The 61,210-nt window shown below is 23.9% G+C and overlaps 2 protein-coding genes across 2 annotated transcripts; one reads left to right on the top strand and one right to left on the bottom strand.

Moving 5' to 3' along the window:
- The first annotated feature begins 13,197 nt into the window (after window positions 1–13,197).
- Window positions 13,198–27,151, top strand: LOC145840440 (zinc metalloproteinase nas-15-like). Its single transcript, XM_082947703.1, has 14 exons — window positions 13,198–13,308; window positions 13,906–13,986; window positions 14,470–14,613; window positions 14,937–15,293; window positions 18,121–18,284; window positions 19,727–19,862; window positions 20,324–20,459; window positions 22,686–22,765; window positions 23,081–23,141; window positions 23,802–23,966; window positions 24,371–24,550; window positions 24,876–25,058; window positions 25,856–26,275; window positions 26,457–27,151. Exons 1-14 carry the CDS (start codon window positions 13,257–13,259, stop codon window positions 26,560–26,562), a joined length of 2,265 nt encoding a protein of 754 aa, XP_082803829.1. The 5' UTR covers window positions 13,198–13,256; the 3' UTR covers window positions 26,563–27,151.
- A 29,845-nt stretch (window positions 27,152–56,996) lies between these two features.
- LOC145840442 (exopolyphosphatase PRUNE1-like) lies at window positions 56,997–58,948 on the bottom strand. The gene has a single exon (XM_082947704.1). It carries the CDS (start codon window positions 58,931–58,933, stop codon window positions 57,794–57,796), a length of 1,140 nt encoding a protein of 379 aa, XP_082803830.1. The 5' UTR covers window positions 58,934–58,948; the 3' UTR covers window positions 56,997–57,793.
- Between the last annotated feature and the right edge of the window lie 2,262 nt (window positions 58,949–61,210).

The following is a 61,210-nucleotide window of genomic DNA, read 5'->3' as shown; positions in this document are numbered from 1 at the left end:
CAAAAGTTATTTCTAAGATTTTTTTCTCATACTAATTTAAAACCATAGTGTCTAATTTTTTTTGGTAATAAAGGTTCGTCTAAACAACAATATTTAACCAGAAAAGTTATACTTAAAATGCTTAGTTTATTACTTTAAACCGCGAACATATATTATCTTAAAGTTTTAATCGATCAATTTAAATTCTAATTACTGAGTACAAAGCCTAAATTTATTAATCCCTTAGCTTTCAGTGTTCTTCAAGCCACAAAACTTTTAAAAGTTGTTAATCTTCAGAAAAGAACAAGTTGTAGTTTGGAGGAATAAGTTGTAAAATACAAAAACATATTTAAGTATCAAAATTGTTAAAAAAGTTTGTACAAAATTAAAACAGCTATTAAACAAAATATATAAAAAGTGAGTAGTTTAAGTTTTTTTGATAGACACAACCAATTACTTAAGTGTTATCTAATCTGATAATAAGCATACACTTTAGAGGTTATATTCTATCGCTTAAATATGTTAACTTTATAAGTTGACGTTTAACAAGCTTTGTAAACAATTCCCTAAATATTTCGAAATCATAGAATAAACTGAAGAAAAATATTTAACGTACAACATCAAGCTATAAACATTAAATTAATGAGATTTTCTGTTCAGATTCTTCTCATCGACTATATTTTTTAAGACACAACTATATGTTTTTTACTTGAAAAGTTTAAGAACATTACAAACAACAAAATCCATAAATCTCAAACAGCAAATCAAATTTATACTACAAAAATAATGTGATAAAACATTTGAAACAACATTTACTATGAAGCGTATTATATCTTTTAACTTTTTTGCTTCTTATTTTTGATATGGTAAGTTTTGTTCTGTAATTTGTTGTTTTATATGTTTTGTTACATTTTTTTTTAGTACAAATTCGATTTGCTGTTTAAAATTTATAGAACTTGCTGTTTGTGATACTGTTAAACTTTATATTCAAGTAAAAAATATACAGTCGTGTTTAAAGAAAACTAAAATTCTAAAGTTTGTATAAAAATTAAAATTTTATTATACTACTTTAGTTTAAATAAAATGTTTACAAGTTCACAAATTAAAACATTTTAAATTCACCCAAACTATTTCCTTTAGAGGGTTTTAATAATTAATGCCTAAGTTAAACGAAAAAAAGACCATACTACTTTTTTTATTTCAAAATAAACATTAAGTTTATTTAAATTTTGAAAAACAAACAACTGAATAGAAATATAATTTTAAATTTTATATTCGTAGGTAAAGTATAATTACCAGCGTTTAGTATACACTAAATATGTAAAGTTCTAAGTTATTAGCTATTAAAAATTGTATTAATGTTAATATTAGTTAAAAACTATCAAGTACAAATTACCAAGACATTTTAGCTACAATCTTAAGTATAATAAGTTTAGCTCAGGCCATAAGACCTAAGTATTCCCATGTTTATCTGATAAACTATCTGAAAACCAAAATTCGAACAATAATACGCAGTTTAAGATAACAACATATAAGATAAAGTCTTGAAATGTTTAATTATGTTAGATTAAATTGACCGATTGTGTAAAAAGTTTAAAGAAGTTATTTGCAATAACCATACCAAAGCTAACTTCCTACAAAACGTTTACAAAACAATTAAAGTGATATACCATATCACCTGATTTTAAATAAGATACTGAAACACGTATTCTACATCTACCCGAGATAATCATGACAGTGTTTCGAACACTGTTTTGTAAATATAAAGGTTAAATATAAAAGAAACAGAAAAACACTTTAAACTATATAGCACCTAAAAATAAAACTTGTCGAATAAGTTATTACACTTTATACTAAAAATTTAAAAATGGATTTTATATGTGTAAGCGGAAGTGGAAAGCTTTTTAAAGTAGTAGTTTAAACAAATTAACTACTTTAAAACTTGTTTAAAAAAACTTGAAGATAAAAAACTTAATTTGATAACTTTTAAAAGTCTAAAAACCAATTTTAAAAAGTAATATTAAACTTTTAAGCTTTTAAAAACGTTGTTAAAATATTTATGGTTATAAATAATATTTTTTTTTTATTAATTTTTACTTTTTTATTTTATAACCGATTGAAAATACTTGATTTTTACAACAACTTCTTTATAATAACGCACTAAGCTGTTTTTATATATTTTAATATTAAGTTCAACTCAAACCATTAGATTCTTTCAGCTTCAGACTACATAAGCCTGCGGAAGCGTAATTTTATTAAAGTACTTATAACTCGGAATTTCGTTTCTGTGAACTTTTTTTTTTAATTAGACCTTTCCATTATAAAAAAAAAGAACTAAAAAATAACCTTCACCTGAAGTTTTATTGTAATAAAACTTATTAATTAATAATAATGTTAATCTCAATCACATTGTTTTGTGATTTAGTAAGTTGTTACAATTCGGTTATCTAAACTTGCTTCAAACATAAATTAAAAATACATTTTGTGCTTATACAATGCTTGTAGAAATATGTTTTTAGACAGAAAGGTTTCATAAAAAATTAAAAACGAAAAAATGTGAGTATTAATAACTTTAAAATTAAAAAGATATACAAAAAATGTCAAACAGTCTTTCATTACTGAAATAAAGAATACAGGCACTTAAAAGACAACACTTTAGTTTTAAAAAAATTAATTGGGTCTTAAAGTTTGTAGCAGTATGTTTAATTGATGAAAATTTGTTATTTAATTACTTCAAATGAATACAATTTGTTCTTTTAGTTTTTCAATCAGTAGACAAAGTTTTGCTCAATTCTTTTTTGAAGTAGAGATCATTCTTAATTGTTTTTAAAACATAATAACGTGTAGTGTTTTCAAAAAGGTAAAAACTGAAATATACTTGTAATAAATTGGTTTAAAATTAAAATACTCAAAACTGTATATCCAAAAAAATCAATAAGAAGCGTAAGCTACTTGTAACTTTATAACTCAACTTAGGGTTATAATACATATTGATGTAAGAACTTACAGTTTTTTAGCTAAAAAGCAAGTTGTATGATAAATATAAACTAATAGATCATTCGTAAATATATGGAATATCAGTTTTTACATGTATTTTGATAAGAAAAAAAACTTATTTATTTAACAGTAGCTACAATTTTTGTATAATAAAATTCATAATAACTTAAGAAATACAATTAAAAAACATCTAAATTTTTATTTAAAACAAAGGTTGTTAAAATAATTATAGAAATCTATAATAGTACAAAATGTTAACGATATTCATAATTAGAATAATTACAGTTGAATAACTCACTGATATAGATAAAAGATTGAAGATATGTAATTTTTATATCAAAGCATTTATAATATAAAAGTAAATTTAGTTCAACACAAAACTGTAACGCGAAGTCTATTAAATTAATCTTCTACAGATGTTAGACTAAAACTAAAATTTTATTTGAATAATATCAAACATTTAACATTTGTTAAATTCAAGGTATAAAAAATAGTTACAAGACTTGAAGGCGTAGAATAAGCCTCAAATGGTTCAAAAATAAAATTTGCGGCAAAATTTTGTGGTATTTAAACTCAATTAAAAGAATAATTATGATTTCTAAACTTTAGTAATAAAGATAGTTAATTGCAATTGAGTTTCGTGTTTTTTAAACTTTTTATTTCTTTTAAACATGTTATCTTTTAAAAGTCGAAGTGAAACGTAATAGTATATTTGCATGATAGAATCTCAAACTAGCTAATTATGATTAATTAAAAAATTATCTATTATGTAACCAGTTTAAACAAGTTTGCTTTATAATTACAATAATTACATATCAGATAACTATATCAGGTATGTTTGCGAAACAAACTAGTTTAGTTTATCTTGTCTTATTCAATATAAAGTTGTAAATAATTGATTTTATATTTGTTTTAGATCACAAATACTGAAAATGCAACAAAGATATTAAGCATTTTTTGAAAGTTACAAACTATAAAAGATAAAGGTATTTAAAAGGATATAAAAAATTAAAGCACAGGGACATCTGGAAATAATAATTACTTATATAAGTTACATAAAACCTAAAATTGGTTTTACATAATGTGCTTAAAAAAATGGAAAATATGCAAATTAAGGTTTAATTTTGTACAACAATTATTATCTAAAGTAAAACACTCATTAATCTATATCTTCAAAATGAAAACTTAAACTTTATTTACTATAAAAAGATGCAAAACTGTTTAAAACAATCAACTGAAAACTTCAAATAAGTTATATAAAGTATTTTAAGATACTTATCATGTTCTCAATTACATAAAGAACAATATACTTTAGATTCTTTTTGTACTATTAAAATAAAGTTTACTTGTTACTAGTAACTAAAAGTAAAAGTTAATAAACTAGCATATTCTTATGCGTAGAGTAATAAAAACTGTTGGAAATAATAAAAAAATTTGTTCCTATATTTTCTAATTTATTGACATAATACTTGATAAAGACTAAGATCAATATTATTCATTTGATTTTTGTGAATAAATAATACTAGTAGAACAAAATGATAAAGAACAAACAATCATCAAAAAATTTATAGGTACCTAAGTTTGAAATACTTGGTGAAATAAAATCATTAGTTAGTTACAATTTATTATTTACTCAACACTTACATACAATAAAAACTTTTTTTTCAAAACTTTTTTAAAGTTAATTTTATATATTTTTTTAAATTTTTATTGCCGAAAAACTTTTTTATCTACTTCTACTAATATTTAAATTTAGAATAAAATTAGAATTAACTTGTAAAAAATCAGTTTGAAATCAGATAAAATTCTTCGCATTTTAAGCACTAGCAATCACCAAAACTGGAATATTGATGTCAGCTACTTAAAACTTTTATAAAACGATTCAGTTTTATAAACCAAATAAATAATAATAAATACAAGTTTTAAATGTGTAAAAGTTATCGTCATAATTTGCCCATTTTGTCAGTCTCGGATGAAATTTTAAAGCTAGTAGTATATTTCACACATTAACCAAAACTATGTTTAGTTACGCATTTTGTATTGTTATAATATATGTAGACAGTATTAACTCTTTTGCAACTATAATGAAAGGCTTGAAATTCTAAGTTATTCAAATGTATAATAATTACACTGTTTATTTATTTTCATAATAGACTTGTTATTGTCATGATATTAATGTATGATTTTGCTGTAGGTTAAAAAAAATATAAATAAACTTAAATGGTGTAGTTGTTACTAATTGATTTTGTCGTTAATCACTCTGTTTTTTTATTATTTCATGACAACTTGGTTACTATATAAGTTTGTAATATCTTCTATATTTATAGCTTTGTACTCTTCTAATAACATTTGCTCAAAATATATTTAGTTTTACTGAACTTGTGTGTCTTGTATATCATATTGTATAAAAGTTAAAAATAACTCTATTTGAAATATTTATTTATTTAGTGAGAAAATTCACATAACTGTTCAAATTTAATTATATCGTTGTAGTTTGTTGTACAATAGAGTACCGAATAAGGTATGTAGAAATTTAAAATTTACTAGGTCAAAAAGCTTTTTAAAGGATGTTTTTGTTATATTTTTTAATACAAAGAAGTAAAATATAAAATAATAATTTTGTTTTCGTTAATGTAAAGAATGTAATAAATTTATTTTAAAAATATATTACTCAAAATTAAAGCAGAGTAGACCGTTTAATTATAAAAAAATCATTAGTTTCTATTATCTAAAATGATAAAAGTTTTGCTTAAATCTATGATACGCGTTATGTTATTAATTAAATACAAATTATAGGGAATTTCAGAATAAATCGCCCAGTTCTTTTTGAACTTCAGACATAATTGCAGTATTTCGTAGAAAAAAGAAAATAAAAGAATTTGAAATATCTATATAAACATAAGCATATAGATTATAGAATAATTTTTTATATTATTGACATAAAACCTAAAATTGGTTTTACTTGATGTACTTAAACTAATAAATTAACCAAAATATGCTTTTAAGAAAGAACTTTTAAAGAATGTTCACAATCATTAAAAAATAATATGTATAGTTTTATTTCTTAGTATAGGTTTTAATAGCTTTTTTTATTTTACACACAGAAAATGTCAGTTTTAAAAATGTAGCTTTTATTTTTAATATTTTATAAACTATGAACAAAAAAGTTTAATAAGAAAAACATTTAAGTTTATAAAAAATACTTAAGTCTTCTAACATCTTGCATAAAAACTAATTATTTTTAATGTTTCAATTCAAATAAAAAGGATGAGAAAAGTTTTTTGAAACATAATAAACAAACTTAGATGATTGTTATTATAGCACGAACTTTAAATGTTGTATAGATAAGCGCAAGATTTCTTATTTTAAAAACCTTGTTGAAATGTTCACTGCAATCCAAACAGATGATTAAATAATATATAGAGTATAACATCACAATAATTTGAGACTCATTAAGTTAGTTTAATTGAAAACTATGTGTGTACGTTTTCAAAAAGCAAGACTTATTTCAAAAAAATGATTAAACATTTTTTTTTATAAAGTGTTTGTAAAATTAAATTTTAAGCAGGAAAATATTATTTTATAAAACTTGTGAGAACTTTTTGAAAATTTAAAGAAGCTGCTCAAGTTTAAAGTATCTTGTTAAATCTACACTAACTATCGGCAACAATAAATAAGTTGTTTAAACAGTTAACCGTTTTTGGTTTCATTTACTTATAATTTTTTAAAAATTTATTTTTTGTTGATAAGGCTCATTAAAAAACAAGAAAATGGTCATTTTCCGTAACTCAATATTTTAAAAACCAAATTTTCTCAAAATTTACATTACAAAATAATCAATATTTGTGTTTATTTTAATACAAAAATTTGATTTGTGGTTTATTAATTTTAAAACAAAACTTTTATTAATCGTTCTGTTCATAAATTTGTAACTTTAATGAGCAAAAGGTCGATTCTTATGTATAAAATAAAAATATATTTTAAGTTATTTAACCTTTAGTAATGTATAGACAAAGCCAATGAAGAAGTTCTAAATTAACGAAAATAATATTTAAAATAGAAACAATGCTTTTTTTTTAATCTTTGTTTTGTTTAATACTTAAACTTTTTTAAACTTGTTTTATTTTTGCTTTAGCTTTATTACAAGGTTTTAAAAAACTACTTTTATAAACCTTGATTGATATTAAAGTTCATCAGAGGAAAGTTTACGTTTAATTACTTACCTTTAAATCAAATATTTAATTTTTTAAGTGTACATAGTAAGAAAAAACTACAAATGGTAGAAGTACTTATAAATATACAAGATTAAGAATTTATAATCTTACTATTTTATAGACTAAATTATTTCTTTGTAACCGTTTGTTTTCTATTTTACTTGTGTGTTGAAATTTACACAAAAAAAAAAGAATTATGCACCAAGGTTCGCTTTGTTATAAAATCTTTTAAAAATATTTAGTTGAAAATGATAAATGCGTAAAATTTAAAATATTGTTTTATTCAAAACAAGTGATAATACGTAATTTTGCACCCAAAAATACATAAAAAATTTAAATTTTTACGTAACTCACTCAATTATACGCCTGTTTTGTAGTATTGTCATTTGATAGTAACAAACTAATTAACACTTTAACTAACCACAAACTAAATTTACATTAATCAATATAAAAAGTTTCGTCTGCTTGTAAGTTTATAAATATTTTAGTTGTGCAGTAGAAAAAATAGTTTATCTAATTCTAAACGTGTATAACCAAATGCTTATAGCTTATTTTCATAATAATTATCTGTCTACTTTTTTGTACATTAGTTGTAAAGCAGAATGTGTTCGAAAATTTCACAAAAACTAACTGCTCGTGTGAGTCAAACTTTAAGATACTTTTCAAACAAGATTTATGTTTAAAAGCATGTAAAACTTGTTTTTAACTTATATAAAAAAAGACATTTGATTTTAAATTATAACTCAAACCATTTATTTTTCGTCTATTGTAAAATTATGACAAACATGTTGATTTCACAAAAACACTGTTCTGTGTTTATTTTAAAAAGAAAAAATGAATGTTTCCATTTTAAAAGTAGTTTAAAAATTATATATAAAAAGTTTACTTATAGCAAAATAGAAAAAATCTCGATAAATAAAGGTTTTTGCAAGTTCTAAATAATAGTAAAATTTTTACTTTGTTTTTACTCAGTTTAAAGTTAAATATTTGATAAAAAATACTTTATAGTCAAATTATATGTAACTACGAATTTGTTTAGTTAAAGAACTAATATTTAATGAAGTTTCTTTTATAATTTGATTAAATTTTCTTTTGTTTTAAATAAATTAAAAAATATTTGGTTATATAATATCGTACTTTTTACAGAAACTTAAAAATTATTTTCACACTTTAAAGTATTAATTACATACTGATACCTGTATGTCTTTGATTTTCGCGTGGGCCGAGTTTTCGGTCAATATTTTCTGTTTACCATACAGTAAATCACACTTTCTTGGTTTATAGCTGACCATAAAGCTTACTTATATTTCAATTATTTGGTCAGCAAAATACTTCTTACAATTGATGATTTAATTTAAAATTAAATTAATTTTCAAAAGCTTAATTATGTATTTGATGATATCAAAAAATTTTTACAAAGTATGTGCTAAAAAACTTAAAACTTTTTTTCTAAATATTTAAAGTTGAGGAAAAATCGAAAACTGTTATCTATTGTACAATTGTAATTTATGAATTTGTTCTTTCAAAAATTTATTTCACAAACTAATATTGTAACATATAACTGAAATTGATAAACATTAACGTATATCTGTATAATTGTTGAAAAACATGTTGCAAATTATAATCGGTCAAGTATAAGTTATTTTTTAATGCAATATGCACGTATGCACTCGAATTATCAACTTTTGACATTTTGCAGCCCCAAGGCTAAACGATTCATCACAACTAAACTTCACTTTAGTTTAGTGTGAAATGTTTTGCATATATTAGCACTGAGTGTTAATCAAGCTTGTTCTAGCATCTTGCAGTTTTGGAAAAAACTAAAGCGTAGTAAATTAATAGTAGGAAGTTTTTTTTTCAAATATAAACACTAGCTTTAATGTTTTTTTAGTTTGGTTTTTTTTTATATACTAGTTGTGCTAGAATTTATAAAGCGATCCAATATATCAAAAAACTCTTTGAATGCTATAAAACGTTTTTTTAAATGCTTTGAAATGATGCTTGTTATAATATCATTAAGGTAGTCCGTTAGTTTGAAATTTCCATTGTTTTGAGGAAATTAAATTCATCAAAAGTTTCATTTTTGAAAAAAGTACAAATAAGTTTTGTTTTCGCAGTTTTTTCTCATACACTTAATTAGTGGCTTGCCTTAATGTTTTTTTAAAAGTCAGAATATTTTGTAGAAATTGTTTTACAACTGCGAAACACTGAAAATCTAATTAGGATCGAATAAACGTGATTTAAATTAGCCGCAAGTTTTTATTTCAGAAAGAAAATTTTTAATTAGTTTAAAATTCCTAATTCTGCATTAATTTTATCTTTAAAGAAATATTTTTAAATAATTTGAAATTACACCTTTTTTTTTTGAATTTTATTAACATTACAAAAAAAAATTGAACTAATGAATTTTTTTTGAAATCATGATTTGTAGAACTAACCTTTTTTAAAATCAAATACAAAAACCATAAAAACTTTGTTACATAAAGTTTTATAAAATAAAAAGTTTAATAAGCACCTTTGTTAGTGTTATTCAGTTTGTACGCTTTTTGTAATTAAGTAAAAACACTATTATTTTAGGAAACAAGTACTGAAAACCTTAACAACCCAATAAAAATTAATAAAACTCGATTTCTTTTAATTTTTCTCAATAAATTGTCACGTAAATTACTTAAGAGAAAGCCCTGCAACATTTTACAATCAGTTTTATAATAATAACGTTTGTTAAAAAGTGTTCTTAATTAGACTTAGTATAGTTTGATTATGAAGGCAATTTTGTTAAATTAGTTGTTTTTAAGGTCACATTTGCCTAGAGTTTGTTACTTAATTTAAATTGTTTTCAAAATCTTTTAATTTCAGATACGAACTATTTTTATTTAAATACAATATAAAAACTCAAAGTCAAAGTACAAGTTTAGAGACATTTAAGAAAATAAAAACAATTCAAAATTATTATAATTAATCAGTTTAGTGTTAATCCAGTGTAAATTCAAGTTTATATATTTTCTTTTATTTTCAATTCGTGAGCTTTTTTGTTGGCTTATGTTGCTACCATAACAACATCACTTACAATGGTAGCACTACTAGTAACCAACTTTTAATTGATAGTTTTATATTTTCAGCAAATATATAACCTGTGACAGCCTAAAAACACAAAACTTTTTTTATCTAGCTGTTGTAATACTTAATATCTCACTGATGTTTATGTAACATATTAAATATATTTTAAAATCTTGTGAAACTTATTTATTTTAAAACATCAACTTTTTATTCAAAAAAGTTTTAAACATAAAAATATACCATTAAATTTGAATATTATCAACAACTTAATTATTACAGTAAGAAATTAGTTTCCTGAAAATATTTCACTATGTTTAAATCCTTAATTCTAGGTTTAAAGTTTTACATAATAATTTTTCTAGAGTATTACAAATGTTTTAAAATTTTTTGCATGTTTAGTTAAGTATGAAATCTTAATTCATAAACTGTTAATCTTATTACAATGTATTTTAATATATAGAAAGTCAAAAGTTATTTAAATTAACTTCTAAACTGAATGGTGTTTAAGTAAAAACAACTTTTCTTAACTCTAATTTCAACAAATAAACTTGTCTATTATTTTATTTTATATTTCGATAGAAATGTTTCTTAAAAAGGCAGATACAAATTACACACCGCAAAGAACGAAACCTGACAAATATCTTTCGTATAAAGTGTGAGCAACTATCATTTCTCTTAAACATTTTTTTGTGTTTAAACTTTTTCTTTCAAAAAGTAATTAGTCTTGAGTTTATTTCAGAGCAGACAAACCTTTTCATGAAGTGTTTTTTTTCAGTTTTTGTCGTAGATATTTTTTTCTTTAACTTATTTTGAGAGTTTAGTTTTTTTGCAACAGTTTTTTTATTTAAATCGTAACAAAAAATGTATTTATTCTAAATATCTAAAGTAAGTTTTATATTATGTACGAAGTATTATAAAGGTTATTTTTTAACTTTTAAGCTATACACGATTTACTTAATTCAACTTTTTTTTACGAAAATATTTCTAAAAAACAACTACTTTTGACGTAAAAAAGTGTTTTGTTAAAATATGCATACTTACTTTATAAATAATTATTCTAATTGAACAATTCTACTTCTATTTGTGAAGCTTTGTTTTAATAAAAATTGAAATTAAATAACTTAAGCTTAGTAGCACATTTATAAACCATTCAACAAAGAATTAATACAAATTGCACACTGAAATGACGTTTATTAATGTATGTTATTCAAATTACTGAAATTACACCTTAACCAGATTAATGGTATTTAAATAATTCTTTCTAAAGTTAATAGGTTTATAAAACGGACGTTGGTAAATGCCTAAAATATGTAAGAACGCAAGTTTAAATAATTATGAATAAAAAAGAAATATATGACATAAAATTTTGCTAAATTATTTTTTTTCATTTCATATACGAGCCAATTAGCTACCGTTAACTCGAGTGTACAATGTACTTTAACATTGTATTTATTAATAGCAGGTTATTTAACTTTACGTTTTTTAGTTAAAAACAATAGTATTAAATGGAACAGGACTTAATAGCACAAAGACTAAATTGCACGAGGTTACTAAATTGCACGAGAATAAAATTGCACGAAGACCATTTTGCACCAAGGGTAAGCTTTCCACGAGAGTAAAAAAACACAAAAATTAAAAAAAAAATTGATTTATTAAAAAAAAACAAAAAATAGTTATTTACCGAGGGTAAGGGTTAGGGATAACAGTGATAGTAAAATTAAGATAAAAAATAACTAATAAAAATTATTATTTAAAAGAAAAAATTTAAAAAAAAAAGAAAGTTACCGACCGAGGGTTAGGGTAACAGTGACAATAGAAAAATAATAAAATAAAAGTAATAATAAATAAATAAATTACTGACAGAAGGTAAGGGGTTACCGTGATAGTAAAAAAAAACAAAATTTTAAAAAATTAAAATAAAAAAATTAACCCGTTTAAAAATGTCTCCGTGCAAAATTGTTTGCTCGTGCAAAAGTGTTGTCTCCATGCAAAAGTATCTTCGTGTAATTTTGCAAATGTCTTAAGTAGTTTATCAATGCTGATTAAGAAGCTTACAACTTATAAAATTTTAATTCAAATATAATTTGTAGCATTCTACAAACTAGTAAACATTAATAATTTTACTTAAATGTCTTTTTTTTTCTGACAACTTCAATTGTTTACTTAATGTTTTCAAATCACACAACATTTTAATTTAATATGACCTTTTAAACTTGTTTTCGATAAAAAAAGAATTAACTTAACAATAAATTTCTTCAAAATGTTTCATACTTGTAAGTAATTTTGTAAATAAAAAATAAGTTGCAAAACTTTATTATAACATGTAAAATAGTGTTCACAAATTTTGCTAGATGTAGAAAATAGCTGATTTTTTCTAAAACAACTGTAATTTTTCTAATTTATCTTCTTACAAGTTAAAGATACAGTTTTTAAAACAACAAGTTAACAATCAAACACCATTTTCTTTTTAACTACACGATATCAACTTACTATTTAGACAACATGTTGCTTCATAAAATTGAAAGTGTCAACTGTGATTACCAAAACGCAAATGAACTTGTATTAATACTCTTACTTACATGTATAAGAAAACAAAACTCCCACTTTTACAAAGTGGAAACACTCAAAACGTGCACTAACAACGTGCAAACGTCTCATTTAATACTCACGTGCAAAGGTAATATCTAAATAAGTGTGTACTTGATATAAAGTTATATAAATAGTAGAAGCTCAGCCTAATTATAAGCCACGGTCACTATAAAAGGTTGATCAGTCGTTTGAAAACTGTTTCAACGCAAAGTTCACTTCACTAAAAGAGAACAAACATGTAAAAAAAATTGTAAGGCTGTTTTTAAACACTGTGTATATACTAAAAATACCTATGTAAACTATTTCTACAGTTTAAGTTTTACGCGTTTATTTTGCAACAAGCTTTTTTGTCTTATATTCAGATCTTTTAAGCACAAATAATAGCATTTAAATAATTTGGAGCACACTAAAGCCACCAGCATGAGACTTGTGTTTCTACTTTTCATTCGCTTCATTGTAGTTGTGAAATCAGGTATTATAAAAATTTTTGTGTTTTAATTTTTAATGTTTTATTATGTTTTTTTATTGATATTGTGTTTGTATTAAAAATATTTTGATACATATATATATTTAAGTATTGTATTCGTTATTTCAAAATTTAATTAAATGAATATTATAACATTGTATTTTACAATTAAGGGTTTTAGTAAGGTAAACCATAGTTAATAGGATTTAAAAACCAATACTAAAATATTTTGAATTCAAAATGTAAATTTAAACAAACTTAAATTTTTCTAGATTGTAATATTTTTAAAATGTCAAATTACACAAAATGTTTATAAGAAAACCAATAAATTTCTTTTAATGAACATTTTCTCGTTATCATATACTTGTTTTAATATAAAGTATTTAAAGATAAACTTAACTACAGACTTTTATACTTACTTGAAGTATCATTAGTACCTAACAATTTCGTATTTAAAAACAAATTCTAATTAAAACTTACTTTTAAAAGTAATCTGTTACCAAGCATAAATATATTTAATTGTTACTAACTAAAATCTAAAAGTATTTATTACGCCGTTTTCAATTAAGTGTTTAAACGATTAAATGTTTAAACTTTTAACAGATGAAAGCTTTGCAACAAACGAGGAGAATCTGGAGTTAATTTTAAATGAAGATTCTCTGAAAAACTTTGAGGGTTCAGAAAGTATGTTGTTTAAGCACATATTCTTTATAGCACATAACTTTTTGAACAACCGATTTTTATATAGCTTTTATCTCTCAAAATTAAAATGTTTATGATTTTGTTACAGCTACTTTTTTGAGAATAATTTTTGTCAGATCCTCTAATAAAAATATATTTAAATAAGATAATTGTACGGTAATTTTTTTTATAATATTAGAAGTTTAAAGCTAAAAGCTTGATAACAGTTTCCGACAGTTTTTAGATGTTTTCTGAAAAATCATTTTATATTATTTATAACATAAATAGTCTGAAAATTTTGTTTAAAGCAATAGTTATTCGGATGTTTTTAGACACTATTTTAAATTATAAATTAACATTAAAGTATTTTTCTAATTTACTAATTCTAATAGTATACATAAGACAACCTTAACTATCAAGGTATCAAGGAATGTCCAACTCAAAAAAATAACAAATAATGACATTAAGTATTAAATTAATATTTAGTCAGCATGGAAGACAACTTGTACTGTCCCGGCATCGAGGAATGTCCAATTTGCTGTCCACTTGGCCACGTCAGGGACATTGCTGGCTGCTTCACTTGCGAATGCAGGAAAAACGGACTTTTCGCCGAAGACATCATCGTTACAGGTTGTTAGAGTAACTTTCTAAAAAAATTGGACTTTAATTACTTCTTAAACGTAAAAATAATTAATAGAAACAAAAAGAAAACAGCATAACAACAGTTACATCCTTACAAAGACAAAGAGTGTTGCTTTAAGTACTTTAGTAAACCATTTTTAGATTTAGTCAGTTAATCTAAGAAGTTTTAGTATAGAAAATGCATTATAATCTTTAGTATAATTTTAATGCTGGCTCTTTCATATATCGTTGTTTAAAATTATATTGTATCATAAAACTATTTAGGATGTTTTTTCCAAAAAAAAAATTGTCCAACAAATTTATAACAACAGAAAATGATTACGATGACTTTTTTATGAACTACGGTTTTGATGATGTTCTCGGGGAAAAACAAAAAAGTGACGTCATAAATGATACTCACAGTGACGTTAAAGATCAACCAGTAAGTGACGTAATAGACGAACCCGAAATCGACGTTATAGATGAGCTTATCAGTGACGTAAAAGAGGAACATCAAAATGACGTAACGGATGAACTTGATAGTGACGTAACAGATGAACTTGATAATGACGTCACACAACAACGTCACAGAAGCAGGAGAGCGGCGAACAAACCGAACCATAAGCTGTGGAAGAGAGCCCCGAGGTCGTCGTTCGTTAAAATTCCCTTCTACGTCGACTTCATGCTTCGTTAGTTTTTGTAATATAAACATAAATAGTACGAAAATAACACACGAAACTTTAGTTTTCATTTTAAAGTATCACAATGTTTTGTTTTTATGTTCGTATTTGTAACCATATAAGTTCTTTTGATTTGTTGTTATATTTGTACAAACAAAGTTTGTAGTTGCTAACTGTAATGTAAAGTTTAGAAACAATTTATTTCTAGTTTGCTTTTTAATCTCAGTAAATTAAAAAACACTACTCTTAAAAGGGGTATAAAAAATAGTTTTTAAGTTTAGTTAAGAAAGGTACATATTTTTATTTGTTTTAAAGTTTTACCTGTGTATACTAAAACTGTATTTTTATTGAAACTTATTAACTTTTTATGGTAGGATGTTTATTTACTTATCTGTACTTTTTAGGCAAGATTTATCAGTAAACTTTTCCGGGTAAGTACAAAAAAATTTTTTTTTTTAAAAACAAGTACTGTATGTCATGCAATGAAAAACAATTAACAAATGCTTTATACTAAAACCAAGTAATAGATTGTATAATGATTAATAATAAAAGCTAAGTTTCAGGTTAATTTATTTCATTATATTTTCTAAGGTAGAAAGTTTTCAGACTTACTAACCCTCTGTAACGATTTGCGTTTTTTAAGATCAAGCAAGTAAAATAAATTGTTTGTAATTCCACTTGTTCTAATTCTTAATTTTTAAAATAATAGTTTTTTTTATGCATAATAGTTTAAATTCATATTTAAACACAAAAAACAGTAATCAAAATTAAAAAAATATAAACCTATCTCTTTAATTAAAAAAAAGAAAAAAAGAAAAAACAGACATAAGTAAAAATCAAAACCTTTGACTAAGTTTAAAGTCAATTTACAGGAAACATACCACACCAAAAATGTTAAAGAATAGACGTTTGTTGTAGAGTTTTTTCACATTTTTAGCAGAGAACTCACGGAACTGAATATAATTAATTCGAAACTATTTTACAGCATAAAAGCGTAAATATTTGTATCCGAAAAAGATATTGTGTTTAATATCAAAACTATTTTTAACTCTTTTCCCGGCCAAAACTGTTTAGATAAAAAAGCGTCCGGATAAGTGTAGCCCGTATAAGTAAATAAGCACTGTACCTAGTTTTATAAATCTTACTTGAAAAAAGTACCATAGCTAAATTTTTGACTAAAAATAGGTTAGACTGCTGTGATTTTATCCAATTTAACTTCACGAAGACGTGTGTATAATTAAATTATTAATATCACTAAACTTGTAGTGGATATCTCGTTTAGTTTAGCTCGTTACTTTAAGATAAAAAAAAATAATAAAAAGTAGCCACAGGTATTTTAGTTCCAACCTAGATAATAGGTGTTTAGAAAACTTGTTAAACTTCAACTTCATAAACCATAAACGAAAAACATTTAAAGCTTAAATCTAATTAGTAAAGTGTATATCCTTTATAAGCCCACACAATACTTAGACAACCACAAAATTCTATTACATTGAAACAAACCAACTTTTAAAACAAGTTACAACTTTCTATCAAAAAAGATGCTTCAAACGAACTTGTTTAACAGGTTTAACAATAAGGAATAGGGTACACATTTTTAAACTTATTCTCACTAAAATTTGGTCATTATACCTTATTTCCTGTCACGGGGGTATTTTTAAACCGTAAAAACTAATTATTGTGTTTGTGTACAGTAATTAAAGCAATTAAGTTTTTAATTAAATGATCTATATTTAAATACACAATGTTTTGTGGTTTACAAGTATAAACAATACAGGCATATTTCATACATAAGTTTTTTATTATACTTTTAGGTAAAACATTTGTCAATCGAAACAAAAAAAAAAGTTCTAAAAAAGTTTAAAAAAACTAAACCTAGTCAATCAGCTGAAAAAAAGTTATTCTATTTACAATAAGTCTTAAGATGAAAGTATTGTTAATTAAAATTATTATTTTTGTACAATTTAGTTCGATTATTAGTTATTATTTTTCGTTTTTTTCTTGTTTTATCTACTGATTGTTTTTTGACTTTATCCCATTACTTTAACTTTTGCTTTTTTTTTTTAATTTTACTGAAACTACTTGAAAAAAATACTGTAAATAGTTTAAAACACTTAAATTAGCAATTTTTTAATTATAATTTTTGTTTGCCTTTTTAAAAAAAAAATTTTGGTTTTGTGTTTATGGTTTGACTTGAAAAAGAAATTGATAGTTGTATACAGAATATAAAAAGCTATAAGTGTTTAAATTTAAAATATTTTATTACACACCACTCTGTTCAGTAACCATTTGTGGTTTTTAGTCTGAAAAAACAACAATTGTTTAATACACTTGTTTACATCAATTTAGTTAGTTTGAAACATTGTTCTTTTATAGTGCTTACCGTTCTATCTAAAATTATTAGATATGATCAAAAATGTATTTAAATATTATGGTTTTTTTAAATAGGTTAGAAGTTATACTTTATAACATTTATTATTTACTCCTAAAAAAATTGACGAACTAAAAATATATCGACATTATAATAATTATATATTGTCTAAAACTTAATCACGGTTATTAACAATAAAAAATAAGTTTCAAATAGTCTTCATAATACTTGTTAGTTTTGAAAATGGTAAGATAATTTCAAAATTGAATTTGTCTTTATTCATTTCCAAAACCTTTTTACTGACAAAGAGATCAAAGGGCTGAAATCTGACGTGAAATTTTAAACTAAAACTCGTTCAAAATAAATACATTTACTAGCTAAAATTTTCTTTGGAATTTTAATATACATATAATTAAACTTAAAACTTCATACTACATATTTTTTTTTATCTACATCAAATCACAGACAAAGGCATCAAGGAGCTGATAAGTGACGTGGTGTCCATCCTGAACGCGAAGACCTGCATCAGGCTTGTCAGGAGGACGGGGGAACACGACTTCATACACTTCTACGACGGGGGAGCCAGGTTGTGCGCGTCCCACGTGGGAAAAGCCGGTGGACCCCAGAAGGTTTGATTGTTTGCAATAGTTTCACTAATCTAAATATGTTGTTCTAACTTTCATAATGTAGTTGAGCTACGGTTAAGGTGACAGAGAGTAATTTAAATTATTTTCATTACAAAACACCTTTTTCACCCTTTTTATACCTAATATTTCGGTAAAGACGGTGGTCCCCAATAGGTTTGGTGTTTATTTAGAATGAATAAGACAACTCGTTGGTAAAAATATATATTTAAAATGATTTTAAATGTTTATAACTACTTGATACACAGTCATATGGTATTAAAATTCATTATCAATTTAGTAGTATATACTTGCCTGTGACTATTTAATTTTTTTAGTAAAGCAAAATTTTAAATTTTTCGATAAAAGAAGTTAAAGTATTGCAAAAATGTAGAAAAAACGTGCAATAAAGTATACGTATTTTTTTATTTATGCAAAAAGAAAACACTTAACGTTCCTAGCGATTGTTTTCGCTGTTCAGTCTAACTTTTAATTCTTATTTTCAATGTTAATACAATAAAAATTGTAGACATTAAAAAGTGACATTGATTTTCAAAGTATAAATTTAAAGTATTGTGACTAACAAGTAACCACATACTTTGTGAAAATTACAGACATAAAACTAACCTAAATCTTAATTTAAGCTTGTAATATGTCGTGCTTATGTAAAATGCTATGTTTAATTGTCAAACAAGCTAAAATTTTCAAAATTGAACAACGCACTTATGGTTTTAAAAAACACAAAACATTTATTCTACTATGACATTAATTAATACATCATCAATTAATCATTGATGTTTTTAGTTTTACTTTATCTTTAGAAAAGTTTTTTGTTTTTAAATAAAACTTAAAAAAAAGTTGATTAAAGCTTTATAAAAGTATACATAAATGCCTTTTATTTCAAATACAAACCTTAAATTCATAAAAATTAGTTTAAGTATTTTTAAGTAGGATAAAGTTTGAACACATGCAAAAAGGCTAAAATATAAATTTTTTGACATAATGTTTTTGATAGTGAAGAACGTTATAAATATGTTTAAGTTAATTTTTTTTGTTTCTTATAATAGTTCTTAAAAAGAGATTTTAATTTGCTTTCTAATAAAAAGAACAGATAAAAATAGATAACTTTGATATCATAAAAATAAAAACTAATTAATTAGTAAACAACAAATGAGTACTTAAGTTTTTATCTTCTGAAAAGCTACAGAAAAATTTTCTAGCTGTTTTGTTTAAACTTTGTAAAAAATATTGTTTAAAATTTATTTTTCTTTAAAATTTTCAAAAGTGGTAACGTAATCCTTTTTTTTCACCAAATTTTTACAATAAGATACTTAAGCTTATTGTTTTACGAGTATAGAAAAGTTTAACTATTACGCAGTATTGCTGTAGAAAGTAGATGTAGCTTCTAATAAAATTTAGCCACCTAACTATTTTGTTACTTATTACAGATATACTTAGGAGAAAGATGCATGCACAGTGGAACAGTAGCTCACGAATTGATGCACTCACTCGGCTTTGATCACGAACAATCACGTCCTGACAGGGACCAGTACGTAAAAATATTCTGGACTAATATCAGAAGGGGTTAGTAGTACAGACGTTATTTTAGTTAAAAATTCTAAGACTACGTTTTTGACTAACAGTTACAAATCTTAATTTAGCTAGAAACGTATTTAAGTTAGTGAAAATTTTGTGGACTCCCATTAGAAGAGTTTAGTTTAAAAAAAAGAAAATTTAACTAATTTACATATGCTTACAAACTTAATCAGGGTTACTGAAAGTAAGAAATTTTTTCTTTAAAATTTAACGGCTTAAAAACTTTAAATACGAACTGGTTTACAAACCAAATGTACTAGATATGTATTTAAAGTATCTTACAGTTTAAAAGCTAACTAAAATTTGTAACATTTGCTAATTCAATTTTTTTAAATAATAATTAAATAACCTTAAGTCATCATGACAAGATCGTTACTTAAAATCAACCGTTTAATAACTTGAAACGAATTTTAAGTATACAACTTTAAAAAATTATATGCACGTCACAGGCTTGACGGTAAATTTCGCCAAGAAGAACAAGAATCACTGGTACGCTTACGACAGCAATTATGACGTAGATTCAGTCATGCATTACAGCTCGAAGCAGGCGGGAATGAGAAACGGTGGGCCGACTATAAAAACTAAGTGAGAGTTAATACTGTTGTTTTACTAATTTTATTAATTATGATTTCAAAAACTTCATTTTTAGTTAAATAAATCTCAATGTAAACTTAAACGAATGAAAACAAGTTAGAATTTGTAATTTGAATATTTCAAATTTAGTTGTTGTTTTGCTTGTTTATTTAATAAACAGTTGTATTGCGAATTTCTTAGTTGAACAACCCTCAATGTAAGCTTGTGGTGTAAAGTGAAACTAAACAATTATTATTTTTTTACTAAAGCATAAGTAAAGCTAACGAAACTGGTTCAGAAGTAACAAAATATTTTTTAAAGAATTTAAGATTTCGTCCTTCTTACTACAAAAATATATAGAATGTACCATTTGCTTAAGTTTATTTTAATAATTAAATAACTTACAACATACTTCTTAAGAATAAAAATAAAACTAGTTCATTCCTATACAACTAACATAGTTTTTATTTATTTATGAAACTCCATTAGCTCCAATATATCTTAAAATAGTATCAGGTGGTTAAATTATTACTTTGATTTGTTTTACATTCTACTAACAAGATCAATAAACAACATCAAAAACTAATAAAAATAAGATTAGTCTTTTTATATAAGCTTTAAAAAATTTAATTTTGTATCCTCAAATATTTAAATCTTATTCAGAATCTTAAATGTTTAAAATTTTTATTTAATAAAGTTTGTTGAGCGTTTTACATAAATATTTTAAAGGTATTTTAAACATTTTATTAATTTACATAAGTTTCCTTCATTTTAAGTGCATTATATATAAGCAATTTTAGGTTTAGTGTGAAGTTTAAAAGCAATTATTCCATAAACTAATTTTGTCCATTTGTGCTGGTATTTAAATGTTTAAAATTTAATATTTGTATTATTTAAACAGTTTTTAAAAAGTAATTATTTAAAAAAATATGTCATGCAAATTTAAGTAAGAAATATGTAAACTGTACATGAAACTAATTTTTTACTATCTTGTTTTAAATCAGTCACGGTAAATTATTGAACTTGATTTGTAAACAATCGATTTACTATTATCGGCTGTTTAATCATTTTGAAATGTAGCGTTTTAAATAGCACTAAAAGCTATTTTCTTAAAACTCAAATTCAATAATTAAGGTTAAGATATTGATATCAAAAAAAATTTAAAACATGTTTTTGATCATTTTTTCTTAGAAAAACACAAAATTTAGGTGCAACAGAATATCTTTATTAGCTTGGTTTCAATCAGTGTTTAATTAATTTAAATTTATATTAATAAGAAATATACTGTACATCTTTTTTGATTTAGATCTGTGGTTTTTCTATCGCCTTTAAGTCTAGTAAATACAAATTTACGAGACAAGCTTTATCTACTTTAGTGTTTTGAAACTAATAAGTTTTAATATAACTTAGTTTCTACAAATTTTGAATATAGTCAATAGCCTAATTCAAGATTATTTTATTATTAATTGTTCGATTTATTTGAAGTAATACGTAAATTTGAACTAAATAAAAATATCTTTTTTTATTATTACCTTAAACTTTTATACTCAGATGTTTTAAAAAAGAATGTAAGTTGATAATTAGTATTTTGTTCTTTGAAAAGTAAGTATTTTTTTTTTTAGTTTTAATGCTTAAAAAATTACAAACATTTTTCAAAAAAAACTTTAAGTAACGTTTTAAATTATACTAAACAGATGTAATAATTTTTTAAAGAAAAATTTTCTCAATTTAATAATAAAAATTGTAGTACAATTCATTTTTTAAATCAAAGTACAATTCTATAACTTCAAGTACCATAAATACATTTTTAGATGTATATATTCTTCAAAATTTTTAAACTTTAAATCTTCTATTTAGTATGGATTAAATTACTAAAAAGTTTATAAGTAGCGTTTTATTACTTTCTAGTTTTTGTAAGCTTTAGGTCTCAAAATTTTAAACCGATATATTACGAGCTTAGTTCACTTTATATTATTTAATATATATATTAAGAAGTATCCTGAATTATTCAAATACTGAATTTTATCTGATAGCTCAAAGTTTATTTCTTTGAACTTTAAAATTTACTTCTGACTAGTTTTGTTGCATATCTGAATAATTATAAGGTGTATTTATCAGCTGTTACAGGACAAACACAAAGCCTGTACACTCAATCAAATAGTTCTACGTTTTTATTTTAATAATAAGATGTAATGTTAATATGATTTCTATAAACATTTAAACTGTATTTTCTAATAGGGATGGAAAATGGATTTCGAGGAAAAACGGATTTTCATTGAACGATTTGCTGCAAATAAACAGAATGTACAACTGCCCAAGTAAGTTTAGAATAAGTACTATAAAGCTTTAAAAAAATCATACTTTAAAAGATGTAGAAAACAAAAAGACTCTAGTGAAATTAAGCCTAAATTTTTTTTTTCAAAGTTTTAGTAGATCTGAAAAAAAGTTTTCAAAGCTATTTAAACTCAGTTTGAGTGAAAAAACTTGTAAAATCAGTTTTGAAACTAAACTATCTAAACATCAAAATAAGAGGCATTAATCTAAACGCAATCCTACCTACTTTATTGCAATTATCAAAATTCGTTTAAACACTTTAATTTATCAAAATACCGTTAATCAATATAAAACCACAGAATATTACGAAACTGCGGTCAGATTGGAAATGGACAACAACTTTTGTACCGATGTTAACAAGTAACCTTACTTATTCATAAATATAATAAATCATTTAACTAACACTACTGAAACTAGATAGGTTTCAGATAGTTAATCATCTTTATAATCTTAATCAATAGTGCTTCTTTTAATACTAAATTTTTGTATGTATTTTTCAACTAACCAATATCGGACAATAAAAATTATTTTTGGATAAATTTCTAAATCAAACTTTATATAACTTGATTTTTTTTATAAGTTCTTTATTGTTACTAGAGGTAAGCACAGAAGTTTTTTTAGTTTGAAAAGAAGAAAACGTTATCAAAAAAAAAATTTGTATAGTCCTAACAATCTAATAGCTATTATTCGCAAAACTATTTAGTTTTTTTCAAAACTATAAAGTAAAACTATAATGCTATTTGGTATGAAATTTATATTTTATCAACATTTTTACGCACAACTGTTTAGTGTAAACGAAATATAGTAATTCAACAGAGAAATTTAACTAAAAAGCATCTATGTATCTAGAAAACAAACATATGAATCGAATTTTCAAAACTAGTTAAACCAAAAATTAAATCAACAAAACTTATATATAGTTAAAAAATAAATCTGTTTTACTTTAATAGAAATTATTTAATAAAAAATATCTTTGCAATGATTTGTTTATTATATAGTTTGTACTAAAAAAATTAACAGAGATTGCGCAACAAAGAAGCATCTTTGCAATGATGAGGAGCACATTGAAATGATGAAGGATCGATGCAGGGGAACATGCAAATTCTGCCACATCAACCACTTCACTACTGAAACTCCCACTACCAAACTGCACGTTGAAAGCGAAGACTGTAAGGATCAGCTCAAGTTTGTTGTTTGCTATTCGAAAGAAAGATGTTTAAAGTCGAAATTAGAACCAATATGTTTTAGTGTTTTTATGTTCTAAAAAATTAATGTAAAAAAGTTATTTATTAAATGTTGAACATTTTACAATAAGGGTGACTCCAAATGTGGTGATCAACTGAAGTTTGTTTTAATTGGAAGTTATTAATTATTTATCTGAAACTTATTGGTTTCAAGTGATATAATATGAACAATAATTAAAAACAAAAGCTAAGTATTAGCACTGTAAATTTCTAAGACTTTGTAGATTTTGTACTATGAATGTTCAAAGTTAATCTACTAAATTTCATTTTTAACTAAAAGTAAAACATGCACACCTTAGTACTTGGACCTAAAAACTACTAACCACCAATAAAAAAAACTCACAGAATTTGCAAGTCTTGGGCGAAGTACAATTACTGTGAGGACGGCAGGTTCAAGGTGGTTGCCCTGAGGAAGTGTCCGTTCAGTTGTGGGGTGTGTGGGGTGGCAACAACGACCCTAGCAACCACAACCACCTCCCTTGCGACCACCACAACTCTTCGCACCGGTTGCTATGACAGAAAATCGTCAGTCGAATTTTATAATCAAACTAAATAGTTTTAAATAAAATTAAAAAAGCAATTAAAAACAAAACAAAAACTTAAAGTCTTTTATATATGTGATCGTATTCTTAACCATTACAAATAAAATTTAAAAGCCAAAAAAAAAAAAAACTTTTATTTAAGAAACTAAAATATGACAAATTGAATATTTAGTGAAAAAAATCATCTCTAATTTATTACTTTTGATTAAACTAAATTTTACTTTTTTTCTTTAACTGTGCCCTACAGCCTACAGTACTTACAAGTAACTTTGAAAAAACAGATATTGAATTTAATCATTTTTTAAAAGCAATTGCGAAACATTGAAACGCCGTGGTTACTGCAAGTTGAAGAAGTACGCGACATACGTCACTTACTACTGCAAACTGACATGCGACAGATGTGGTGACATTTCAACTACAACTACAAAACAGAAAAGTGTCAAAACTACACGGAGACCCAAACCCGATTTGGTTTGCATCGACAAGTCTAAGTTAGTTAATACTTCAAAGTATGAACTATTTTTGTTTGTAAATTGTTGTTTTGCCTTAGCAGTTTGATTTAAAATAGACAGTTTAAAATTTATACCAAAAGTTTACCTTATGTAATGGACTATAAACTTTCTGATAAAAACGTTTAAAATCTGTTTCAAAGTGTATTTAACCATATGTTGTAAAAGAGGTTTAATTGAAAAAAGTTTTTATTTGCGTTTATAAGTATAAGTAAGTTACTTTTAAATATTTAGTATAGTAAATTTTTTTAAATAGTAAGAAAGTGATTGAAATTGTATTTTAAATTGTTAGAAAAGTAGTTCGAATGATATGTTTTAAGTGGAATTTAATTAAAAATAACAATGTTGTGCTATAGACAATTAGTCATGAAAATGTAATTAAGTTTCAAATATCAAAAGTGTTCTAAACTAGATTAAACATTGTTTTGATATTTAAACTTTAACATGCTTTATAGTTAATGTCATAACATTGGAGTAGACTAAATGATGTTAGTTTGGACTTTATTGAATTAGTATTTGATTACCAAAATTCAGTTTTAACAGAGTTATTTTGTTTTTACTTTCAAGAGTTTTATTTTTTTTTAGCTAGAAGTGAGTATTTAACTTATTATTAGCTGAAAATATAAAACATTAAACCCTATAAATAAATAAGTATGTTGTTCATATAAGTACTGATAATGATACAATTTGTCCGTACTAGTTTTCTTCTTTTTGAACAAAGTAAGACAAATTTTATGATTTTACTAATAAACATATTTCACTGTTATTTATAATTGCAGAAACTGCAAATCGTGGGCGAGTAAAGGATTTTGCAAGCAGATTAAGTATCGTACTTACATGATGAAATCCTGCCGTATAAGCTGCAAGCTTTGCAAACCACCAATAAGTAAAACAACAACAACAATTCCTACTACTACCATTGCAAAAACAACAACACCACTTACTACAACAGCAAAAATAACAACAGTTAAAGCGAGTACTGTGCAAACTACTTTACCAACAACTTTGATGAAAACTACTACTAAATTTACAAGCACCACAGAGTTAACAACTAAAAGAAACAAAAACACCACTTCAAAGAAATCTACAGCAAAGCCCAAAACTACCACACAAAAACCAACAACAACAACAACAACGACTAAAAAAGTTACAACCACAACCCGAAAACCGTTTGTTAAAGTCTGTAAAGATAAGCTAAGGTTAGCTTTTTTTTGTAATTCAATTAATATTTGAAAAAGTATTTAAGGCATGGTTGTTATTTATTATTTTACAAAACTTTTATTCTTTTTATTTAAATCATCTATATTACGTAATGAGAAATCGTGCTTGCTAAAGGTAAAAATTATATTTTTTTAAATTATACACTAAGTCTTTTTATAGGGAATCTTCATGCAAGAGATACTTTGAAAGAGGGCTGTGTAAAGTAGGTCACTCAAGAGCTTACTTTTTAATAAACTGCAAAAAAAGCTGTGGAGTTTGTAAATAATGAACAATACTACAGCAATATTAAATAAGACAAGGGTGGAGTAGAATGGAAAACTATTTGAGTAGAGATTCATAATGGTTTTAAAACTCATTAAGTGTACATGACTTTTTTTTTATAGTTAATCAACTCCTAGAGGAAAACAAAACTGATTATTAAACGTTTTTGAAATAGATGAAACTCAGATGTTTAAAGTTTATAAAAAAAAAGTTTGTAGATGTTTTTATAGTAAATAAAACTGTTTTTTACAGAGGTTCATTGAAAATTTTAACTCAAAATTTTGTAAAGCTGCTTTTTTAACTTGTTTTATCACAAAAATATACTAAACCCACTTTTATATAAAACTTTTTTTTTTGTTCACAGTATCTACTGTATAACTATTTTTAAACTGAAAATGTAAGCAAAACGTTTTAACTTTTAAAGGTAAAACTATCATTTGAAATCGTAAACAGTATTATATGTACAACTTATTTTTCTTACTAGAAAAAGTATATAAAAAGGTGAAAAATGAAACTTTTATCTAAACTTAAACTTAATACTTATAAAACATTTTAAGCATAGAAACAACCGAAAACCTGAGTTTTACCTTTAATCTACCTTTAACAACTGTTATAAAACGTTAAATAATGTAATCTTGTTTGAATACTGGTTTTATAGTATATTTATAAGATTACATAACTTTATAAGCCTTTTACAGTTATAATTTTAGCTAAGTTTGCTTCAACATCTTTATAATTTTTACCTGATACATTTAGTTTTGATTTCTAAGCAGTGTTTTTTGTACTTTGATTTGTTAAAAAAAAATAATTTGAAAGTTAGATAGAGTGCTTACAACTTTTATTATGCATATTTTGTAGTATTATAAAATTTTATGTTCACGTCCGTTTTTAAACATTCATTCAAACAAAAATCCTTTGAATTTGTTTTCATTAAAATATTATTATTTTGATGATTTAAACAAATATCTAACTTTTCATTTAGTAAATCATAAAATAATACAGTACACTACCGCTTAAGTACGCAAATTGAACCCGACCAATAAGTGCGTACTTAGCACGGGTAGTGCGTACTTTTTGACGATATAGTATAATATGAAATTTAGTTGTTTGTTTTCTTTCTTACAACTAGCCACCAAATAATTAAGCCAAATAAACAAGTCATTTATTTTAAATAACATTTAAAACATAATTCTAATTTGCAAATATTTTTAATAGATTTTAAAATGATTTATTTTTTCTATAAAAAGCTTCTACATAATTAATACATACATTTAATATAGAAAGTCAATGTTAGTCAATGATTTAAAAATAATATTAAGCTACATTTTGTTTTGTTAGAGGAAAAGTACCAAACTAATTTGTGTTTACCAAACATTTTCAAAACATCAATGTATGTACATTTAAATTAAATTATGACTTAACTATTTTGTATATGTAAATTTTTTTAACTTTGTCATCTAGATTTATTTATTTTATAGCATTACAGCTCAAATATCATTATTCTTTTTACTTTTCTGCAACCACTACATAAGTATTTAGTTTGTTAACATTTAATAGCAGGACTGTCTCAATCTCAGGCTACTTGGCCTACTCAGGATTACTCACCCTAGTTTAAAAGTTGTGAAAGTATCAGGCTAACTCAGCAGGTTGGCCATTCTACCTGGAAACATAAAATAATCTGGAAAAACTTGATGATTGAAAATTTAGGCAAAAAAACTGGAATTTCTTGAAGTTCTAGTATAACATCCTTTACTTTGTCTTTCTGGATAAGTGCGTACTTAAGGCGTGATGCGTACCAAAAAAAGTGCGTACTTAAGCGGTAGTATACTGTAATTTCAATAGTATTTGGTGTTAAAATTAGTCGAAGAATAAATACGAAAATTTTTGATTTTATTATATTTTGTAGCTATAGATAATTTACTAAATTTTTTAAACGATAATATTAATTTTTACGAGTTTTTTAGATAATTTATTATATAAAGTTTTCTTGTTGTTTTTAAAAATTATTAAAAACAATACTTAAAGTATAAAACATGCTTAAAAATTGATACAAGTTTAAATACTTTAAGAAACTGTTGTAAAGAAATTAAAACTCCTTATAAATTAAAAGGTTTTTAACGTATTATTTTAAGTTATGGAAAATATACAGATTATTTTAGACATTTGAATTACCAATACAATCACCTTTTATGATTTGTTTTTATTAATACAGCTTATGTATTTATTATCTAAGCGTTTAGTTTAGTAAGTTTATAACTTTTAAAACAAATAGAACTTTTGCTATAAAACTTATTTTTGTACCATATTTATCGAAAAAATATATTTTTATTGAAACTTAAACAGTAACAAAAACTAACTAATGTTTATTATGAACGAAGTTTTAAGCTTTAAACTTTTGAAATAGTTTAGTTACTCACTTAAGAAAAGGTGTCTTTTTTAAAGATTTTTATACTTTAGAGAAGTTATTCATTATAAGTTTTAATTAAAAATAGTATAATTTCTATAAAAACTACAGTATAATTTACACTAAAATGTGTACTTTTGTTTCGTTTTGCTGAAAACAATTGTTAGCTGTTAAAAAGTATAACACTAAAAAACTCATAAAAGTGTCAATTTAGTTTTTTCATAACTAAGATTAAATAATCGGAACAACTTAAACTTAAAAAAAATATATAATTTAACTTAATTATTTAGTTATACACATATTAAAAGAAAACAGTGATGATTTTCAATAATGATAATTAATGCATGTTACAATAATGAATAAGTTGAATAAACTTCAGTAATTTATTTTAAAATACTCAATGACGTGATTTTTTTTTAATAATTTTTTTATGTTATAATTTAATCAAGAAAAAAACTTAACGTAAATTTTCTATTATTTTCTGTAACGTCTTAAATTTGGAATTCAAAAAGTATAATTCTATGTTACTTAACAACTTGATATGTGTTTACAAAGCTTGTTAAACTTCACCTTGAAAAACCGAATTTTTCAAGAGATTAAGTCTAATTAGTGGAATGTATTTTTTTTATAAAACCACATAAAGCTTAAAATGCCACACGTTTCTATTAAATAAAATCAATTTATTTTGATACAAATGTTTCGGTTTTAAGTGCTCTATATTACTCAAGCACTTTAAAATTTTAGGAATTTCTAAAAAAACTCTGACTATTGAAATAAAACTTTTTATGAATTCTATTCAATTTGTTATTATAGTACTAGTTATAATTATAGTACTTTTTTTATTATTAGCTTGAATCTCTATACCAAATCTAGGTTAAAAACTACTTAAAATCATTTTGTTATGTAAGTAAAGTGTAGTAACTAGTAAACTTTTCATTATCTTACTGTATGAAGCTAAATTCAGTAAACAAGTATGTTTTCATAAATAACATTTAATTTTTAGAAAAAAAAATGTTTGAACAAGTTTTAACCAAACATGGTAATAAGTTTCTTAAAATTTACCTTCCTATCTTCCTTATTTATATACAGTACCTAAAGTTTTTATAAAATGGTTAAACATGATACTATACAAAATTCTTCAAGTACAAACAAAGCATTTTTTTATTGTTTTTAAATACTTCGTTGCATTTTGCCTACGATTTTACGTACATAGCGATTTAACTACATTAAGATAGAAACTTTTTTAAACTTGGCTTTATTATTATTTAAGTGTTTCCTACTTTTGGATTAAACTCAGTCTTCAGGTTTTATTTGTACTTTAAGGTTTAAGTTATTTCGTTGTTTGTAAAAGGCATTTGTAAGTAAAAATCTTAGACAAAAAGTTTATTGTTTTTTAAAATATTTAAATTAAATGTTTTACTTTTTTAGATATTTTTATCATTAAATCAAAAAATTTTGTTAAAACAAAAAAAAAAACTTAATTTTATAATAGAAAAGCCAAAGTAACAAAATACAAAAGCTATATAAAACTGTAGTTTAGACTTTTGTATGATTTAAAAAGCATGCAGTGTTAAGCCATAATATTTTCGTACTGTTACACAGCTTGTAAATTTCTGTGTTCTTTAGAAAATAAATAAGAAGTAGTGTAATTATAATTTATAAATTTTATCAGTATTAATAAGTTAGTTATTGTCTTTGTTAATTCCTTGACTTTAAAAAACAAAATAACGTAAAAGAAATAAATATGTTAATCTCATTATTCAAAAAGTAAGGAAAAATTTACTTACGTTTTTGAATGTAAAAGTAAAAACATATATATTTCAAGTTTACAGACATAAAGCTAGTTTTAATCAGTGGTTATCTTGTGATGTGTCAAGTTTACATAAAATATTTTGTTCAGTTGTCAAACAAATCTAATTAATTGGGATTAGACTTCTGATTATTTGGTTTCGAAATGAACAGTGCTATTAATCAAAATATATGTTGTTAAAAATAATAGTATTTTGTTAACAATTACTCCTATGTAATTTTGACTTTTTTATTAGTTTAAAATCTTAAGTGGTTTCTAATTAAAAATATAAACTACATTAAACTAAAAAATTTCAAACAAATTCAATAAGCTTTTAGTTATAGAATTATTCACAATTTGAAGCAATAAAAAGCAATACAATGTAAAAAGTTTTTAAACTCAAAAAATTTTGATTTAAGTTTAATATTTTTCTCTCCTGAATTTAGCTTTTAGTTTATGGTTTGAAAAATTTAGCTTTAAAAATTGCTATTATATTTTTTTTGTTCTGAAAATCTTATCATAATTGCAAAAACTTAATTATTTGAATGTATTCATTTAAAGAAATAAACTCGTCCGAACTTTAGAAGCAATTATCACAAAAATCTGTTATTTCAACTTGTGTATTATTTTTAGAAGGTTTGTTTTTTATTCAAATACCTTTAGCTTATACGGTTAAAATTTATATACAACAATATCTACTAATAATATTGTCGTCATAATTCTTTAATTTATTAAATCTTACAAAACTTAATTAAAATGTATTTATGAATGAAAATTTTTATATCATAATATACTTTAGGTGTTTAATAAATTTTTTTTAAATAAAAAAATAATCATGCATGTCCTATTTTGTTATATTGCTACAAGGTTATAAACATTACGTCTAATATGTTATTTCTCTTTAACAAAATATATCGATTGAAACATATTTTTTAACAGTGATATACAGCTTTTACTATAGTCTAAGTTTAGGATAGGTAGTTATGATGTAAGTAACAATGAACAAATGAAACTAAATAAAAATACTAATTTTATAAAATATTTACATAAAACTATTTTTAATATTTCAACTATATTTTCTAATTAATTTATAAAGAGTTATATTATATGTAATTTTGAAAACTTTTAAATGACAAAAAAAGATTTAACTGAGCTTTCTAAGGCAGATAAAAATTAATAATATATTTTACTCTTAAAATTAGTTTCCATTCTTTAAAGTGCATTATGTAAAAGCAATTTTAAGTTTTATTAAAATCAACTAAGTAATTATTACGTAAATTTATTTTAAAGTGTTAATTTTTTTTTTTTTTTTATAGTTTTTATTACGTTTGTTTAGCTTAAAACACAATAAAAATACTTAATATTTTTTTTATAAATTTCGGTAAAATAAATCTACAACGAACATGAAGCATTTTTATTTAAGCTAAATTGAATCAGACGCGGTAAATTATTATTTATTTCGTAAACAAATTGTACCAAGTTATCTTAACTACATATTTTTTAAGTAAACAAAACTGCTTACAATGGAGATCAAACTCACTTAAACATAAAAGATTTTACCTTACTAATTTTCTCAAAAGTTTGACTCAGATTTTGTTAATTTATAAAACTTTAAAAACACAAAACTTAACTACAATTTACTATCTTTATTTGATTTTAGTCAGTTTTATAGTATTTCTATTTCAGTTTAAATACAACGCATTGTAGCCACAACTTAAATTAAACTTTTTATAGTTTCAATACGCCCATTGACAAAACTGACCGTACACATTAATAAATTATGATCTTTACCGCATAATCAACAAAAACAACGTCCGAGACAACCTACGACCGGTTTCGTTCTAATAAGAACTCATTAAACAGGCATAGTCGCGTGAAACCGCAGTTGAGATCTAACTAAGCGGGCATAAGTACAAAGTACTGAAGCGACCGTTTGTGGGTAAAGTTCAAAAAAATAAGTAAGATTTTTTACCGACTTTCAAATCTAAAAAGCTTTAGTATGCTACTTTTTACTATCAACTTTTATTTTACTGAATAAGTTATTAAAGTATTTTTTAAGAATGTATAAAAAATATTTTTATACTTTTTTGATTTTCTTTATTAAAAGTTGTTAATCACTTAAATAAGAACTCAAAAACCTATAAAAGCTTGCATTTAACATTTGAACTTAAAATGTATCTTCTTATTGAAAATAAAAAAAATAAGATTTCTTTTGTAAATTTGTTGTTATGTTTGTGTTATAATAAAGTAGAATCATCATAACTAAAATGAAAAGTTTGTATAAGTATTCTTAGTTTCAAGGGACTCAATTTTAAATCATTACTTAACTTTATTTTGATTAAGTACAGTTAGAAGTATTATAGCATCTGAAAACAGTTTCTAATAGTTCAAAACTATCAGAAACTATGCTATTAACCTTAATGTCTTTACTTATGCAACATTATCAACATCAAATTGACCGCATTACTTTATACCAGGGTTTTCCAAAGCTCGCCATGACAGATACTCAGGGGGCCACGAGCAGCAAAGGGGTAAGAGGAGGGTCCATGAGTAGTAAAGAAGCCTAAGGGAGGCCATGAGGTTATAATTTGAAACTTACACTAGATATTCTCAAGTTACAGATGAAAAGCAAAAAAAAAGTCTTAGGGGTTTTTTATGGAAGTTTAAAAACTTATACTAGATATTCTTGAGTTGCAGATGAAGATTAAAAAACAAAAAAAAAGGTAGTTTATAAGTAATCTTGTTGAAGGGGGACATGGCTTTTTTAATTTCTTTAAAGGGGACCATTTGCAAAAAAATTTGGGAAATTGTGCTTTATACATTGTAATAAAAAAGCATTATGGCTATATTTCTCATTTATTTTAACAAATTAATAAAAACTACATCTTTGTTGTTAGAACGTGTGTTATTTGAAAAAAAATTTCCATGGTGATGTAGAAAACCCTACTTATTTCACTACTAGAAATTAATAAAAAAGTTTTGTACTAAAAAAATTAAATTGTTACTTACTCAAACTAAGACATATTTTAAATTTCTAATAGATGATCGCTAGGTAATTATTTGTTTATTAAACTAAAACGAACGATATCAAAACTTAGTTATGTATTCAGAACGATTTATTTCTAAAACTCTACCAGCCCTGTACTAAAGTAATAATTTACCACAAATTAGTATCATATAGTTTTCAAATTACTTTAAGGTTTTATTTAGTAAAAAAACTAAACATTTTTTTATATTTCTTTTCGTTTTTTTTTATTTTTAAGATTTTAAAAATTTGTTCTGACATAAAGTAAACGTTCAGTAAAGTTTTTTTTATTTGGGAAAAATAGTTTATTTAAAAGAGTTTTACTTTAAATTATGCGCTGTACACAGTAAGTCATTACCCACGAATGAAAAACTATCATCGGGCGCAAAAAGCAATCTGAAGATATTTTTGATTTAAAAGCAAAATAATATAAAAAAACATTTTTTTATTTAATGATAAAAATTGATAAATTGTACTACTTTAAATTAAACATTGATGCTACATATTTAAATTGGATTATTATAATTTTTCTTAAATATTTATTTATTTAGATAATTAAACATTATTTGACACTAGAATAATTTCTTTCAAACTATATAAATGAGACTCAATTTTTAGAACAAGATCTTATTCACAAATGTACCGCTAGATGAAGTATTGGATATTTGTGTTGACACTTTGTATAGACTTGAGACACCCAGAATAAGCAAAAACAATTTTCGTGAACTTTTAAAGTTATCCACTAGTGGTGTACAATTTACATTTAATTCACAAATGTATTCCCAACATGATGGAATAGCCATGGGCTCCCCGTTAGGGCCAACTTTGGCAAACATATTTATGGGCTTTATAGAAAGAAAGGTGGTCTCTAAATACAAAGTAACATATTATAGATATGTCGACGATTGTTTTGTACTTGGAAAAGACGAGAAAGACATAGATGAATTTTTTGATGTGTTGAACAAAGCACATTCTTCAATAAAATTTACTTCAGAAAAGGAAAACAATGATGAACTAGCTTTTCTTGATGTTTTAGTAAAACGAAACAAGAATCAATTTTTGACAACCGTTTTTAGAAAAAAAACTTTTACTGGTAACTACTTAAGCTTCCATTCATTCTGTAGCATGAAGAGAAAAACAAATTTAATAAGAACACTTTGCCATCGAGCACATAAGATCTGTTCAAGAGAATTAATTGATGATGAAATAAAACAGATAAAATTGATATTAAATCAAAATGGTTATCCACAAGAACTTGTTAATAAAACTATAAATTTACATCTTAATAGTTTGAACAAAATAAAGCCAGTAGGGCCTGAGAAATGCTTGATTCCTTTAGTATTGCCTTATGTCAATAAGAACTCAGGAGTGTTAGAAAGAGAGATTTGTAAATTAGTAAGTAGGACGTATCATTCGGCTAAGCCAATTGTTATTTTTATATCGAAACCAATGTTCAGACCTGGAGGAAAAGATCCGATAGCAGAATTTAAACAAAGAATGGTAGTCTACCAGTTTAACTGCTTCTGTGAAGCTAGTTATGTCGGGATGACCTCAAGACAATTTGGCAAAAGAATAAAAGAACATATTCCAAAAAGTATTGACGAATTTTGTAAGAGTAATGAGAAAATTAAATCTATTAGAGTAATAAATGCTTCAAAAAGATCTGCTATTTCTGAACACTTAGTAAATAACCTTGATTGTGCTAGTAATTATAATTTAAAAAGATTTAAAATTGTTAACAAATGTTTTCACATTTCGGATTTAATTAAACTTGAGGCTATTTGTATTTTATTAAGAAAACCTAAGTTATGTAAACATAAAGATTTTGATTATACTGTTTCGTTGTTTTCTTAAATTGTTTTATAAGTTGTTGCTTTGCTCTGTTTTATTATTATTTTTTTTAGTTGCATTGTAATTATAAGTACTTATGTATTGTTAATTACTCTTTGCTTTATTATTATTAATTACGTTGATTGCATTTCCACTATATAAGTTAAATTTCAAACTTTATTTTTATTGCTTAGTATTCAACTGATGAAAGAAGCATGAAATATATCTTGTTCTAAAAATTGAGTCTCATTTATAAAGTTTGAAAGAAATTTATTTATTTTTCAATTTTCGTAAAAGTATTTTAATCACTGCGATACTGGAAGATCTATTGTTTTTTGTAAACCTTTACTTACAAAAGTCTGCAGGTCCATGCAATAAGATTTCATCGTAAAAAATTTCTCACTTAATACAAAGTTATTTTTAAAGCTTTCTTTTAATGACGTTACACCACAGCGACAGTTGATGATTTTTTTTGATAAAAATGTACAAATTTTAAAATCGCTAGCACAAGCGGAGTATAAAATTATTATTCCCAAAAACAATTACGTCTGTATACACCATATGGTTATTATAAAAACGAGATTACCTTGGTATTAAGACTCGTGTTTGTAAACTTGTATCTAATAAAAACTCTCACGTTGATATTATGGTCAGAGTAATACAAAATAATTTAGTAAGTAGAACGGAAATCTAAGATTAACTACCAAGGTTGTTTATTCAAAGCAGTGGTCTGAAAACCGACAATTTCTACAATTTTTTGTAAAAAAAACATGAAGGGATAACTTAATGTTTTATAGTGAACTGTTAAAATTTTTTTTATTATTTTGCTACGAGTAAACATTTCATATAAGTCGACATCCAAAAGGTTTCTTAGTACACCAGATTCTGGGACCAAGTTTTTTCAGCTCCTTATTGTGGCTCAATAAAAAAATTATTTTAGGGTTTTTTCAACTTTGCTAACTAGAAAACTGCATTTTTTTTTCCATTTTCCATTTTAAGCTACCGTAATTTTTATAATTATACTTTATTAAATGTAAAAAAACTAGTTATATATTCAAGTTTCTCTTCTAAATGTCTCGAAAAAGCCTTGTTGATTATTCGTTAAACAATTAAAACAACAATGCTTAGTATTTACTTAATGAAATACAGTTTACGTAGCCAATAGTTTCAAACTAATCTAAATATTTTACTACAAAAAATTAAAAATAAATTCAAAACTAGCATTCATATCTTAGTCCAGTTTGTTAATTTACAGCTTTTCTGACCCTAGGAAGTAAGTACAGTTGATTAGTTTAATTAAATATTAATAAAGCTTAAATGATTTTTTTTAACTAGTACAAAAAACAGTTCTCTTTTTTTCTTATTTTATTTATGAGTTATATTAAATTCAAACTTTTTTCTAGTCTTAATTTTTTCTACATTATTATCATTCAAGTTATTCTTTTTAAAGACCAGCTAAAATTCACAGTTTAATAATAATTTTGTTTGTATGTTTTATTTACTAAGTTTGCTTTATAACAGTTTAAAAAGTAAAGGTTGGACGTTTAAACTCTTATTCAAAATATAACAGCATTTAAAATAAATACTAGTGTATTAAGTTTAACGTTTTCATGTTATTTTTTAGTCATCGCTTATCGTAGCTAATTTCTAAATATTGAATCTAACTAAACAGACTTTTATACGCTCTCAAATTTTATTTGGTTGTATAACTAAAAATATCGCACTAAGAGTTTATTATAGAAGCCATATCTTATTTCTCTCGATAATTTTTTTTAATATATTTTTTGATGACATCACAACATTATATAGCGCTTTTTACTATTTTTTAATACTTTTTATTAATTGAAACTTTAATAATTTGTTTTACCATCATCTTACTTCTCATGTCATTGTAATATTTAAAATAGCGTTCATAAGCGGTAATAAAAACATATTTTAATAGTAAACTCTGTCAAATATGCTTAACTGATACCGACTGTTAGAGATGTTTATAACTTTACTCTGATAGAAAATTGTTATAGACTTTATTAAGTGTTACTATTTTTTGTCTTTAAAAATTAATTTCAATATAGAATTCTAGTTTTTATTTTAGAAGTTTAACTAATTTATTTTTTTATTAAAGATAGTGCACTATTACTTTGAAATCTATTCTACTTTAAAAGTATGTACTGTTATGTTTTAAATCATCTTTAATATTTTTTTTACAAATGAAATTATACAAAAGCTTTCGATATTTTTGCAGGAGAAAAAAACAAAACTGAAAACAGAAATACATAAACAAACATTTTAAGCAGTAAGGATTTTAAATTTCAAAGTTTGATAAAAAATTACAATTTACAATTAATAAAATATTTATTGTAAAAGATCAGAACAAATTAATAGGACAACATAGGCTTTAACTTTTGGCATATTTCTTAAATAATCAGAAACAAAACGATACACTCAACAACTTAAACTTTTAGTATAAATAATATTATTTATTTAGCTTATATGAGTTATATACACTTTTTAACTATATTTCAAAAGTTAATTATTTAGATTGATAAAGTTTTAAATACAGTTTCCAACTGGGATAAATTTTTATTAGGAGTTAAACATATATAAACCTCAGAATTAATTCCATAACCTCATAATTACTATTCTATTCTTAGCTAGTTAAAACTTCCTATATAAAAATGTGAACTTAAATTAACATTTGGCCATGGGGATGCTAATTTGGGTGCTAATATAGGATAATAGTACTTGTAAAAAAATTTTATACGGAATATTTTTTTTTGTTTCTTAAATCTTGCGTTACTTTATCGTACTGATGTAGACTTTTATTTAAAAAACTATAGTTTAGTTATCAATTAGTTTGTTACAAAATAAACACGTAATACTTAAATTTCAGAAACAGTTTTCATAGATACTTTCAACATATACGTAATAAAAGAACAGCCCTACAAAGTTTGGTACGTATTTATTTTCTATAAGTGAAGTGAACTTTGCAATTTAATAACTTTCAGATGACTGATTAATCTTTTATAGTGACCGTGGCTTATAATTAGGCTGGATTTTTACTATTTATATAACTTTATATCAAGTACACACTTATTTAGATATTACCTTTGCACGTGAGTATTAAATGAGACGTTTGCACGTTGTTAGTGCACGTTTTGAGTGTTTGCACTTTGTAAAAGTGGGATTTTTGTTTTCTTATACATGTAAGTAAGAGTATTAATACAAGTTCATTTGCGTTTTGGTAATCACAGTTGGTACTTTTGACTTTGGAACAAAGTTTTATCTAACTCGTAAGTTGATATCACGTAATGAAACAACATGTTGTCTAACTAGTAAAATGGTAATAAAAAAAAACTTGTATTCGGTTGCTTACTCGTTGGTCTGAAAAATCTATGTTTGTAATTATCAAAACGATTACATAGAAACATTACAATTCTCTTGAATTTTTTTTTTCTACATCTAGCAGAAATTAATCAAAGTTATTTTACATGTTGTTACCAAGTTTTACAAGTTGTTTCGTAATTACAAACTGCAAACAAGTATAAAGTATTTTTAATTTAATTAGAAATAATTCTAACTTTTCTAAACAAGTTTGAAACGTTTTATTAAATCAACATGGTTTGTGATCGATCAACCTGCAAACCTCTACTTATAATAGAAGTTGTCAAACAAAAATTCAGATACTTTAGTGGTATGATTAATGTTTGCTAAATTGTAAAGTGCTACAAAATAATTTAGCTAAAGTTATGTAAGTTGTAAGCTTCGTAACTAGAAATATTTAAGTTTTATAACTAATCTTTTTTGCACAAATGTTGCAAATTTTTTATATTATACAATATATTATAAACAAGTTTAAACTTCGTATGTTTTAAAACATCTAAGTGTAAATAAGTTTGTACGTTAAAAAACATTACAATTTATCAGTTACACTTTTATATTTTTATAAACAAGATTAACTTTATAAAAATATGTAACACTTACGAACCACGTACTTGTAAAACTTCAAACCATGATTGAATGAATTAAACATACTGAAACATACGGAAACGTTTTAGTAAACTATTTTGCTACTATATCAACTTTATTGTTAAGAATATTAAAATCTGGTAGTTGATATTTATGTTTACACCCTTTTTGATAGAAAAATTATTATTTTTACTTATAAAGTTTTATAAGATTTTCTAATATATTCAATATGTCACACAAACATCGGTGATTTATTAAGTAATACAACATCTAGATAAAAAAAGTTTTGTATTTTTTACGTTGTCACAAGTAATATATTTGCTGAAAATATAAAATTATCAATCAAAAGTTGGTGACTAGTAGTGCTACTTTTGTAAGTGATGTTGTTATGGTAACAACATAAGCCAACAAAAAAGCTAACGAATTGAAAATAAAAGAAAATATATACACTTGAATTTACACTGGATTAACACTAAACTGATTAATCATAATAACTTTGAAATATTTTTTTTTCTAAAACAACTCTATACTTTTACTATCTATTTAAATCTTAACATTTCACTTTTTATACATTAGTTCTTACCTGCAATTAAAGGGTTTTAAAATCAATTCAAACTAAGTTTTAAAATTATAGGCCATTGTGACCTTAAAAAAAACAAATTAAAAAAATTGACTTTATAATTAAATTACATCATGTCTAATTAATAACACTTTTTAAAAACGTTCTTATTATAAAATGTTGCATGGCTTTCTCTTAAGTAGTTTATTGAAAAAATAAAGAAAATTGAGTTTTAAAAACTTTTATTTGGCTGTTAAGGTTTCCAATACTTGTTTCCTAAAGTGACAATATGTTTACTAAATTATACAAAGCCCACAACCTGAGAAAAAGAAATTAAAAAAAACAATTATCAAAATTTTCTATTAAATTCTTATGTAAAAAAGATTTTACTTGATTAGAAACTTTTTATTAGCTTTTAAAAAAGTTCAACTCTACAAATCATGATTTAATAAAAAATAAAATAGTTTAAAACAAAATTTTCCGTAATTTTAATAAAATTAAAACGAATAAAATGTGTAATTTTTAAACTTAAATATCTTTAAAAATAAAATTAGAGTAGTGTTTTAAACTAAACTATTAAAATGTGCTTAAAAAATACATGCGGCTAATTCAAATCACGTTTATTTAATCCTAATTAGATTTTCAGTGTTTTGCAGTTGTAAAACAATTTCTACAAAATATTCTGACTTTTAATAAAACATTAAGGCAAGCCACTAACTTGGCGTGTGTGAAAAAAATGCAAAAAAAAAACTTATTTGTACTTTTTCAAAAATTAAACATCTGATGTATTTGAATTCTTAAAAACAATGGAAGCTTCAAAATAGCTCGTTTTTAAAATGATATTTTTATAAGCATTACTTTTAAAGCACTTTTAAAAAATATTTATAGCATTTAAAACATTGTTGATATGTTTTGTCGCTTGATAAGTTCTAGCACAACTAGTATACATTAAATCTAACTTTTATGTTTTTTAACACACTTTCTGAGATTGGTCATTTATTCTCACTTACATTTTAAACTTTTAATCCAAAACTGTAAGATGCTAGAACAAACTTGATTAACACTCAGTTCTAATATATGCAAAATATTTCACACTAAACTGAAGTGAAGTTTAGTTGAGATGAATCGTTTAGCCTTGGGGCTGCAAAATGTCATAAGTTGATAATTCGAGTGCATACGTGCGTATTGCATTTATTAAAAAATAACATGTTCTTGACCGATTATAATTTGCAGCATGTTTTTCTAATGACAATTAATTCAGAGACAAGTTTTTTCTCTACCAGTAAAACAAATATGATTGTAACAAAAAAATTTTTAGATTTTAACTTTATTTTATCGTTAACTAGAGATACGTTAACTATTTATCACTTACCATTATACGGTAAAAATTAGTTTTTTATTTTTTCTATAACTTTAAATATTTAAAAAGAAAATTAATTAAGTTTTTTATCACATACTTTATTTGACTTTATTTTATTATCCAATACATAATTAAGCTTTTAAAAAATAATTTTATTTTAATTTAAAACATCATATGTAAGAAGTATTTTGCTGACCAAATAATTGAAATACAAGTAAACTTTATGGTCAGCTATAAACCAAGGAAGTGTGATTTACTGTATGGTAAACACAAAATAATAACCGAAAACTCAGCCCACGCGAAAATCAAAGACTTGCAGGTATCGGTATGTAATTAATACTTTAAAGCGTGAAAATTGTTTTAAAACCATTTAAACTTCGTCGTTCAATAGCCAAATACTTTTTTATTTTCTGTATAAAATATGATATTATATAACCAACCGTTTTTTCAATGTATATAAAACAAAATAAAGTGATTTAAGTTTTAAAATAAATTTTGTTGAAAATTAATTTAATAACTAAAAAATTCAAAATTAGATATAATTTTAATACAAAGTACTTTTTATTTAATATTTAACTTTCTATTTACTTTTTTAAATATAGAATAGTGTTTTTTAATATCAACATGTGTGTCATAATTCTACAATAAATTATTATAAACGTTTTTAGTTATAATCTAAAATCTAATCTCTTTTCTTTTTAAAATCAAAAAATAAGTTTTTAATGCTTTTAAATATAAATTTAGTTAAAATAGTATTTTTAACTGTTACTTATAAGAGCAATTACTCTTAGTAAATTTTTGTACTCATTCTACTTTGCTTTACAACTATTGTACAAAAAATTAGACAGATATTTATTGTGTTTATAAGCTGTATGCATTCGGTTATGAACCTTAAGGTAAACAACTGTTTTCTACTGGACAAGTAAAATATTTATGAACTTACAAGCAGTTGAAACGTATTGTATTAGTTAATGTAAATTTAGTTTATCGTTGTTTAAATATTAATTAGTTTGTTACCAATTGATAATACTACAAAATAGACGTATGATTAAGTAAGTTGTGTAAATGATTAAAAATTTTATGTATTTTTGGGTGCAAAACTGCGTATTATCACTTGTTTTGAATAAAACGATGTTTTAAGTTTTACTAATTTATCATTTTTAAACAAAATAGCTTTATAAGATTTAATTGCAATACAAACAAACTTTGTTGTGTAACTTATTTCTTTTTGTGTAAAACTTAACATAAAATTAAAATACAAAACAAATGATTGCAAAGCAATAGTTTAGTTTGTAAAATAGTAAAATAAACAATTCTTAATTAATCATATTTAGAAGTATTCTTTATCATTAATTTTTTCCTACTATATAAAGTTTAAAAGTCAAACATTAACCTTTTCTCTGATTGACTTAATATAAATCAAGGTCTATAAAAGTATTTTTTTATTAAACTTGTATTAAAATTTAATTAATTGTTTTTTTTAAATAAAGTTTAAGTGATGGAAAATAGATAAAATATCATCATAAAAGCATTGTTTTTGTTCTAAATAATTATTTTTCTTAATTTACAAAATTTCATTGTCTTTGGCTATACATTACTACAAGTAAAAATATAATCAACAATTTATTTTTATTTAATAAAAATAATCGAACTGTGGCAAAATACAAGTTTATTAACAGAACGATTGATAAAAGTTTATATTAAAATTAGTACAACATAAATAAAATATTAGTTTCAAAATAGACACAAATATACATTATTTTGAAACTCTTTATATTCTAAAAAATTGTATTTTAATAATAATACGTTATGATAAATGATTTTTTTTTACTTTTAATTGTAGATTTAACAATGTACTATAAACTCAAGTAGCTTTTTAAAATTTTTACAAAATTCTTACTATTATTTTAAAACTTTTATAAAATTATATGTTTCTTCCTAAAACTTTCACTTTAGGAACATTTAAAAAAGTATATTTTATTAAATTACTAGAAATAACTATTGCATTTTCAAAACGTATACATATTAATCTTGCTCAATGACTCTCAAAGTATCGTGGTCTTATATTCTATGTACTTTGTTTTTTATCAACTGTTTTGATTAGAGTTAACATTTTGACAAGGTTTTTTTAAATAAAATTTTAAACATTTTTTTGAACGATTATGAACATTCTTAGAATTTGTTCTTTCTTAAAAGCATATTTTGGTTCATTTATTGTTTTCAATTACATCAAATGAAACCAATTTTAGGTTTTATGTCAATTATATAAAAAATTATTCTATAATCTTTGTGCTTATATTTTTAAAGATATTTCAAATTCCTTTATTTTCTTTTCTCTACGAAATACTAAAACTATGTTTGAAGTTTTAAAAGATGGTTGATTTATCTAAAATTCCATATAATTCATGTTTAAATATAATGTAACGCGTATCTTAGTTTTAAGCGAAACTTTTACCATTATAGATTATAGAAACTAATGATAATTTTTTAAAACTAAACGGTATATTCTATTATAATTTTGAGTTAAAATATTTTTAAATTAAATTTTTTACATTCTTTATATTAATCATAACGAAATTATGTTTTTTTTACTTCTTTGTATTAAAAGATATAACAAAAAATTCCTTTTCAAATGCTTTTTGACCAACTAAATTATAATACTTTTTACATACCTTATCCGATACTCTTTTGTACAACAAATTACAACCATACAATTAAATTTGATCTGTTATGTAAGTTTTCTGATTGTTAAAATATTTATTTCAAATTTAGTTTTTATGATTTTTAAACAATAAGATATACAAAACCCACAAGTTCAGTAAAACTAAAGAAATTTTGAGCAATTCTCATCAGAAGAGTACAAAGCTTACAAGAGATGAGATTTTACAAACTTATGTAGTAACCAAGTAAATTAATGAAAAACAGAGTAGTTAAAGACAAAACCATTTAAGATAATTTATATTATAATTAACCTACAGCAAAATCAGACACAAATATCATGAAAATAACACGCCTTACAATGTATTATGAAAATAAAGAAACAGTACAATTATTAACAAATAAATAATTAACATTTAAAGCACTTTACTAAAACTGCAAAAAAGATTAATCCCATCTTTATATTTTAAAAGAGTACAAAATGCTTAATTAAAAATAGTTTTGGTTAATGTGTAAGAATACTACTAGCTTTAAACTATTATTCGTGACTGACAAAATGGGTAAATTGTCACAATAAATTTTAAAAACTTTAAACTTTAAATATTTTTATTTATCGGGTTTTTAAACCTAAATCGTTTTATAAAAGTTGTAAGAAGCTGACAACAGTATTTTAGTTTTATTGATAGCTAGGGCTTAATATGGGAGGAACTTACACTGATTATAAACTGATTAATTACAATTTTATTCTCGTTTTATTACAAAATTAAAAACAAGTAGAAGTAAACAAAAGAGATTTTCGGCAATAGAAAATATTAAAAGTTTATAAATTTAACTTTAGAAAAGTTGTAAAAAAAATAAAATTATTTTGTATTGTAAGTTATTGTTGATTAATTGATAAATTATAATTAACTAATCATTTTATTTCACAAAGTATTGCAAACTTAAGTACATATAACTTTGTTTTTGATTATTGTTTATTTTTCTAATTTTTCTTAAGAATAATTTATTTACAAAAATCATATAGTAATATTAATCTTAGTTTTTATCAAATGTATTATCAACTATACTGTCAATAAATTAGAAAATACAGGAACAAAACTTTTCATTATTTCTAACATTTTTCTATTACTATAAGCATCAGAATAAACTAAGTTATTAACTTTAACTTTTAATTACTAATAACAAATAAATTATACTTAGAAAGTATTAAAAAAAATTAAAGTATGTTGTTATTTATGTATTTGAGAACATGATAAATATTTTAAAATATTTTAAATAACTTATTTGAAGTTCTTAGTTGTTTGTTTTAAATAGTTTTGTATAACTTTATAATAAACAAGGTTTAAACTTTCATTTTGAAGATATAGTTTGATGAGTGTTTTACTTTAGATGATAATTATTGTTGTACAAGTTTTAACATTTAATTTGCATATTTTCCATTTTTTTAAGCTCATTATGTAAAACCAATTTTAGGTTTTATGTAACTTATATAAGTAATTATTTCCAGATGTTTTTTCCTGATGTCCATATGTTTTCAACTTTGATTTCCTTTTAAATACTTTTAGCTTTTAAAGTTCGTAACTTTTGAAAAATGCAACTATTTTTGTTGCATTTTCAGTATATGTGATCTAAAACAACCAAAAGTCAATGATTTACTATCTTATTTTGAATTAAACACGATAAACTAAACTAATTTGTTTTGCAAACATATCCGATAAAACTATCTGAAATATAATTGTTGTAAATTATAAGGAAAACTTGTTTAAACTGGTTACATAACAGATAATTTTTTACTTGGTCATAATTAGATAGTTTAAGATTTTATCGTTAAAATTAACTATTTTGTTTCATTTTGATTTTAAAAGATAACAGATTTTAAAAGATAACAGATTAAAAACTAGAAAAGTATAAAAACCACGAAACACTATTGTAATTATATATATTTAACACTTTAGTTTAGAATTACTAAATAAATTTTTTTGAATTTAGTTCAAGTACAATACAATGAAGCCAAAAATTTTGTTTTTGAACCATTTGTGGTTAAATGCTTGTAATTGTTGTTACTATTTTTTATACGTATAATTTTACAAAATTTAAAAATTTTCGATGCAATTAGTACTTAAGTTTATATTTAATCTTACTTCGACGTAAAATTAATGTAGTAGGAATTGCTTAACTTGTGTTTATTTTCACTAGAAAATTTCTAAAATGCAGTGTATTTTTTAAAATAAAAACATTAAACAATTATAATTCTTAATGTTAATTTGTTGTAAGTGCAATTAATATATTTATTTAAGTTTTGTTACATATTGTAATAATTAGCTTTACATTTTTTAGTTTTGAATATAACCACTAAAATCTTTTTAATTTTTATTGTTTTACCAATCTCTATAGCCACTTATTTATAAATTAACACATACAACAAATCAAAATACTTTTGTTAAAATACTGATAGCTCATATGTTTTAAAAAGTGTATACTATTGTAATGCATATTGCAAAATTAGTTATTAATAAACAATTTTAAGTTCTTTTATACATGGATTTTAAACCTTAGTTGTTCCATGAAATTATAAGTACATAGTATTGCTTTTAAGTGTTGTTAAGTATTTAGTCAAAGTTTTTGAAGGTTTAATCGATTTATTAAAATTTTATTTAAAATTTTATACCATTTAAGATTAAGAAAACGTATATTTTTGGCAATATATATAACTTTACAAACTTTAAGACTCAAACTAAATATTTCTTAATAAATATTATGTTTTTTTTTTATAGTTTCTGTTAGTTATTTTCCTGGACAAGACGCTTAAAGTTCTCCGTAGTGTGCGACTCAATAACCGAAAATCTAAAGACCGCACCAGATCTAGAACCTAGTACTTTAAGCTTTTTTTTTTTATTGTTCAATTAAATAAAAAATCATTGTTCAATGATATTCAAAAATATAGTAAAACTCAAACATTAGATAAAAATCACTCTTAAGTAATAAATGACTTTTCAAAAATATACTGTAATTTTTTTATTACTTGTCACTGAAAAAATATATAAACTGTTACGTTTTATTTTTTTATTAAATATTTCTGTACTAAAATATCTTCTTTTTTGTTATTTTATTAGTGTGTATAACTTTTTTACATAAAAAAGGTTTTCAGATCGCTAAATTATATTTAACATCTAAATAACAAAATAATTTAATTGATTTTTACATTATTCTCAGTTTAAGTTTATAAATTTTATTAAAGTTAACGTCCAGATACATTTTTTAAAAATTGATATTCTTCTAAAAAAACTAAATATATAGCGTTTTAGAGTGGGTTTTACTTTTGCACGGCGTAATTTTTACACGTTAACGTTAAAGTCACTTTTGCAAGAATAGCAATAAAAGTTATTTTACACGACGGTACTATGCACGCATTTATCCTAACCCTAACAAAAACCCTAACCCTGACTGTAACCCTAACCTTAACATTGACCCTACCCCTGATCCTAACCTCAAGCAGTGAACCCTTCGTGAAAAGTCACTTTATGCTAAACAGGTTCGTCCCAAGCCCTTTACCAAACAAACTTAGTTATTTTACGTAGCCTTTCTAATAAATATATATAATTTTAAATATTTTCGTATGTTTCTTGAGTTTTAGAGCAGGTTAAATATTTTTTCACATTATAACCTTTTCTACTTATGTTTAACTTAAACTAATGAAATATCGGAAAGAGTTTAAAAATTTTTAAACAAAACCGGAGATGTATAAGTTTCTTCAACAAAAGTTATTTACATCTACTTTTAATAATCAAGCTCATGTAACAAATTTAAATGTTTTATTTAGTTAAAAATTTGTTGTTTTAATTTTTTGGTTTAGTGTGTTAGTATAAGGATGTTTTGTAAAATCCAAAAACTTAGTATTTTAATTATATAATAACAATAAAATACAATTGTCACATTAAAGTAAAACAATTACTAAAACATGTCTACAAGTCTTCTAAAAAGAGTACCATAAATATATTTAAAAAAATGTATAAAGTTTCTAAAAATTTAATACAAATATTTTGCAACAATTTTTTAACTTTTTGAAGTACTTATCTTTTTATTTTAAATAACAGATTTCAAAGTATCTAGTTTGTTTTATATATTACCTTAAAGAGCTTATCACTGCCGACAATACTTATAAAAATACTTTAAGCTTTAAATAAAACTTATTATAAATTATTCGACAATTTTCGTTTTCATGTACTACCCGTTTTAAACTGTATTTCAAATTCTTTTAAATTTAACCTTTAGATTTACAAAATAGTGTTTGAAACACTACCATGATTATCTCGGTAGATGTAATAAAAACTACGTAAATTTCGTTTTTTAGTATCTTATTTTGAATCAGACATGCTAAATTATATTAACTGTTTTCTATTAGTTTGTATAAAGTTAACTGTGGTGTAACTATTGAAAATAAAACTTGTTTAAACTTTAAACATAATAGGTAAAGTTAAATTAACATAATTAAACTGTTAAATACTTTATCTTATATCTTAATACCTGAAATTGCATGCTATTATTTAAGTTTTGGTTTTACGGATAATTTATCTAAAAAATACCAGAATACTTAAATTCTTAGTCTAAACTAAATTCAATGTAGGTTAAGATTGTATTCAAAATGTCTTAAAAAATTTTAGTTGATAGTTTTTACCTCATACTTATTTAAAATAAATTATTCAAACTGAATTTATCAAAAATAATAGCAACTGACATTGCTAACAAGTTAAAATTTAATGCATTTAATATAAATTAAACTCTGGTAGTTAATCGAACACTCACGTTTTCTTATAAAACGTTACCTACAAGTTTAAATTTCAAAGGTAGTTTTTATTAAATTATAATTTTTATTTTTCAAAATCTAAATAAACTTAAAAGTCGTTTAGTATTAGAAAAATAATATGATCTTTTTTTCTGTTATTCAAGGCATTATTTTTAAATTAATAGTATTACAATATCTAAAATTCTCAAATCGTCTTTTGATATATAAAAAGTTTTTGTAGATTTTTTGTCTTTAATTTAATACCATATCTAAAAAAGTATTATATTTAAACAAAGTCGGCAAAGTACTCATTTTATTGTTCGAATTACTTTCGGATTTTTCTTCAGCTAAAACGTAGGATATTATACTTTTCTGCTGAAAAAAAAAGATTAATTCAAGCAACATAATGATTACAAAATAAAACATTTGTCAATTAAAAAAATAGTTATTTATATATAATTTTACCTTTTAGGAAAAACAGTTTGGGTAAACTTAAAAGTTTATCTATGTTTAAACTGGTAAATATTTATTGAAAGTTGGTTAATATATTTATTTTTTTATTTATCTATACAAACTTTAAGTTAAATTGATTATCTTTTGACTGAAACATTTTTTTTTAATAATTTTATAACTTAATAAACAAAAATTTATTAAATTTTTAAACAGAAAATTTAATTTATACTATAAAAATATTGTAAAACAAATAAAACAGTAAAATCTGTAAATATATTGTACTGTTTATACGTTTTACATCTTTTTATTGATATTTATTAATAAAAAGATGTAAAACGTATAAACAGTACAATATATTTACAGATTTTACTGTTTTATTTGTTTTACAATATTTTTATTTTTTATTTATAATTTTATTAATTTTGTTCAAATATTTATGTCCAACTAAGGTTGATCAATGAGAAAAATTTAAACAAAAGGATTCATTAAAATAATGCTTTCAGCTTTAATTTTTACTTTTAATATTATTTTCGATTTATTTTTATTCCTAGATATCTAGATATACGTTTACAAAACTTGTTAGACGTCAACTTAAAAAGCCTAAAACTAATTAAGCGGTTGTATCTAATTAGTGAAATGTTTTTGACCATAGATCAGACGACAAATTAGTATTTACATGTGTCTATAAAATTAATTTAAAATATTTTTATTTATTTTTTTATATATTTTTTTATTTACTTTAAAGTTGCACAAATGTGTTCTAAACTTTGAAAAGTGCAAAAAATAGTTTGTGCTTTATAAATTCTTCATCTTTTTAGATATATTGTAATTATTATTTTTGTGGCTGAAGAATACTGAAAGCTTAAAGGGTTAACAAATTTAGGTTTTGTACTTAGTAATAAGAATTTTAATTGATAGATTATAGTTTTAAGATAATATATTTTTGCGGTTTAAAAGAATACATTACGTACTCTAAAAACAATTTTGTCAATTAAGACGAACCTTTATTACCAGAAAAATGTAGACACTTTGGTTTCAAATTAGTTTGAGAAAAAAACTTAGAAATAAACTTTAAAAAAATGTTTAACTTAGTATAAACATGAATAAACCGCTTATTTCACTAAATTTAAGTACAATTATATGTATATTTATTCATATTGGTTTTTTATTTTTAATTCGGTTTTATTTTTTAATAAAGTGTCAAGTAATAAAGTAATACTGTTTTACATTTTATTTAAGTCCTTACCTTGAAAATTTAAAATTACTTTAATTTACTTTCTATTAAACCTTGAGTACCTTCGTAATAAAATTTAAAAAACATGCGTTTTCTTCATTATATCAATTTTAACGAGTAAAAGTTTTATTCGTTGTTAGAAACTAAATATTAAAAAATATGATAACTATAAAAAATATAGACTGTGAACTACTTTTTTTGTGATTCTATTCTTATAACAAAAATTATAACTACTTAAAGTTTTTTTTTATTTGAAAACAAATTAGTCGTATAAAAATAGGTAAAAAAAACTATTTTAATGCTAAAAATGTCAGCATAAAACTTGTTTATCATTTAAAAAGTCCAATAATGTTTTCATATCTAAAAAAATGTTTTATAAGTTGTTCTTTAACTATAACATTTCTAACTAATGAAAAAGTTATGAATACTTGAAAATATCGTAAAAAGAAATTAAAAGTTATTCTGGCACACAGTAACGTCATAATTGTCTAAAATTTACAAACATAAAACTAACCTGAACCAATGTTTAACTTGTAATATGTCACACTTATACATAATTTTATTTTAAATTGTCAAACAAATAGATCGAAGTTGCTTAGTTTTTTGTTTCGAAAAATATTTACTTATCAAAGTCAATTATGTCTTTGTGCACAATATGGATGCTATGAAGACGAGATCACCTTGGTAGTGAGGTTAGTGTTTGTAAATCTGGTAAGAACTCTCACGTTTATATCACGGTCAGAGTAACAACAAATATTCAAATAAGTATAACAGAAAGTTTGAGATTAACTATTAAGGTTGTTTGATCAAAACAGTGGTCTGAAAACTTACAATTTCGATTAATTTTTGTAAAATTAATGAATTAAAGCATGTAGAGATAATAAAAAATTTTATAGTATATATTAAAAAATTTATTCATTTTTAAGTTATGAGTAAACGTTCCTGACAAGACATTAAACTGAGTCCTTAGTATAAGTCGACATCCAAAAGGTTTCATAGTACACCATTTCCTTTGACCATATATTTTCAGCGCATTTTTGTGGCTATATAAATAATTATTTTAGGGTTTTTTCAACTTATTTAACTAGAAAATTGCATTTTTATTCTTTTTTGATTATGATTATTAAAATTACGCCGGTATATATAGATTTTTTTGAAATATATTGGTCATAAGTAATAAAATTCTGCTGAGCCCTAAAAAAGTTTGAAACGTTTTTAACTTAGGTTTTGCTTTAAATTAACTTAATTCGACGCTGTTTGATGAAAATTGTTTAACTTAATGAAAACTTGATAACTTTTACAGTAGTTGCTTATCAAACTTTTTGCGGTTAAACTAAAGTTTAAAACTAGTATAGTAGTCAAAATGGAAACAATTTACTTTGTAAATAACTTTATAAAAAAACCAGCAACTATTATTTTATTTTAAGAATTTTTTATCATACAAATGTTTAGGATTTTTTTTTTTTTTGGAACAACCTTTCCAGAAACTTTTAGTATTTAAAGGATTATTTGTTTATCATTTTTTTAATTAAATTTTCTTTAATTATAATTTAAACTTTTAATAATTCTATATATAAAGTTTTATATTCAGTCATCAGCTTAAATAAAACTTTTAATCGGTATATAAACATTTATAATTAAAGAGTTAGTTTTATATTTTTTGATATTTTATTTTATTTGTTAAAGCTTACTATATGTTTTTTTGATTTTTTTTTAACTTTTAGATCATATTTAATATGGCTAATTTGAACTATGGACAAATTGTTTTTTTTTGTTTTGCTTTTACAAAGCTTGCGGTTTTTTAATCATACTTTTTATGTCTACTTTTATTAAAAAGTTTTAACAAGCTATTTGGTCTGTTTTCATTCTTTGAATTTTCTGCAAGTTACGATTCTGTTGTTTTTAAAATTTTTAGATATAAAAAAAGATTTAAACTATTTCTTTTCGTTTGATTGCATTTTTCCCGGCGCGTCAACTGATCGGGACACGTTCAAAATCTACCCGCGTTCAAAATACACCAGATAAAAATCTTCCGAGTCAAATTCGAGTTCTGCTTACCGATAGAAAGTAAGGGTTAGAGGTAACAATAATAGTGAAAAATAAATAAAAAATAAACAAAAAAATGCAAAATATATATATATATAAAGTAAACTAGTAAATAGAGAAAAAATCGGGTGAATTTTGAATGCGGGTATACTTTGATAGTATACCAACTGATAAACACAGCCCAACGAGCAGCAATTTTCTCATACCCATGTTTTACCAAGTCCACCATTCCATATGTGCTTGAATTGATAAAACAAGCTTAACTGTTTTAAACTTTTAAAGATGATTGGACTTTACCTCTTTTAAATAAATATTAGATGTGATTTAATGTTAAAATTTAGATGTGGTAAGTGTATTTAATGTATTCATAATAAGTCTACGATAACAACTTTAAGAATAAAATTCATCTTACTTTTTTATTTCCAGACAACAAAAAGTTTGTTGTTTTTACAGAGATCTAAATTGTGAAAGATTTAAATTCGATTGCTTTAAAACCTATCTTCTTTAAAAGATAAAGTAAATGTTGTATAAACATATTTTTCCTTGCTGTTTTAGTTTGCTTCTTATGTAAAAATGGTTTTGGTTTTTCCGCCATTAATTAGAGAAATCTATAAAACAAAAATCAGGTGACTGTGGAAATCAGTTCATAGTATAGATCAGAGGTCGACAGGCAGTTGGTATAACCGGCTAAATTCAAAATTTTTAAATTTGCTTAGTTTGCAGTTTTAGTTTTACTCATTTTAGTTTTAGTCATTTAAGTTTTAGCTCTAATTATAATTTCAATCATACTTTAAGTTATACTCACTTTTAGATTCACACAAAGGCCCTATTTTAAATACTAACATTTTGATCTAAAATTAAAAATAAAATTGTTCATATATAAAAGATGAATATATTATATTCTTGTTTTTATAATATCAAGTTTATACGTTAATGAAATAGTAACGTAAATAAGCTGACTGTTTTTATTGTATAATATTCAATGGTTTTTTTTTTTAATTTTATGCGACTTAAAACTTGTAAAACTTGATATTCTGATTATTTCCTTCTCTTTTCGATTTATAAATTTCTTTTGAAAATATTGTTTTTTGTTAAGTTTTCTGAGGCATTTTGTTTTTGATCCACACTCTGAGTCCCAAATATTTAGTAGTACCAATTATTTTGCCACGGGTTAAATTTGGATCCTTGTTGAATTAAGTTTTAGCTTAAGGCGGGTCAAAGTGTTACACGTAAATTTTTTCTGACCACATTACTTTTACAAATTATACAAAAACAGAGGCTTTAAATTTCATATATGTTGTGCGGAACACTTCTTCAACTGTTTAATAAGTTTTATGCATGATGGTTTAAGAAAAAAACAACTAAAACGGCAACTTGAAGTAGCATCGAACGCAGTATGGTTAAAAATGTGTGAAGTGCTAACAACACAATTAAAATATTGTAGTCAAATATAAAAAGTTTGTTCGAAACGAATGTACATTAAAGAGAAACAATAAAATGCAAAGTATAATTATAACATAGGCAATGGTCAAATTGTATTTTCAACTGAAAAACAACTTTAAAAATTAAGTTACCACAGGATGTAATCTCACGAGAGCAGATTGCGAATTTTCAATAAAAACTTTTAAAAGTTGATCTTAAATAGTTTTTAACAAAATTTTGTAAGTATCAAAAATAAAAGTTTTTCCAACAAAAAAACTCATATAAAAAATCTACCTTTATCTCAATAAATATTTCTTATGTTTGAAATTTTTTCATAGTTTTATATAAACGCATTCCCCTTAAAACTATTTAATCTTACTATTAACATCATGATAACTTATTTGTTTCAAATTTAAAGATTCTAAATTTGGAGACTATTTTATCTTAACGAGTGTTTCGACTAAATTTATTATGAATTTAAACGTATCTTTATAAAGTCTATTTACATATACATAATATGCTTTATTTATATACTAAAACTTCGTATTACAGTACTTTTAATATCAAACTATGTTTAGTTTTGTATATGTTTAACATTAATTAACTTATGTCTTTTTCCTTATGTGTTTTTTGTTTTAGTAGTTGGGTCTTGATGCCGGATTACTTGTACAATTGTGCAATAAGTTGCAATAATATTAAGATTTCCCGCTTTGAATTATTTTTTTGCAGAGTTTAACTTTAATGTTCTGTGATTATACTATGCTGCGGTAACTAAATATGTAGAGCCTTTAGTACAATATCTCTCAATTTGTTTAAACTGCAATAAATTATTTACTAGTAATAAAACATTATGTTTTGAGAAATTTAAATTTATTTTGGTAATGTTTGTCTTTTGCAATCTAAAATGTGGTTGTATACGTAAAAGGCGAGCAAAACAATACTTTTTATTAGAAAAAAGTCTGTTTAAAAATGTTCAAATTTTACTTAGACAAAAGTTTCAACATTAAAAACTCCTTATGATAATAGTTATCAACTTTTTGTTTATAAACCACCTTTAACGAAAACTCATATCCACAAGACAAAACTCATATCATCCTTTAAGCTAGTCGAAATCTGTGCACCCTAAATCGCAAAATAAAAGTTATGTGCACCTCAACGTGCTCTTTATCACGAACTTCAGAATATCTAATAACGTTTTAAAATTTTTCTTGATATCTAGTGTAAGTTTTAAACATTTTTTCGTATTTTAAGTATAAGTTTCAAAATTAGCTTTCAACACACCTAAGGCTTTTTTTTTACTGTTCTTCCCAAAATACGGAATATTTAGTGTAAGTTTGAAAACTTAGGATAGTTTTTCAAAAAATAGATTTCATGTACACTAGTGTGCATTGCGCCGGTGCACAATTTAAAGATCACTGCTCTTATCTAACAGGGTAAATATATCTTAAAACTTAAATAAGTAAATAGTGTACATTTTTAATACATAAAAAGTTTTTTAATAGTTAACGAGCGTTTTTAGATACAGCTTATAATCATCATTAATTTCAAACAATTTTAAGTGAAGCAGGCAAAGTCTTGTACAAGCTTTAAGTTAGATTTTTTTCAGCTGTACAACTAAAAAATTAAACAAAAAGTTGTGTTATTATAACACCAAAATACTGATTCTCTTGCTAATCACTCAGGCGAATCGTTATTTAAAACCTTCTATATTTTACTGATGTCACACCACAATACGACGTTTCACATACCTACTCAAATTCTAGGTTTGATTCACTTTGAACTGTCAGAAGATTGGTAATTTTTGCATTTTTTCAAACCGTGAGTATAAGCGGTAACAAACATTATTTACAATTTTTCAATGCTTGCTTGTTGCATAGTGCAGTGCTTCTGAAATGGGGTTCCGCGGAACCCTAGGGTTCCGCAAAGCCTTTTGAAATTAAACAAGAACATTTATTTAATAAAAAATTTTATACAAAATTAAAATTAGGGTTCCGCAGAAAAGTTGAAGTTTGGAAAAGGGTTCCGCAACTAGAAAAAGGTTCAGAAGCACTGGCATAGTGGGCAAGAATCGAGCTGAACTTGACATATAGGTTATAGCTTTGAACAATATCAATAATTTTGAATCGTTTTTTTTTTTTGTAGCCTAAGATTATCCCTAGTGAATCTTTTAAGCTGAGAAAAAAAACTCCAAACTAAAATTTTAAAACAAAGTTTAAAATAGTAACTTGTTAAAAGTCTTTGCTATATGATAATTTTTATGGAAAAAATAGGTTTATTTAAAATCTAAAACAAGACAAGTTAAACTTGTAACTTAATAAATTTTGAGTTGTACCAGCTTGAAATGTTTAGTGGATGCTAAATATAAAGCTTTGAGAAAAAAAAAATATTTTTCTACTAAAATCTATTAATGAAACTTTAAAAAAGAAGTATTTTAGATGAATTAATTGTGCACTTTGGCTAAAAATGTTTAACTTTTTTCAAGTATTTTTATAACACTATTAAATCTTGTGTTATTTATTATAACTTAAGAATCACAAGTTGTAAATATATAATCTCTACTTGTTTATTTTGTAGTACTTATTTAAAATAGTCTAATTGACTGAGATGTTATTGAATATTAAAACTTATACACTTAATTTTTATTGCTTAAACAGAGAATTAAATTCTTTAAAAGAATATATAATACAACGAAATCCATGTGAACACATAAAACATTTTAATCAATAAAAACATCATCCAGTATTAAAATTATCACCATTTATTAAACTTGTTTTGTAATTTAGTAGTTAATAAATACACAAAATTGCTTTAAATTTCAAATTTACAAATAAAAAGGAAAACTTTATAAAAGTTCTCATAAACTAAAGCTCCTAAACAACTTAAAATACTTTTTCAGAATGAATTGTCGAGATATTTTTCTTGCAATTAATTACATCTAATTCTAAATACAACTAATTTGCAGTACCTAAATTTAAATTAAAGTACAAAAAATAACTATTATGCTGTAAGATTGTAGTTTGGTTTTATGAAAAAATTTTTAAAAAATTTTTCAGTGTAACTTGTTATCTGTAGTTTTACAACAATGTCAATTAAATTACTAAAACAAAAATTCTTACTATAAAATGTTTTAATTATTTATAATATTACCGTTTAATTTAAAAAATATAAAAAGGACAAAACACCATATATGTGGAACACCCAAAATCATAAACTGATGGATCTAATATTAGTAACGATTGTGCAATAAAACCTAAGGACTAAGAAAATATTTTTTGAAGTTTACTAAATTAATTTTGATGTCAATGATATGTCATGTTGCTTAACATTTACTAGTAATAAATATATCAGCTAGTAGATTATAAAAAAATAAATATTGTTTTTTTTTAATTGTTATTTAAACTAAAAAGTGTGAGGACCTAAGATAATTTTCAATTGCTAACAATATTACAACTATTATTTTAATATTATATGTAGATGAAGATTAAAAAAGATGTATGTTAAAAACTTAAATAGTCTAGTTTAGCTAATAATTTTATAACATCTACATATTTTTAAATGTAGAGTATTTCAAATGAAAATTTGATACAAAAGTTTACTTTGAAAATTAAATGTAAAAAATATAAAGACAATAAATTGAAAGCAAAGCATGTTGTAAACCAAATCCTAATGAATTAATTTGTACTAAATAGTTAATAAAGTTGGCAACTCAAACTGTTTTCAAACAGTCACAAATACTTGGCAGAACTTGTTTTCTTGAAGCCATAAAATTCTTCATGTGCAAAAGTATATAGTTGTTCACATCTAAATTATTTGATCTTTCCATTTGAAGAGATCCATCTCCCTCCAAATGAGCACTCAACTTACCGAGAAGATTTGAATCTTCTGAAAAGAGCAGTATCGGCTTGAAAGAGTTGTTTTTTACGTATACTTTAGGCAAAATACCAACCCACAAAACACATTTGTTTTCACCACACCACTCGCTTATGACATAATAGACACTTTCTCTTTTGTTCAAATCTTCAAAGCTGAGATGCATAGAACTCACCACGCATTTACTCTGATCTGATTGGCCGAAATAAACATATTTGGCGTCTTTTACAAGCAGCTGCTTTGTAGACAAGCCTGAAACGTTGTACTTTGCTGCTTTGCATTCCTCGTAAATACTATAGGGACATTCACTTATTGGCAGGTTCCACATTAAAAGTTGACTCATGTCTCTGTCTAGCTGTGTATCTTTTCCGTTGTTAAAGTTGCATGTGTCAATCAAAACAGCACTCAGCAGCAGAAAATTCACATCAGCAGGTATGGTTTTGATTTCAGCTGTTATGAGCTGAGAGACAAGACTTGAACATGAACCTACCATTATGTTATTTACAGTGCAACCAGTTGGGTATGGGGTAGACTGCTTGTGGTGGTCAATTATTTCTGTCACTAACAAATCCACATCAACGTTCTTTTTCCAATCAAGTGACAACGAATGGTGGTCCACCAAACAAACTTCATAACCCAGAGATTCCGAGTTTGATACCAAGGAACTGAAGTTGTCTGTAAAAACAAAACATTGCAATGGGTCAGACAAGCCAATTCTTTCACACACATGAACCACTTCCGTTTTGAGGCGGAACTCTGATGTTTCAATGCTCAGTGCAGGCAGGAACAGGGTGTCAGCGTCATTATTTTTGAAGTTTTTGAACCAGGCAACGGTGGTAGCACACACAAAAGAATCCAGGTCGCATGAAGTGTTGCCAACTGTGAGGTGAACCTTCTTTCTTTTTATTTGCCCCCCAAGCAGCTTCTGCATTGTTGGCTGCAGTGAGGTCAGGTATTCCTTCATTGTTTTGTTCATTGTTTCATTTGTAAATATTCCTGTTATTCTACACATAATTATGAACATACATTATATTTGGTATTTTTGTTTTTCAATTTTCAACATAAGTATAAAATTTGAACTGTTATTGTATTGAGTAAAGTTATAAATTAAAAACCTAACTATAAGTTTTCCATTGTGTCGAATTTAAAACAAATCTCTATCAAATCAACACTCATACTAGCAATAATTTTCACCTAATTGCTATAAACTATAGAGTTATGGGTATTGTCAGTTATCTATTACCAATAATTTGTTTTTAAAAACAAATTGAAGTAACATAAACTGTTTTTCCCATGTTGGATATTTTATTTTGACTTTGGAAACTTTATTTAAAATATTAGTTACTAAGTACTTTTACTATCTTTAAAATGTTTTAAGGTCATACTTATTCTATATTCAAGGAACTGAGTTACAGGAACTTAAAGAATACTATGAAGAACATATAACTGTCAATCACATCCTTCAATGATAATACTTTTTATTTTTATTACAATACAATGTTTCACTCGTTTAAAAAAACAAGATCTTCAGTTGTTTAAAATCTGTAAAAATTTATGTAATAACAAGTGGGAAGACATTAGGCTAAACTTGAAATAAAAAATGTTAAAAAGAAAAAAGTATAACAAAAAACTGAGTAAAATCTAATTAAAACTTTTAGCTTAAAGTTACTAGCATATGATGATTTCAATGTTGTTAGGCTAAATTTAGAAAAATGCACGTTCCTTAATAATTATACAATCTTAAAACTTAAACAAATAAATAAAAAATAAACAAAAAAATATTATTCTAACTAATTGTTAGACTTTGATTTTTTTTTGTTTAAGTTTTAAGATTGTATAATTATTAAGTAACGTGCATTTTTCTAAATTTAGCCTTACAACATTAAAATCATCATATGCTAGTAACTTTAAGCTATAAGTTTTAATTAGATTTTACTCAGTTTTTTGTTATACTTTTTTCTTTTTAACATCTTTTATTTCAAGTTTAGCCTAATGTCTTCCCACTTATTATTACATAAATTTTTAGATTTTAAACAACTGAAGATCTTGTTTTTTTAAACGAGTGAAACATTGTATTGTAATAAAATTTTAAAAATTTATCATTGATCATTCTCCTTTTATTTAAGTCGAGAACTTTGTTTGCAACCTTTAAAGTAAAAAGTATGCAATCACATCCTTGGTGAAAAATTAAATAACAAACATGCTTAAAGAGTCTATTTTATTAAATTAATACATACTTCAACTGGTAAGATGAATTTAGCACAGTGTGAATTTTTTTTTATTTAAGGCGTACTAAATGCAATTTATAAACACTCATTATCATTTCTGTAAATATTTATTAAAACTATACTAATTGCAAAACTTCTTCACCAAGTAGTTATATGCAAAATCTTAGCAATAACTTAAAATACATCTATATTTATTTTTCTAAAAAAAAATAACACTATTAATGACAGTTTTTTTTTGATCAGATTTTTTTTCAAACTAGTAAATTTTTTTCTCAGGTATTTTTCTAATAAAAAAATAATCCAAGTTAAAAAAATCTTTGTAATAAAAATGTATTTATAAAATACCCTGTTTAAAAATTGAAACTTTTTAATCAATTTTCTTCACCTTCAAATGATTAACATATTTTATCTCTGCTGAATTTAAAAAAACCAAAGAGCAAACAATAAAATGATAATGAAAATTGAAATAGTGGAATAAAAAAAAAATTTGACAAACAAGAATTTTTTTTTTCTTATTGTTTAACTTAATTCAGTTTCCCAGTTAATTTCAAATAAATAATTTCATTTCAGTGCCATTTTTTGTGATCAGGACTGTATTAAATTTTGTTGGATATTTTACATTTTTTCATAAGTTTACTATATTGATTAACATTAAACAAGAGTTTATATTTTTCTACAGAATAAATTTGAGACAGCTATAAAGAACTACTTAAAAATAATTAAATTATTGTTAACATTCATTTCAGGGTGGCCACTAGATTTTTTAGAAATATCTGCCAGGTTTTCAAAATTACAAGTTTTTTACTTTATTTTTAGTATAAAACTAAACATTTGGTTAAAAAATCTTAAAAAACAATAAAAATGCTATTTCAAGTGTGTTTCATAATAAATGAAATTGCAAACTATAAACATAAATATCATGTATAACACGTATTTTAGTCAGGTAAGTTAATCATTTTTAACAGATAAATTGTTCAAAACTGTAGGTTTTTTCAGGTATTTTATACTTTTTTTTATTAAAGATT

This window comes from Thalia democratica, chromosome 7 (genome assembly GCF_965202585.1).
Source record: "Thalia democratica chromosome 7, ktThaDemo2.hap1.1, whole genome shotgun sequence".
Classification (NCBI taxonomy): domain Eukaryota; kingdom Metazoa; phylum Chordata; class Thaliacea; order Salpida; family Salpidae; genus Thalia; species Thalia democratica.
Note: the sequence above shows the minus strand (reverse complement) of the source record. Positions and strands in the feature narration are given on the sequence as shown.

Bases quoted from the DNA above. Each gene is read 5' to 3' on its own strand.
- LOC145840440 (XM_082947703.1), top strand. From the start codon at position 13,257: ATGAGACTTGTGTTTCTACTTTTCATTCGCTTCATTGTAGTTGTGAAA. The intron at 13,987-14,469 runs GTATGTTGTTTA...ATTAATATTTAG, and splicing joins AAACTTTGAGGGTTCAGAAA to TCAGCATGGAAGACAACTTG. The intron at 18,285-19,726 runs GTTTGATTGTTT...TACTTATTACAG, and splicing joins AAGCCGGTGGACCCCAGAAG to ATATACTTAGGAGAAAGATG.
- LOC145840442 (XM_082947704.1), bottom strand. From the start codon at position 58,933: ATGAACAAAACAATGAAGGAATACCTGACCTCACTGCAGCCAACAATG.